Source organism: Sturnus vulgaris, chromosome 6, assembly GCF_052056855.1.
Source record: "Sturnus vulgaris isolate bStuVul1 chromosome 6, bStuVul1.hap1, whole genome shotgun sequence".
NCBI classification, from domain to species: Eukaryota; Metazoa; Chordata; class Aves; order Passeriformes; family Sturnidae; genus Sturnus; species Sturnus vulgaris.
In genome coordinates, this window is record NC_142248.1 from 44309717 (window position 1) to 44373476 (window position 63760).

The 63760-nt window shown below is 42.1% G+C and overlaps 2 protein-coding genes across 3 annotated transcripts; one reads left to right on the forward strand and one right to left on the reverse strand.

Moving 5' to 3' along the window:
- Positions 1-4245: 4245 nt before the first annotated feature.
- Positions 4246-14611, reverse strand: AP5M1 (adaptor related protein complex 5 subunit mu 1). Its single transcript, XM_014871419.2, has 8 exons — positions 14434-14611; positions 8950-9595; positions 7383-7610; positions 6796-6935; positions 5987-6072; positions 5770-5885; positions 5432-5528; positions 4246-4416 (listed from the first exon to the last, which is right to left on the reverse strand). Exons 1-8 carry the CDS (start codon positions 14499-14501, stop codon positions 4334-4336), a joined length of 1464 nt encoding a protein of 487 aa, XP_014726905.2. The 5' UTR covers positions 14502-14611; the 3' UTR covers positions 4246-4333.
- A 22-nt stretch (positions 14612-14633) lies between these two features.
- On the forward strand, positions 14634-40615 carry EXOC5 (exocyst complex component 5). 2 transcript variants are annotated; one of them, XM_088166372.1, is made up of 19 exons: positions 14634-14780; positions 19252-19343; positions 21616-21763; positions 22101-22295; positions 26439-26503; positions 26949-26977; positions 27125-27234; positions 27728-27772; positions 27878-28018; positions 29096-29178; positions 29629-29838; positions 30088-30123; positions 30999-31146; positions 33206-33314; positions 33967-34087; positions 34500-34586; positions 36858-36966; positions 37897-38112; positions 38246-40615. In XM_088166372.1, exons 1-19 carry the CDS (start codon positions 14754-14756, stop codon positions 38432-38434), a joined length of 2160 nt encoding a protein of 719 aa, XP_088022498.1. In that variant the 5' UTR covers positions 14634-14753; the 3' UTR covers positions 38435-40615. The 2 variants fall into 2 exon arrangements, with proteins under 2 accessions (XP_088022498.1, XP_014726906.1); XM_014871420.2 differs by lacking the exon at positions 30088-30123.
- Positions 40616-63760: the final 23145 nt, after the last annotated feature.

Below are 63760 nucleotides of genomic sequence, written 5' to 3' on the forward strand. Positions count from 1 at the left end.
CTTTTCCAGCTCCTCCCTGGCCCCCTTGGCTTGGGATGGAGTGGTGGCACTGCTGTCCTCCCTCATCCAGCTCCAGGGATGCTGGTTCCCTCGGGAAGCCTCTTGGGAATACTGGCTGGATGTCCTGTCTGGGTGTGGGTGGAGAGAGACAGTGCTTTCATGGCAGCCTGCTCACAAGAAAGATAATCCCCATTTTTAGGGGAAAAGAGCTTTTTTTCTCTCAGGTCCTGCTCCCATGCAAGAATTATCCCCTTATTGAATTACCACCTCATTCCTGCAAAAATCAGCACATTGGTGCATCTTAGGGCAACATGAGATTTGGGGAAATAAGAAAGAGGAATTTTAGGTGGTCAATGAGTGGCACCTATCCCCACGCTTGTGCCCCAGGATGTCCAGGGAAGTCACAGTCAGAGCTAAATCTCTGTTCCCCACACCTGAATTGTTGCATTGGGTTTGTGTGGCAAGATTTTGGTAGAAAAAGAGAAGAGAGGCATGGGAATGAAATTTAGAAGCAGCCCCAAAGTGTCCCTGTGGGATTCCCACTGACAGCCATACAGAACTGCAGCAGCTCTTCCAGGGAAACTTGCATTTCCCAAACTGGGACCCACAAAATCCTCATCTAATGTCTCATTTGGGATCGAGGGCTGCAGGGATCTCCTGCCATGGTGCTCTCAGGATTCATTCAGCTTTGTGTGGGTTTGGTTTTCCCCAGTACCTTTTATTTTGTCTGTGCCTTAAGGATGAGAGAACAGGGAGGTGGTGGGGAGGGAGTCAGCAGAAGCAGTGAGGGACAAACACGGACTTACAAATTCTCTCCTGGCTTAGATCTCAGCAGGGCTTGTACAAATAGGACAAAGTGTGGCCAATTCCTAGGACAGCATGAATAAACAGGGGACAACCATGGAATGTTTAATGCCTCGTTGTTTCAGTGTTTACAAATGGCCACAGTAGAGAAAAAAAACAGCAAAAAAATGCAGAGGTGGGAAGGGCTGAATTATGTGAAAAAAGTGACTACTTCCAAATTATCTGAAGGAACAGGATTTACCCCAAAGTTCTTGAGGAACTGGCATAAAGCATCTTGGAGCTGTCACCAAATACCTTGGTGGGAGGAAAGGGTTTCCAGAAAATTGGAAAACCATCAAATTACTGAGCAGTGATCAGTGACTGATTGATAACATGGAACTGTGTTAGAAGGACTCGTTCCCTTCTGTGGTGAGAGGAACAGGAATTGCAGCTTCTCAGCCTCTGGGAACCTCAGTGCAAACTCCCCACAAATTCCCCACTTCCACAAGTGTTAAACGAATCAGTCAGGCTCTAAAACATGTCTAATGAGGGTTCCTCAACACCACTGGATTTGGAAATCTCAGCCATTTTTGCTGTACTTAGTGAGTTATACATAGATTTTGCATTATTTTAATTTTTTAGAGGTCTTTTACATCAATTCTCATTGCCAATTAATGTTCAGTCTCACCTCAAAAGCTTTGATAGTGTGTATTTGCTTTAAATTAATTTTAATTGCTGTTTCTTACATTACTCCCAAATTTTAATGAAACAAATTAATTTCATTAATTAAGTGAGTTCCATATTAACTCCTTAACATTTACACACAGTTTGCTGGGTTTTTTTTGGGAGGGAATGTCTGGTTTGCAGCCCATTATTTAAGTCCTTACATTTATTGTTTTCAGTTCTTTGCATCTTAGTTTTCTTCTGGTCCTCTGAAACACAATACAAAGTCTGGAGAACTCTTTGGCCACTTCTTTTGGAAAGTCTTTGTGCAAAGTTACCTTCACAAAGATCTCATATAATCTATGCATGTGACAAAATTATAAATAGAAGCACTTCAAGCAGCAAACACTGGAAGTAGAAACAGCACTCCGTACCAAAAGAAAATTTTTGGTTTTTTCCCTTTAACACATTTCTAAAGAAACTCTTGTATTAAAAACTTGTTTATTTCATTAAAGAGCTAAAGGAATGCCACTGAACTTGATGATCTTTAGAGCCCACCAGAACCTCTGTTAGGTACCAGCTCTGCCCTGGGAGTCCTCAGGCTCATGTGAGCTCTACATCAGATCTTCCTGATTTAGGTTTTGAAGGGCTTTTCTCCTTTCATAAAACAGGACAAGTGGGCAGAGCACATGAAGAAACAGTGAAATTAGCTGAGCAACTACAGAGGGAACAGAGAAGCACAGAAAGGTTCAGTCATTTGTAACTCCTTGAACTCTTCCAGTGTTACCTACCCAGTGCCCCCTAATTTAATGAGTTTACTAAGATGAGTTTACTACTTTCCTACCTTATGAATATTTATGAAGGATCCATGAGCATGGGCCCTTCCCAAAGGCCAGGAGAAGATTTCCCTCTGGCTTCTCCCCCAGTGTGGGTGTCCCACAGGGGCTGCACAATGCTGGGTGAAGCTGTGTGCACACCTTTAACCTGCTGGGTTTTGCTGTCTTCCCTGTTCCTGGTGTTCCAGGGTGTGCTGGACACTCACCCCTGCAGAGAGATCTCAACCATTCTTAAAAAAGGCAGACAGGGCTCCTTCCCCCACTTTTCTCACTACAGAGCTGTCCCTGAGCAGAGCACTGCAGCAATTGTGGAGCAAACCTTGATAACAAATGAAAACAGGTGATGGCTGCTGTGAGGTTGTGAAAAACTGCTCAGGGCTAGAAGGGAAATATCACCTGGCCCCTCCCTCCCTCCAAACCTGCCCTACTGGGTGTGTGCCAAGCAGTTCAATAACTTCAATTCACAGCTTCTGTAAAATAAATGGCATTTTTAACTTACCAAAGCCAGAGCCTCCATTCCTGAGCACCACAACTCCCCTAACCATGACAGACTCAGAGACAGGGGCAAGAGGGAAACACAAAATACCAGGATTTGGAAGAATCTCTTTCAATTAAATGCAAAGGGTCTCCTAAGCTACCATGAATTTAGGCAGTGCCATTATTCCCAGAATTTACTGGGGAGTATTTGAGTAAGAAAATCCATTCCTGCAGAGTGCTGCTGTGCAGAGCAGAGCTCCCACTTTTCTCATGGGTAGGTGGAAGCCAAACACCATGGCCTGGTGTCCAGAACAGGCTCTAATCCCTTCCAGCAGAGAGCTCCTCTTCCCACTCACACCGTGGTGTCCAGGCACAGGGACAACTCCAGCAGGGAGGGGCTGGGTCCTGGGAAAATCACAAACTCACCTTTTGCTGCTAGAAAAACCAGACACATCACCTGTGTGAAACAGGGCATGGAGCACAGCTCTGTTTTCTAAGTTTGCACAGCAGTTTCAGCTCACAAGAATGATTCCACCCTCTAGAACATTTAACCAACCCATTAGATTATTCTATCAATCTAAGTATTTTTCAGATTATAGCTTAAAACTTCCCTGCTTGCACAATCCCTGATCTGATTTACCCCACAGAGCACAGTGAAACACGAGGCAGGGCAGGAGCAGTTCTGTTAGGATTCAGCATCCTCTGCTTTTGTGCTGCTCTCCAGGTCCTGGCACTTCCTCACCAACCCTTCAGAATCTGCACATTTCCTGATAACTCTCCTAAAGTCCAGTTCCTGTGTTCCTGCAGATGTCAAAATCAGGCTGGAATCTGTAAATTGAGATATTTTCCACTTACTTTTCCAGGAAAAACAGCTCAGTGGTTTCTGGAACCTCCAGCAAACTTAGCTGATTTTGCCTCCTCAGAATCAGTCTTGTGAGCTGAAAACCCAGTTCACACCTCTGCTTTCCGAGCAGATCACAGCCATGCATGCAAGGGAATTCACCACTTCTGCTAGCAGAGGCAATAAAGATTCCTTAATTAAAACTGCCTCCACTTTCAGAAGTGCTGCTCATGCCATATTCCTCCTCTTGAAAATCCTTGTAAATTATTGACTCGTGTGTATTCTGTACACATCTTGTAAAAATAACAGAACTTCTGCTTTGAAATGTTCTCTGAATCTGGAATTTTATGAGATTCTTGTGACTTCAGGACAGGAATAGGATGCTGAGACCTTTCCCATCCTGCCATGGGAAACCAGTGAAGTAGCTGGGAATCCCAATGTCTGTACCTGTAACACCTGGGACATATTTTGTACCAGTTAAAGTTAGAAGGGAAAGTAAAATCAGCCACAGCAAGTACATTTCAAATTGTCCTCTCAAGGCTGTCAGCCATGACTCAACACTTTAAAACCAACTCATGTTTTTATGACAAGTGACATCTTGTTTTCTGCCAACAGAAATTTTTAGGAACACATAGAAAGCAAAAGTGCTGAAGAATATTTATTTTACTGTATAATGACAAAAATCTCAGTAACACTGTGCTTTGTTTAAGTATAAAAATGATTCCCAAATACATTAGTCAAGTAAAGGCTTGTACACCATAGGTGCTGGTGCTTTGGAATTCCAGATGTAGTAATCAGAAGAAATCAGTTCCCGGGCTAAAGGGAAAAAACAGGCAAGAAAAATAAGCATTACAGGGTGCCTTACAATCAGACATTCCTTCATCCAAGTTAAGTGACTACTAATCCATCCTTACCAGTTTACAGAAAAGGTATAATGGCCTCTTTAAACTGTAAGACTCTTACTATTATTTGAAAATCGTTTCTGATAATGAGACATTTAAAGTCTCAGCTTCAATTACCTTTACTAATGTATCAGTCATGAGCTTAAAATTCAAACAGAGGTTAAGTCAAAAGCAGGTGGATGGCTTGGATTTTGTTCAATGAATATAAATTGCATGCTCGATATAAAACATGAAAATGCTGCTTTTTCTGTGTTACAATTCGGGGCTGAGTGTGACCTGTCACAAAATTAACAGTGTAGACCATGCTTTGCAAAAGGCATTCACAGAGTTCTGCTACCATGACTGGTAGAAGTTGCAACATAGAGACAGCTACAAATAGAAATGCTTCCATTAGCAGGTTTAATGCTCAGGTTTAATGAGGGCTTTCTGTGTGCCATTTAGGGTACTTTTGGTGCAGGCTTGGCAGTGCTCATGTGCTAACAAAAAGCAGATTTGGGTTTTGCTTCACACATTCAGTGCAGAGCCACATCCACCAAGGGGTGCTGGTGTGGTGACACTGACAGCAGCAGTGTCACCTTGCATGCAGGAACTGAGTTGGGTACCTGGGTACTGCTAACCCACCTAAAATGTCTCTGACAAAGGCGTCCTAAACAAGAGCCAGACTATGGAGGATCATTCTCTGTGCCCCCAAAAATGTTCTGCCATTATGGACAGTACAGGAACCAGGGCAGAGGGGAGAGTGCCCCAGAGAGTGGCTGACTTTGTAAGAGCTCTCATCTCAAAGGGAGAGGCCAGTCCCTACTCCAGAGATGCTTTAAACATCACAAAAAACCCCAACTCAAAAGCAGAGAACATAAGCCCGACTTTAGTTATGTAATTTTAGTCATTGATACCCAGTTCATAATTTCAATTCAATTTTAACAACTCACATGCAGTAATTTTGGGCTTCCCTGGAACAAAGATCTGAACAGAATGCTGGTCTACGTAACATCCAGTAAGTGTAAAGTCTGGGATCCTAAAATACAGCTACAAAAAGAAAGGGAAAACACCATCAGATGCACATTGTCACCCTTGCTGTGCAAAGCTGGCCATCTGTGTCACACGCTCTGGGTGTGCAAGGGTACTCCAAAGTGACAGGATGTCAAATCCTCTAGGCAAGAAAACAAGTCTATGCTGAGAATAAGAGATTTTAAATCAATTTATCTTCAACTGAAGACTTTTTAAAAAGTGGCTACTAAGGCCTCTTTTCCCAGAGCCTGTGACTTACTTTTACATATGCAGTGTTCCCAGTGCACACATAATCGGTCGGGTGCTCTTTGCTTGCAGTGCCAAAGGACAGAGTTCCAGTCAGGGAAACTTCCAAAGATTTGGGGAACTTCTGTCCTAAAGGCAGAGACAGCATCTATTAGATGTCACACAGCTGTGCCCAGGCTGCAGAGAAGGAGCTGGGGGAGGAAGGGCAGTCCCAGGGGTGAGCTCCTTACCAATGACCCAAACCAGGAGGCTCTTCTCCCGGGACAAATCCAGTTGGCCATAACTAACTTTGTACTCCAGCTGAGCAATGGGGCCCCTACGTGTGAGAGAGGAGAAATAAAACCATTGGAATTACTATCATTCAGCATTTGTTAATGCCTGTTTTTTTTTTACAGAAAGCCAGCAAATGCTGACAGACATTATTTATGTGCATACAGACAAATCACACCTATCTGAGCACACTGCTAATTTATGAGAAGAAATTACAGAGCAGGAGGAAATCACCGTGCTCTCAGCCCAGTAATCACAAAGGAGCTGTTGATGTTTTAGTTCACTGATAGTGTTTTACTAACACTATGATCAGCATCAGCAACTTTGTATCATTCCATCTTTGAATTTTCATGATAATTACCTGGCAGCACGGTCATGGCAGCTGTCAGAGAGGCTTAGATGAAAACTATCGTTTTAATTTGAAATAACTATATTTTTGATAAGCTGATCTGTAGCTAGGATTAGCAGTCTTAAGGAACAGGTAACCCTGGGTTGGAAGTGATCTCCAGTTTAATCCACCTGGGGGATTGTGGCAGGGTTTCACTTGAGAAAATACCACAGGGAAACAGGATGAGCAACAGAAGTGTTTGGAATGTTACCAAATATTCTGGTATAATTCTGTATTCTGGAAATTAAAGGAATTCCCAGGTTAGTGTTCACTGGCAGCACCTTGCTGGAGCATAATCTTTTATATTGACTCCTGACAAGTTAATTTTGGGAAGACAACAGAGAAATGGAATAAATTTATTTAGTCTTTCTTTATTCTTACCTGTTGAAGAAAGGTATACGAGCTTCACAGTACTCAAAAGAATTCTTTATGCTTTCGTGGAGCTTTAAATTAACTGTTATTTTTATCTGTGATCCCTCTTCAACTAGTTGGTAACATCCCAAAATCGGTGGGACAGGAACCTGGAAAAAACTATATTCATTCTCAAGATATATTAACACCATCATCACAAGATCAGTTATATACTGTTTTCATTGCTAATGTACTTTAAAAAAGACCCCAATCAGATATTAATTACTGACTGTTCTAAATTCTTCAGGTTGCTTGTGATAACAGAGACCTGGGGGGCATGCACTTGACATCTCAGCCTGGATCTATTTTGCCTAATTCAAGCATTTAAGTGGCTAATTTAAAGTAAGAGCAGCATTGCCAAGCAAAGGTAATTCCTGAACATGACTCGGACAACTCAAGCCCTTAAGTGCCTTCCAAGCAGTTTATTACATAAAAACCATTTAATATAATATTTTATTATCTGTATTGGACTCAAACTCACTCCAGCATGCCCACAGAGGTGTTTTTATTTCTGTTTGAACATTAGAAAACAGCACGGGCTGGGAGAGTATTGTTACCTGGGAAGTGTAGTAACACAGGTTGAAGGAATCTGAAGGAGGAATGAAAGGGAACTTGTAAGGTCCATTGTAGACAGAATCGTGCAGAGGCTCTGCACTGGTGGACATCAGCATGGCAGGGTCCACAGAAGTCACACAGTGATGGACCACGATGTCCTGGAGCGGGGGAGCGTTGGTGGGGAGGGTCAGGCTGAGGGTGACGTTTGGTGCAGACCCCTCTATGTCACACTTGGGAGAAGGAAGTCAAGACATTATTCTAAAATACCTGAACCGAGCCACAATGAGATGTTCCAAAATAAAACACAATTTTTAGCATTAAAAAGAAATAAAATACCAACCAATTTCCAGTTGGCTTTGGTCACTAGTACTAACCACCAGTACTAGGACATCAGTCTCACACACTTGCTGACAATTTAATTAATTAGGTTCTTTTACAACATCCACTTAATGGATTCCAGCATGCTCTGGATGGCCTCTGTGGTCCCATGCCAGCTCTGTCACAGCGAGTGTCCCTCATCTCATCCCTCCCTGTGCCAGCACAGCAGGCCACAATCACACCTGGGCTTTCTTCCTACATAAAGCCATCCCACCCTGCAAAATGACCTGGGAATTGTCCCTCTGAGAGCAGGAAGCTGCTCACCCACACAATCCCTACCAGCATGGCAGCTGGGAAATGGGCCAGGCTTTGAAAATGCAACATTTAGGTCAGCCTCCTTTAGAGATGAGTATCCTACTTCATGCAAATAAATAATCACTTTATTAGCAGGTCCATCTCCTTGTAAAACACTGGCAGTTACAAATACAGTGTGCCAAGAAAATATTGTGTGCTTCCTAAGCATAATTCAGAGAAAAAAATGAATTATAGTACAAATCATAGTTACAAATGTTAATGTATTTCGTAATTATTATGGATGTATTTAGTCAATAGTCCACAGTTTGCAGTATTAAACAATTAAATATTGCAATATTAAACAATGCCCAGGGAAGCCCTTCCCTGGAAGTATTCAAGGCCTTGTTGGACAGAGTTTAGAGCAACCTGGTCTAGTGTCTAGCTGGAAAGTGTCCCTGCCCATGGCAGGGGGTTGGAATGAGATCATCTTTAAGGTCCCTTCCAACCCAAACCATTCTGGGATTCTACAATGAAAACCACTATCACTTACAAACCATGCAAAATAATCATACACCTAGTTTCTTTCACCAGGTTATCAACTGTTCTTATGGCATGAAACACCAGCATCTGTGGGATCAAAATGTTGTTGTAGAAGAACAAGGAAAGACAGAAGATTAAACTTTTATCTGGCAAGAAAAATAATTAAAAGTGCTCATCTAAAGACACTTGTAGAAGAGATTTAGACATCTCAGCCTGGATATATTTTGTCTAATTCAGGCATTTAAGTGGTTCATTTAAAGTAAGGAGAGTGTGGCCAAGTAGTCAAATAGTAGTCATATAATTCCTGAATGTGACTCAGACAACAAAATCGGGAAAATTTTCAACTCCATATATCATTTTACATCAAATAAGTATTTCTTTTGCACAAAAACTATTTTGCACATCAAATGCTCTCACCTTGCAGTTCACAGCTCCATAAACTTGCCACGTGTCCACCACATCCCTCTGGTCGTACTGCATACACTTGACCTTCTCAGTGATGCAGACATTCACCTGAGGTTTGCCCTTGTAGGTGCTGGATCTCCAGGCTGGCTGATCCTTATCCGCAGGCATCTCCTGGATGTCCTCGAAGGAGCTGCTCAGGCTGCGGATGTTGGTGCTCAGGGGCGTGCCCAGGGGACACGCCTGGATCAGCAGATTCCGGAGCTGCCCGATCTTTGTGTTCAGCTCAGCCTCGTTTTTCCTGCTGGGAGAGATGTAGTCCATGATGCCCAACAGCAGAGCCAGTCCCTGTGAGAGGCCGCTGATGGTCAGGAGGGGTGGCCGTGGCTCCAGGGTCCCCTCCACCAGCGGGACACAGGCGTAGATGAGGCCGCTCTTGTGGAAGGCCAGCACTGGCCAGAGCTCCCCGGCCGCGGTGGCCACGGAATGCACGGAGGAGTGGCTGATGCGGGTGCAGCTGTCCCTCTGCTGCACAAACACGTGTTCATCCAGCAGCCTCAGCTCGAAGAGCAGGGCCTTGAGGAAGGAGCTGTCCGAGGGGATGGCGACGTGCGTGGAGCCGTTGAAGGTCTCGGCGCGCAGCTCCACCGTGGGGTAGCGCCTGCGGGGAGGGAACGGCAGAGCTCAGTGCCACCCCAAATGTCATCCCAAAACACAGACAGAGGCTTTCAGCCGGCTCTTAAAATGCTGTTTATTGCACAGATGAGGTTACAGCAGTTGAGGGCTGTGGGTGAGCCCATAGCTGCTGGCTATAGGCAAGCCACGTGTCCTGAAGCCCCTCTAGTTCTGGTTACAATGCATGACGTAATTTTATTACAGAGCATCTTAATGTATGACTATTTGTGGGGCATATATTGAGAAAGTAAGAAAATTACAGCCTGAAAAGTATTCCAGGCTGGAGCTTTTCAGCTCTGTTCCCGGCTGATAAGCTGGTCCAGCTCAAGGCTAGGGAGAATTTCTCCCAGGGTGATAATTTGGTCAAAATAAAAAGTAATTAATAACAAGATAGAACACCTGTTGTGGTGTGTGACCAGGCCCTGGCAATGGGGTGTCTTCTCTCTGAACCAATCAACTTTTCTCTACTCTTGGAGTTGCGAGTCATGCTATAAAACCAAGTGAGTTTCTGAATAAACTTGTCTCTTTCTTCCTGTCCTAGAAGATGACCATGTAGCTGTGCATCTTATTTCCACCGCACTTAAAGGGTTAAAACCCTTTTCCACGGCTACAACTGTTAATTAACATCATACACAATACTTTTTACATTTACATATAACGTATCAAAACTTAGCTAAAATTCCTATATTATGTTAGTGACTAGCTAATTATTGGAGTTACTAGTTAAACTTTGGGACTTGTTTTGCAGTAAGAGATCTTTCTGAGATATTTTCTTTACTTGCAACATTGGCTTTTTTGTTTGCCTGTGAAAATCCTTTTGTTTGGTAAAAACATCTTTTGTTTGAGGTGGATTTATCCTTTGCTCTAAGCCATAAAAGCCCCTTCCAACTCACTTGCTCTTTGCCTTCTAGTTACCCAGTAAGACTGGCTCATCAATTATTTTCTTCTATATCAAACTTGCTTTCATCCCTATAAAACCTTCTGTATATCTGCACAACTCCTCCGTTGAATTCTCGTCCTTCCCAAGCCCTCTTCTGGCTGCAAAAGCATTATGAAAATCTTTAGATTACTGATATTGGGTTTCTCTTCATCAATCAAACAACTCCCCCAAACCCACTGGGCCTAAAAATAACCTCGTGTACATGGAAGCCTGCAGCAACTTGATAGAAGCAGTGGTGGGGTCAGAACATAAATCACTGTCAATAAAACCATTCCATGAGTAGTTAGGATTCTTTCTAGCAAGTCTAAACTTCGAATAAATATATTCTAATGAGTAAATACCTATTTTTTAGAACAAAATGTGAATCTGTCCATCTATGCTGGCTGTCACACAAAGGTACAGGATGTTTGTATGACACTAAGGAATGACTTCTACCAATGCAGAACTTCAAATATTTCTAAGAGGTGAGATCACACTGAAGACAAGATCTCAGATATTTAAGAAAATGGATATTCTGTGTAATAAAATGCAACAACAGCTTTTTGCTTAGATAGAGTATACTAGAGTTACAGCTTTGCTGCTATAACAATGATAACAATAATAACAATAACAACAACAATAATAATAATAATTCCACACTGCATATGCAATATATGTGACTTAAAGCTTTTATGACTTTTTCATAATTTCATTTTATCAAGTATTTAAGATGATAATATAATGGACAGAAATTTTGTACAATTTAGAATTGTGTTGTACCAATAAATTTTCTAGAGATAGTATTTGAGGAATATCATATTAACTGTTTAAAACCATATCTGGGATTTTTTGTCCTGCAGCAGTATTTTTTTTTGAAGGGGAGTGGGATGAATTTCTTTTCAAGGTAATTGAAATCCATCAAGAGGAACTGAGGAGTTGTCTTCTAACAAATAGCTGAGAAAAGAAAAAAGTATTACTTCCATTAATGCATTGGTTTTGCCCTTGTTTGGAACTGCAGACTCCTCTGATTGTCTCTTGGATGAAGTTTGCTGACTTCGTATATCCTGCTTTGTGGATTCCCTTAGTAGCTATCCATAGACCCTCCAAGTGCCCATCACAGGTCACACACACAAAATTAAACCACTTTATGGATCATCTTGAAGCAGATGTTCTCAGATGTTTGTTTGCACTCAGAGCCATGCTTGCATGCCAACTTGGGAGAAAAAACCTGTACAGATACATAAATGGCCTCATTTGGTGTCCTTTTTGTCCCTTTTTAAGGACACATTGGCAGTCTGCTTCTTAAATTGCCATGAACTTGTAACCCAGCAACGTGGGACTTTGTTATATCTATGACTTCCATCTGTAGCACTTCCCTCCTGCTCCTGAGCACTTCCATGGATCTTATCCTGCTGCCTCTAAGTCCCACCTACATCATCTTTTCTGAACTGAGTAGCTGGATGCAGCTACACTTCCTCAGACTTATTTTCAGTGACTGTGCTTTTTTTTCTTTGATTCTTAATAAGGCATCAAGAGCTTTTTTTTTTTTTTTTTTTTTTTTTTTTTTTTTTTTTTGTAAGGGAAAAGCAAACATAGAGCAAAGCCAGAGCTACAAAATTCGTAAACAGGATACAGATGACAGCAAAACACCTCCCTGTGGTCTCAAATTTTATTCTGACGAGCAAAGAAACAAAGTGGGTTTACAGCTCTAAAATTTATGAGGCTTTGCAGAGCCAGGGTGTTGATAAGAGACTATGTGTAACCTTAGTGAGCAGCTCTTATTTTTGACCAACATTTCCAAAACAAGAGAAGAGGAGATATTTCAGTGTGGTTTTGTCTTAGTCAAGTCCCAGTCTCTCTGCTCTATTTGCTGAAGCTGTCCCCATACCACAGCAGCCTCCTCCCCCTCCTCCCACTGAATTTTACCAGCTGAGTCATTAGATCATTAGTTAGCCCTTCAGATTCCAGTTTTTCAGTATTCCCTTCTAGAAAGTGATGCAAACTTAAAAAAAAAAAGATGAAAGTTTCCAAGGTTGAATGAACTTCGGTGACTCAAGAGAGAGCCCATCCTTGTTGCCTGAATTAAGTTATGATCAGCTCAAAAAAAAAAAAAAAAAGGGGGAATGCTTTGATGTCCCCCAATGTCTTCCCTGAGGTTAAAGATCAGGGCTCACGTATCTCCAGCTGAGTGCCTAAGTCCTGAAACCAACAGTTTCCATGTGATCCGGGCATTCTTTATATTGTCTGTGTGCTTTGTTGAATTTAAGGTCAGTTAGGAGGATAAACTTGGGGCTTCCACAGCCCTATTATTTCCTCTGGGAACTTGAAAGATCTAAGTCTGGAAATCACTTGAAGCATCAAGGATAGTTTGCCCTTTTCAAAGGAGTGCTACTCCTTGTCTGTGCCGTTCACTGTGTGACAAGTCACTTCAGACATCGCTGTCACCAGCCCCCCTGCTCCGGGGTGATTACACTCTCCGAGGTTTTGGGGACAAGGCTTTCTCTTTATCTGTGTTTGTAGAGGGGAGGCCTCATCTCTAGTCCTGTAGGTAATACAAGGACCATAATACTAATCCTAAAACAATCAGAGGAGCGTCCAATGGAGAGATCTGTCTGCACCTGAAGATGGAAGATAGTCTACTTACTCTTTTTGCTGTTTAATTTTTTTTTTTTTACTCCTAGGTTCTCTCTCTTTGGTTTTACTGAATTCAGACAAGGACTGTAGGTCCTAGCACTAGGTCACTTTATCCAGGTCTTTTTTTTTCCACAAACATTCCCTCGCCCCGGTTATTTTTCTTCTCATTGTCTGGATTTCTCTGAAGTCACAGAAGAAAAAAAAAGGGGAACAAATCTTGCCAGCCCAAAAAAAAGTAACCTGCCTAGCCCAAAGTCTTACTTTATACCTGCAAGAACTGTAAATAAAAACTCTTCCTTTGGAAGACTCTTCAGTGTTCAATAACTTAAAAGTCCTCCGATAACTTTAAAAATACGTATTTATATGCAAAAATTAGCATCAAATGGAAAGCTGAATTTCTGTGTGAAAGTACTCTATTTTTTATACAGCTACACAACAACATGGAGAGAATATAAGTAAAATATAAGCAATAATATATACTTTCTACTTTGTCCATTTTGTTACTCTGACAGTATTTCACAATCACTGCCTTGTCCTTTTCCATGTTAGGATGGAGAAGAGTGGGGCAAAATGTTTCCTGTGTCAAACCAGAAAGAGGAACAGAGCAAGGAAACTCATGTGCAAAATGCAGAAGCTGTGAAAAAAGCCCCCATATTTAGTTAAAAACACATTACATGAACCTGATTCTCAAATTTGAAAATCGGGGCCAGAAACGCACCCAGCATCCAGCGGTGACAAAACAAGATCAGGGATTTATTCAGTATCAGATGGTTTTGGTATTTTTGAAACTGTTTTGGGGGCCAAACTTCGGCCTCACAGGGCAGCAGTGTTCCCCAGAACACTCACACCCCCAGAGCTCCCGATTCCCCCAGAGCACCAGGATTTCCTCCAGGGCATCCAGAGCCCCCAGGGCACCAGGATTTCCTCCAGGGCATCCAGACCCGTCAGGGCCACCAGGATTTCCTCCAGGGCACCCGGATTTCCTCCAGGTCATCCAGAGCACCAGGATTTCCTCCAGGCCATCCAGAGCCCCCAGAGCACCGGGCCCTCTCAGGTCCATCCGCTCTCCCCGGGCGCCCGGTTCCCTCCAGAACTCCCGGACCCCCAAGAGCATCCGCTCCTCCCAAGAACACGCGGTTCCCCCAAGGTACTCGGATCCCTCAGAGCACCTGGATCCCTTCTACATCACCCGGAGCCTCAGGGCATCCAGCCCGACCCTCGGACCTGCCCAGCGCGCCGTGCCCGCGCCCCCTCCCCAGTACCGTGGCTACCTGGAGAAGAGCACGGCGCCGCCGGCCGCGGGGTCGTGCTTGAGGAGCCACAACGCCCGCAGGGCCATGGTGGCGGTGCCGATGTCGCCGGCGGTGCCGCTGGCGGCGGGGATTCCGCCGGTGCCGATGGCTGCCGGGGAGGAGCCGCGGCCGCGCCGTGAGCGCCCGGCGCTGCCCCATTTCCGGCGGGCGGAGGCGGCGCCGCGGCCGCCGCTGCTGCTGCCGGGGCGGGGGACACAATGGGCGGCAGCGGCGGGGCGGCGGCGGCGGCGAAAGGGCGCTGAGGGGCCGGCGCCCTCCTTCCCTCGCTGCCTGTGGCCATGGCCACCACGGCCGAGCTGTTCGAGGTGGGTGCGGGCCCCGCGGGCCGGGCGGCGCTGGCTCGCTGAGGGGATGCGGCGGCCTCTCGCCGGGGAAGGGCGGGCGGTGTGTGGGGCTGGGGGAGCCGGGCGAGCCACGGTGCCGCCCCGCGGGGTGCGGTGCTCGCCTTGCCCCGCTGCAGGGCCTGGCTCCCGGCCGCTTGCCGGGGCTGGCAGCGGGAGGGTGACAGGGCCACGCCAGGCCCGGCCTCCCTCTCCTTCTGCCCAAGGCACCCCCTTGCCTGAGCCCGGCGCGGGGGTGGCAGTGGGGCTGCAGTGGAATAAGGAAATGACTTTGCCCTCTCTTTACCCGCGCTGGAAGCGAGGCACGGAAAGAGAATAGCTCAGCCAAGGCCACGCATGGGCTGGGCAGGAATAGCAGGAGTCTGTCAGATTCTTCCCGTGGGATTACAGAATGCCCTAAGTTGGAAGAGGCGCACCAGGATCGTCTCTCTCCTGAAGGGAGCCTGCAAGAAAGATGGAGACTTTTTACAGGAATGTGTAGTGACAGGACAGGAGGAATGCCTTCAAATTGAAGGAGAGTAAGTGTAGGTAAAATATTAGGAAGAATAATATCACCCTCTCCACTGTCAGGGCGGTGAGGCCCTGGCACACAGAAGCTGTGGCTGCCCCTGGATCCCTGGAAGTGTCCAAAGACAGGTTGGGCAGGACTTGGAGCAACCTGGGACGGTGGAAAGTGTCTCTGCCCACGGCAGGGGGTTTGAACGAGGTGATCTTTGAGGTCTCTTCCAGCCCAAACCCTTCTGTGATTCTGTGGCTCCAGCTTCTGGCCTGGACCGTGAGCTCTCACGATGTGACCCTGTGTTAAACAAAGAGTGTGTCATGTCCCCACTTCCTCTTCACAGGGACGTGGTGTCATCCCCAGGTGTCCTGTACTTGCTCTCCAAGTCACTCAAGATCTGGTTGTTCTTCTGGTGGGTTGTCACTGGGACTCACTTTGCCCAGCCTTCAGGAAATAGTCTTCCTGTTTCTCTGGAAGATCCTATATCTGGGCTTTATGTAAATGCATTGTGTGCATCTGAATTTATGAATCACTGAGATGGCACACGAGTGTTATGACTCACATCTTTCGGTTTGCATAGCTTTAAAAAACAGCAGGACTAAAATACTGTGTTCCTGTAGCTGGATGCCAGGTTTTGTACCCTCCCTACACCGCTCTAGGAGCCTCTTGATTTCTCAACATGATGACTTTTCTGTTCTTTGTGGGGTGTTGAGTGTGAGGTAACTTGAATATGAAAAGAAAACTCTGTGTTTTGGCTGCTTTGGGTCGTGCAACAACTTTTTCCATTTTGCAATAACAATAAAGATGAAATTGCAAATTAGGTGACACTTCTGTCTGGAGATTGGGGCCAGAAATTATGTTTTTCCAACACGGAATCCAGTATTTCTGCCTCCTGCTTTCACTTTTCTTTCACTTCAAAGGCAAGAGTCTTTGTTGATGTCCACTGATTTAATGTTGCCTACTTGGTTAGGTTGAAATTGCTGCCCTATAGAAGAACATAAAAATGTGCTTGTTATGGGAGTAGCCCCTATCTGTCTGCTGAGAGTGGAATTTGATTACCATATTTTCATGAGTGTGTGTTCTAAAGTAAATTTCAGTACAGATATGGGAAATTATATAGCAGGATCTGTGCTGAAAATAGACACAACAAGGACTGAATTATCCCTCACATTACTTAAAGCGTAATTTAACAGTGGATACTTCTAAACTGGTTTTTAATTTGACTGGGTCCAGTGTAGTTTCATTTGTAAACACCAGATCAAACCAGGTTATCACCCACTTCAGGCATATCTCTTATTAAATCAGGAGTATTGGCTGAATGGATGGGATCACTTAATTCATCTGGAGCTAGAGGGAAGTTCAAAGCTGAAGAAATTGACTGTTGGGGCTCATCTGATAACAGGCAAAGGACTTGCAAATGACATTTGTAATAGCTGATTTTCAGCACTTTCTGCAGAACAGGATAGGAGACTTAAAATAGGAATGAGGCTGTCAGCTATGAGTAACCCTGTTATCAAGATAGCATTTTAAAAAGCAAATGTGTATGGAAAGAACAAACTAAAGTACAAACTATTGGATCTGCAGTGGAACCTGGAAAATCATGTCTTAGAAAGACACCGTTGAAATTTATTTATTCCTTATAAATCATGTAGATTGTTTTTGGCACACCCTCTGTGAAAAATTGGAAGAAAAATCTCATTTTATTTCTCTGTTGATCAATATCTTGCACATAATATCCACTGCTGTTAAGATTTCTTAAATAATACAGAACAGGATTTATGTGGTTAAAAAACTGAAGGACAGGTCTCCTGTGTAAGTGTTTTTGGAAAAACAGGTATTTTCCTGGAAGGGAGCTGCAGGTGGTCTGTGTGCACATGCACTCAGGGAATATTTCGAGGTGTATAGAGGCATGATGGATGGAGAAAGATTGGCATTATCATATTTTTTGGAGTTCTGAGGCATCTACATCAGATTTCCGTAGGAGAAGAGGCTTGCAAAGAAACTTTGTAAATGTTGTTTTACAAAAATGAAAAAAATATTCAAAACCATTATGTGTGTGTAGGTGAATTATCTTTTAGTCTGAACATCTGGGGAAGGGAGAAATGTAGAAAATGTGATCTACACACACAGAATGTCAGTAAACTCTTTATCCAGGCTTCTTCCATACTTGGCTTTAGTATCCCTGTAACCAGTGCTGAATTACAGGATCTTCAGAGGAAAAATTGTGGATTTTCATATAAAGGGGAAGTCCTGCAAAGAGCCCTAAGGTAATTGTGAAGCTAGAGGCCTCCCCTGAAGGGAATGTTACTGCACTTAACGACTCATTTCACCTATAATTAAATTACAAAAGTGTTCCCAAACTTTTAGATATCAAGATGGCATAAGGAAGGAATTTACACTGGGCATGAAAACGTGACATTGTGGCTTTTGATGAAAAGGATTCTTGTAAAGAAAACTTCATGTTGTGTATCAGCAAGGACTTGGTTAAAGAGACGAGTGACTTGCAGGGAAATTGTTTTTATGTGGTGTCAACCAGTTATTTTTGAATTTTAGCCAAGGAGGTTGAGCACAACACAGTTACTTGACTCAGTCTGTGGATGGGGAGTTACTGAGTGATAAAACTTCTGCCCTGCCTATTAGGATTCAGTGTGTAACAAAGTATATTTAAAAACTTTTTATCTTCCTGATTACTGACTGGGCCTGACTGGATATAATTTATTTATGAGGAAACAAACCTTGAACGGGCAATATTTGCTTTTCAACCTTGGTTTTACCTATGAAATTATAATGCTGTTTTTCTCCTCCTTATTCCTCGAGACAAAGTTTCAGACATATTGCTACAGTAACCAATGTAATACCTGTTGAGATCTGTTTATTTTTTACTATTTTCATTTTTTTTTCAACCAAGTTTTATCAAAAGCAGTGGTGGCTTATTCATCAAATACCCCTAATAGTCATCCACTCCCAGCTCTGGTTTGGATTGTTTCACACTTTTAGAGCTGTTGCTTAAAATTCCCGTGGGAATACTTTTCTTACTAGTTTTAGAAGTGCTGATGTTAGCATCTAATCACTGCTGCTGAAGTGATAAATATTATTTTTATTAATGATAGAGGTTGGACTGTGTTTACAGTAATTTAGTATTAACTATGTGATGAAGTGTTTGAGCTGGTGTAAATATTAGGCCAGCTAAAATTGGTCTTGGGTTTATAAATGAGGCCTCTGCCTTCAGAAAACATTGTTGGATAGAGAAATAATCTTAACTCTTTACCTTGGAGTGGTGTTTTTATGGAAGAAACGTGTAACATTGAATTTTAGTATCACTCATGCCCTGTTTTCTCTACTCGTTGAAATCAAATTTATCCTCTGTTTTTATGCCCTTTTTCCTCGTTTTTATCTGCTCTGTTTCTGCAGTAGCAGCTTGGTGTTGGGTTGCATCCAATGGCATCTCGTGCTGGGTTTTTTGGGCTGGGTTTTTGTGTCAGTTCTGCGTGTGATGCCATGGTGTGCCAGAGAGTTGAACAACTGTAAAAACCCCTTATTTTGCCACGTAATTTTTGTAGGCAGATGAATTCTCTGATGTGTTTTGCTGTGCAGCTGATGGCTGGCTCGGGTGGTGGAACCTCTGGAATCAGCTGCAGGGTTCAGGCACTTTGGAATGACAAGCCACAAGCTCAGCTGCAAAAAATGTCATTTAGAGCCAGCTCTTCACAGACCTGCAGCACATTCTTTGCAAGCAGTCTGATGTTCCAACTCACCATATTAAAAGCAGTGTTCTCAACAATAAATATGTAAGCCCAAGAGGTGATGGAGTAATTGTCAACACTGTACTTTTAGAGTGGAGTAAAGCTTCGAAACACTTTCAAAATGAGGTGTGAGCACCTGCTGAAGGAACAGCCTGCTGTGGCACATTGTAAAGGGTTTTTCTTCTGTGGCCAGGAGCCTTTTGTGGCAGATGAATACATTGAACGCCTGGCATGGAGAACACCTGGGGGAGGTTCCAGAGGAGGAGAGGCTTTCGATCCGAAAAGGTAAAATTCAAATTGCACAATCAAAGTGGATGTATCTCTAATTGTACTGTTTTATCCCACATATAATAACAAGCTTGTGTGTAGTGGTGCTGTGTGTCCAAGGAGGTTTCCATGTGGGAGAATTGCTGATGTCTGTGACCATGAGCCAATTATTCAGAACTAATTATTCAGTAACAAGAGTAGGGAAAGTCACTTTCTGATTGAGACCCTTTGAATGAAGGAGAGTTGATATTGTTTGTGCTTGTCTGACAATTGCTGGATTCAAGCATAATATGAGGCTTCACTGCTATGATAGTTAAGCCAATTTAATGAGTTTCTTACTTTAGTTTCCCGAGCTGCCTTGTTTTAGGACACAATGGTTTGCAAATAAAAGGAATAAAAAGGTAGAATGCCAAGAGAGGCAGCTCTGAGGATGAGATCTCATAATAAACTAATCTGACTTACTAAAATATCAGAAAATTAACCTGCCACAGTCAAAGGACATTTCTTCTGAAGCACTCTGGCTCTTTGGAGGCATCGGAGAAGAAAAATATTTTTGGATATTTGAAATATTTGAAATATTGTTGATATTGTTGAATTTCTGGCAAGATGTTGAACTCCTGACATTCAGTCTGAGGCCTGTATCCTATGCAGAGCTTTACAAGTGATTTAAGCAGGAAGAAGCCTGGAAATACACAACATTATTTCCTGGAGCCCTTTCTCCACACTTGTGCCCATTATATACTTTAGTGTAGTTCATTTTACACTAATGTTGACTCAGTTTAACAGATCTTCTGCATTTCTGCTGGTTTGCTTGTGTGAACTTCTGTGGGGCACTTCCATATTTTTCAGGACAAGCAGGCAAAACTTGCAACGGTAAATATTTTTCCTGTGCAGGATGCCAAAATTAGTATCAAAAAAGAAACAGATATTTTGTTGTCTCTTTTTTTGCTTTTCTATTTTTAGACGATGCTGTTTTTGTTTGCTAGAAAGAGTATTGCAGTCTTTATTTTTCATCTGAAAACCTGACCAGGAACTGCCTCTTCTGCTTCTTTCATTTCTCAATATATTGAGCAGTGTTGCTGAAGAAGTGCTGAGTTGACACAAGAACTGTTTAAAAAACAAACTCCAGCCTGAATCAATTTGTTAAAATTAATAGAGGCTGCCTGCATTTCTCCAGGCTTTTGTTTGAAAGAATGCTTTGTGTCACTGTTGTTTAAATTTGATTTTCAATATACTTCTGTAAACTTAGATGTGTTCCTTGTGGTTTTCTGTGGAATCTACTGCAATGTGCTTGCTCTTGGGCTTCTGGCAGGCAAGGAATGAAGGAGGGAATCACCAACATCTGCCTCAGTCCAGTTTTCTTTAAGAAGTTGTGCCTTCAAGTAACTGACTGGGCTAAAAGCCTCTTCTGACATTAAACCCGCACAGCAAAGTTCTGAAATGTTTCAAATGTTTTCAGCTCTTAGCATGAATTTTATGGCAATGGAGGATCTGAGACTAATCCATTCCTTGAGCAGTGACTGGGATATTTAGAAAAGTAAGAGCTGAAAATATGACTGAAATGGGACAGAATGGACAAAAACAGGAATGAGAAAGATGCTGAGAATAGAATGAAAAGAACAGAGGGAATACAAGAATGCATCCAGATGTACTGTGATTGGGAGGAGTAAAATGTGAGTCTGAAAGAAAAGTTAATGATGGGAAAGGGCAGAAAAAACCCTCTAAAATGGATATAGGAAGAAGTGAAGTCAGTCAGAAGAACATGATGAAATGTATCAGTTGCTTATTAATAATGACTTATTGTAATGCTGATTTCCAACTTTACAGTAACATGTACAGTAGAGAATTTTTTTTGTTGTATCCCTTACACTGAAGGGATGTAGTAGCCTAAGCTTTCTTTTTCCATATGAGATTTATTTAGGGAAGATGGGGGTGTAGGAATTTCTATATCTGTGGCAGAGCCATGTTCTTGAGTGATTGATATTTTGGTGTTGCTCTCTTCTTTGGCCCACCATACACAGAGTTTTTATGTTGCTACACAGTCAAGGTGATAGAGTTTAAAACAAAATTTTAGAAACAGAATTTTTCTAAAATATTTTATGTTTGATATAATAATAAAAAATTCTAAAATATTTAAATTTATTTAAATCTACAATCTAGAAACATTTCTAAGTTGGACATGGTTAGATCAGCCTTTTATGCAAGTTGCTTTTTTTTCAGGTGTTTTAAACTCTTCAGAAGAGTGTCTTTCAAACTAAAGTCTGTTTTCCTGTATTTTATTCTAAATCAGATTATTGGAAGAATTTGTAAATCATATCCAAGAATTACAGGTAATGGATGAAAGGATTCAAAGGAAGGTGGAAAAACTAGAACAACAGTGCCAGAAGGAAGCAAAGGAATTTGCCAAGAAAGTACAAGAGCTGCAGAAAAGCAACCAGGTAAATCCAAAGGGTAGAGTCAGTGGGAAGCTGTGCAAGTTTTCAAAGCATAACTTTTCTTGGTACAGGGTGTTGCTGTTTGAAATAAGAATAAAGAGGGTTTGATGACAATTTCTCCTGTCAAAGGAGGCTTATCTGCATGTTCCATTAATGAGTGTTAGCAGTGCTGAAAGTAGGGAGTTTTCACAATAATTTAAAGGAAGACACTAAACTTTATTTGGGTTGTGAGTAATTAATTAATTAGCAATTCTGAGTAGCTCTGCGATTCTGAGATGAAGAAAATGTTTCCTGAAGTATATGAAATGGAAATCATGAGTTTAGTGTCTGTGTTCTCCAGGTTGCCTTCCAACATTTCCAAGAGCTGGATGAGCACATCAGCTATGTAGCAACTAAGGTCTGTCACCTTGGCGACCAGCTGGAGGGGGTAAACACGCCACGGCAACGGGCTGTGGAGGCTCAGAAGCTGATGAAATACTTTAATGAGTTTCTGGATGGAGAGCTGAAGTCTGATGTTTTTACAAACTCTGAAAAGGTAAGAGCTGTCAGCGGGATGAAAGCAGTTCAAAGCAATAAGCGGGACTGCCCTAATTACAAGCTGCTACCATGACTTACCATGGTCAGACTTCAAACCACTGAGTGACTGACTTGTTAAAGTTTCATTGTTCTGAAATGTAAATTAACAACACTGGGCTGCAGATTGCTGATAAAGCATTTGTATTCAGTGATGCTTAATGTGGCAATGTTGGCATTTTTCATTTTATGAAATTATCGGAGATTTGGGAAACGCTGGGAGGGCAACTTTGGAGTGCAATACAATATCTGCCTCTTTCCTTTGAACCCCTGGCCTCAGATCCATCCTGTAAAGCAGAACATTTCTGAATGCAACTTCTTTGTGCAACTTTGCTCTGTTGGGTCAGTCCACTGGCCTTGGATACCTTTTTGTCACAGCATGCCTTTGGGCTTTGTATAGTCCTGTGGTTATGTCTCCACCCATGGAATTTAGAGGAACCAGGCAGGAAAACTTCAAAGAAATGTTCAAGCATTTTGTTTTTCTTGTGCTTCAAGAGTTTGTTCATGAAGCAAATACAGTCTGAGTGCTGTGACAAACAGAAATAAACTGAAGGAAAATAATCCAGCTCTAAGCAAAAGGACACACTGGATTTCCCAATGCAGTTTAAGTAAAGTTGTTGGTTTGGGTTTGTTGGGGTTTTTTTTGTGTGGTGTATCCTGAAGAATCTTCCTTCCCTCCTTAAATTCTGTGCAGTGGTATGGTTGTAGTCAGGAAAAAAACTATAATATGTGGAAACAGCAAAAACTTGATGTGCAGATTCAGCAAAAAAATATTTGCTTGAAATGAAGCTCATGGAAGACCTGAGAACAGGTTAATAGTCACCCCCTCCCCACTGAGCTGGAGGTATCTCTCAGGGAAATGAAAAGCTAATCATTTTATATAATTGTATTCCCAAGGAGTCACTTGCACAGTGACTTTTGATTCATGGTCTGTGGATATATGGTAATTACCAGTTGATAGCTTGCCCTAATTCAAGAGGGAGCAGAGAAAAACTTCCTTGAATTCCAAGGGAAACAGAAAGGTTTCAGCATACAGGAAGTTCTTCTATAGACAGCCTTTCCCAGAGCTGCAAAAATTTTTTCTTCTGTTTTTTCCTAAGGAGTAATAAAACATGTGTTTTACAAATACTTAAAGGCAGCATGGTGAAAAACAAAACATAAGTTAGAGAGTGATGTGTTGTCTGCTCAAGAGGCTCAAAGAATTCAACTTTCACTTTATTTGTAAATTAAAATTTCGTGATACTTCCTGTTAGAGGACCAGAAAAACTTGGTAGATAAATAGGGTAAACCTGGAAATTTGTAAACAAATGAATGTCATTACACCCCAAAGAATAGTAAGATACTCATCAAATCTGGAGGAAGACAAATGTAAAGGCCTTAAATCTTGTGCCAGTCTGCAGGGGAAGAGTGTGGGAACACAAACGAGAATTTCTGGATACAAATTCTATTTCTGAGGCTAATTTCAGCCAGATGGATTCTTGAACTTTTTGCCTCCCAGCTTTAACAATAACTTGAAGAAGTGTTTGTAGAAGAGCCTACCCAGACAGGAGCTGTTACATCTTAATGCATCTTTGTACTAAAAATACTTCTAAAGTGTGAGTGGTAACAAATATTCTTAAATGTGAAACCTTAGTGCTTTGTCAGTGTCTTCTGATCTTCAAACTGATGGGGGTTTTAGATAATGTCATAGAGGATGTTATGATTTTTTGTGCTCTGCCAGCCCTCACAAGTGTGAACTTTTCTTCGAGATATTGAGGGGATACTGGGAAAGGAGAGGCACAAAAAAGAATATAGTACAGTTGTGTTCTAATTGATACTTTTCTCAATAGTGCCTGTTCTTAAAATCTGTTGGATTCCTTTCTTTCCCTACACTCCATTTGTTGCTTCCCACTTTCTCCCAGCCATGCTGAGCAATTTCTGACTTATCTCTGTGAAGGTTTTCCTTGCTGGCTTGTCTTTTTTCTGTGCATTGTGTCTTCATCCTTTGAATCCTTATAATTTCCCTTGTGCTGTTAGCTAACCAGTCTTCCTCCTGTACTGAAGATTCTTGAAGTGAGCAAATCACTCCATTCAACACAATTAAACTATCAAAATCATCAGCAGCTCACTTGTTTATCATGCAGTAACATTGTTCTGCTTAATATGTTTACTATTATTTATATGTCCATTTCTCTGTTTATGTTCTGTACTTAATATTATTTCATTATACCTTTTCACCTGTGCATGTTTTGTGTTAAAATTCTCCCTTGCAGTTATTTCTCCATGATTTTTCAGGTTTTTTTTCTCAGATACATTATAGCCTTTAAGATGTATTTTGCAAAAATATTTATTTTGGTTTTAATGGTTTACAGAAGCCTGATTCAATTAAAAATTAAAGATGTCCGGGTTTAAGCAGAAATTGTGGAGAATTGATTTGTCATGGCTTCTCTTGTGCATAGAAAAAGTCCTGAATTCAATAAAATCTAAGTTAGTTAACAGCTATTGTTAGAAGAGGAAACAAAGAAAATGTTGTGTTTGTGGGATTTCTTGGTTGGTTTTTTGTTTGTTTGTTTGTTTTGATTTTGTAGCTTTGGTGAATAACTGCTAATAGACAATTCTATAGATCCCAGTTGTTAGGTATTAATGTTGCTGCAAGCTAATGGAAATAACTGCTCTTTCATTGGATTTATTTGAGGAGTGTAGCAGCTTCTGCCTTAAGAGGCTATTGTAAGCTGACAGTTCAAAACATAAGCTGCTCTTAATAGTCAGAATGGATACACTTTGAGTGCCCCTATTTTTGCTGAACAACCAGCCTGGTGTGATGCCTGTGCTCTCTATTCTTACCTGTGTGTCTGCTTCTATTCTTGAAAAGTTTTAATCCAGCCTGCTCTAAGTGGTGGCAAAATAGGATTTCTTTACTTCCTTCCCTCTCACTTCAGTTCCCTGGATCATCACTAATTGGAATAACAAGATAAACTGCATATTCTCCATGTTCTCCATTATGTCAGCTTATAAAGCTTTTAGTCATCAAATAATTCAGGTTGCAAAAAATCTCTGAGACCTTCAAGCCCAACCATTCCCCCAGCATTGCCAAGGCCACCCCTAAACAATGTCCCCATGTGCCATGTCCTCATGGCTTTGAAATCCCTTGGGCAGCTGTGCCAGTGACATCCCTTTCCATGAAGAATTTTTTCCCTAACATGAATCAAAACCTCTCCTGGCACAATTTGAGGCTGTTCTCTCTCCTCCTGTCCCTGTTCCCTGGCAGCAGAGCCTGTTCCCCCCTGGCTGTCCCCTCCTGTCAGGAGTTGTGCAGATCAGAAGGTTCCCTCTGAGCCTCCTTTTCTCCAGGCTGAGCCCCTTTCCCAGCTCCCTCAGCTGCTCCTCACCAGATGTGCTCCAGCTGTGTCAGGTTTGGCCCAGCCAGCACAGCTTTAAATCCACTCAAATTCAATTGCAACTAGCTGCCTTCCCCACACTCTGAAATCGGGCTTTTCCATCATTTTATTCAGCCTAACAAAGCACAGATAAGATGCACTCCCTGTGCTGGCTGATGGTGGAAGAATATTTGATAAAAGGTCCTGCTGCCCAGAACAGAGCACAGATTTGCATGCTGTGTTACCTATTTATTAACTTTTGTATTCATGCAGCTATTCTTATTTTGTAGCTGTGTAATTACCTGACTTTCATTCATGATTTTTGCTTTGGACCTCAGAGTTTATAATTTCTAAGACATTTTATATGTCTCCTTTGGGAGAATGCTCTGCTTTGATCCCCTTTTCTCCCTTTCTCCCTTCTCCATGCCAAGCCTGGTCATGGCTTTTTTTTGGTATGAGCTGTTTGTCCAGACAGCTCACACACCTCCACAGACATCCCAAATGGGAACATGTAATGTGATTTTTCATCCTATTTTGACCTATATTACTTTATGTTAAAGAAAAATACCTTAAGCATCTTAAAAGTACATATAAGAACTTGAAGGGATTGATCTTTTCTATGGGTATGTCAACTCAACCAGCTTTAGAGATAGGAACTTTGTGTATGAAAATTGGACAGTGCAGGGGGAGGAAAGGAACAGCCCCAGATCAGACCTTCTTTAATGACTGTCATGTTTTCCTCTCACCAGATTAAAGAGGCAGCTGATATTATTCAGAAACTGCATTTGATTGCACAGGAACTGCCTTTTGACAGGTAAAAACCTATCTGAACATCTTTTTAAGAAAGTAAATCTTTGCACAGCTCTGATTTTTCTGATGCTTCCCTTGTCTCCCCTTTTGGTGCTGTGCTTAGTGATTCATGGAGCTTTTGAGCTGGATTGTGTGCTTATTTCTCTCTCCTCTATTCTCAAATTTGTGTTCACGCACTCATGTTGTAGGATCATCTTTACATACACATCCTAAACTGCTTAACAGACTTTTAATGGGATAATTTTGCTTTGCTGACTTAATGCTAGATTTGAATTAGATGCTTGTAGGTTTTTAGGGATATAAAGCAGGGAACTTTTCTGTCGTCTTTGTGCTGCATGTTTTCATTTTTAAGCAGAATGCCTGCTGTTCATGATCCAGGATGCCTGTGATTTCTCATGTGATGTGGATTTGAATTTAATCATGCTGTATTTTTTTGTTGTTGTTAACAGGTTTTCTGAAGTAAAATCAAAGATAGCAAGTAAGTTATCTATCTAGTTCAATCCATGTTGCTGTATTTGAATTGTTAAAAGATGATTAAAGAAGTGAGCAATACTGTCAGCATTACAGTTTTTGCCTGAATTATGTAGCCTGATGGGTTTTTGTTGTTATCCCCTTTCCTCTCCAGGTAAATACCACGATTTAGAGTGCCAGTTAATTCAAGAGTTTACCAGTGCTCAGCGCAGAGGAGAAATCTCCAGAATGAGAGAAGTAGCAGCAGTTTTGCTTCACTTTAAGGTAAAAACTGAAGGGTTTAATTTAAATATGTGAATAAACCTGATTCATGGTACAATAAGTGCCTGTTTTAGTGAATGTATTTGCATGGGCACAGCTCTCATGTCAGATAATGTGTGACTTCAGGACTGTGTTCAATCTGAAATCAAGTGCAAGGGGATAAAGGAGGCAGATGAGGGGGATTGGGGGCAGCATCACTGGAGAATTTTCTAAAATAATCTTTTCTTGCATGGGTGTGACCTGACTTTCATGCTTGAGAAAGAATTTTGAAACTTGAGGTATAGATCCATGTAGAGTGGTGGTAAGTAGAGTGATGTTAGATATGTGACAAAAATGGGTTTGGACAAGTTTGTGCTTTGAATGAATTCTGGTTTTGGGTTTTTTATTTGGTTTTTTTAAAGTAACTTTTTCACAGGCATTGTATTTCCTTGATTTTTGTTTTGTACTGAAAGCATGAACTGCCTGTTCTAACACAGTTGTTTTGCTCCTTCCACAGGGCTATTCCCACTGTGTTGATGTGTACATAAAACAGTGTCAAGAGGTAATGCAGTTTGTTTTACATAATTTCTTTATTTATATTACATTATTGATTTATTTAGTCCTATAGGTTGTTGTAAATATTTAAAATGTGCTTCTCAATCCCTAGGGTGCATTCCTGAGGAATGATGTCTTTGAAGATGCAGCCATTCTCTGCCAGAGAGTGAATAAGCAAGTTGGAGAAATCTTTAGCAATCCAGAGACTGTGCTAGCCAAACTCATTCAAAATATCTTTGAAGTTAAACTTCAGGTATTTCAAATTTTAACATGTTGAAGATCATTGAAGAACCTCTTAATTAAAAAAAAAATATTTTATCTAGTAATAGCAATTAATGAGAATTTACAGTATTTGTAATTTTTGTATAAGGGTGTAGAATCAAATCAGATTGAACAATTCAGACAGATACTCAAGCCCATATCAAATAAATCTACTTGTGCTCTGAATACAGGCTGACTGCAAATACTCAAACTGTAAAATTGTTAGGGAATTGCTGTGTTCCTTGGGTAATTCATGAGATGTCATACAAGGGTTTGATTCGTTCTCTATGCCCCCTACCAAGAATATGTCAGGAAAAGAACTTGCACATTTCATATCTTTAATTTGCTCATTCTTGGATTTGGGTGTTGTGTGTGAGGTTAGCATTGAGTAAATGAAAATAATTTATGTTGTGAATACTGTCTTGCAGCTAATGCAATATTTATGAAAATCTAGAATAAGTGACAATACTAAGTTTTTCATCCTGCAAATACACTCACTTAAGTTCTTAAAGTCAACAGCATGACTTTCCTTGCAAAAAGCAATTTCCCTGTAGATGTTGTTCTTACACTGTAGAGATTGAGCTTGTTTCAACCCCCATTTCGTGTGTCAGTTTTGAATTACTATTTTATGGTAAATAATACTTTTGTCCAAATATTCAATGATAAGAAGGCTCTAAGCTTGTACCTGCTTTGTGTATGTATTATGATAATCAAATGTGTAACCATCTCCTCTGCCTGGTGTCAACTGCAGAAATGCCCTGAGGCCTCTGGTGCTTTTGATTCTTAAAGTGAAGAGATTTTGTGTTAGTTGGTCAGACATATTTTCAAAGCCATCTATCTTTTGTCTTTGCTTCACCCATTACTGTTTTGTATTATTAAATCACTTTCTTCTACAAGTGTGTTTAACCCTCTCTGTGGATAATGCAGGAAGTGTAAATTAGAGATTTAAAAACAAAGGAGAGATGAATTTCCTTTAAGATCTACACTTTGCAGGGAATTCCATATAATCTGGGATGTAGTGAGTGTAACTTGACAGTTGATCTTCTAACTGATGTACCAAATTTTGCAGAGTTATGTGAAGGACCAGCTGGAAGAACACAGGAAATCAGATGCAGAACAGTATCTGAAGAATCTCTATGATCTATATACAAGGTATTTCTATATCAATGATGAAATTATTGGATTGAAGCTGTTGGAAAATAAACAGATCTATTGTCAAGAAAAAGAAGCCAAAAATGTAAACTTCTCATAAAAAGCTGAATTTTTTTTTTATGTCTATTAACCTTTACAGTGGTGGGTTTCCTAAGGAAAATTTAAAATGGCCATTATTATTTTCAATGGGTATTATTGTGATCTTCAAGAGTAATTTTAAAACTGTGCAAAAGCCAGTCCTCCCCATCTCACTGGAAACTTGATTGCAGTGGTGCTGTGTGTAATTAAACATGAATTATGTGAAATTCTTTACTTAAATGAGAAACTGCTCCAGGTCTTAATCACCATCAGGGTTCTGTTGTGCTGTGTACTTTACAAACGTGTAATGCTGTAATTCATCCACATTCAACCTTCTCCTCCCCTTCCCTTCTTTGTTTCTTTTGCATAAAGAACCACTAATCTGTCAAGCAAATTGATGGAATTTAACTTGGGTACTGATAAGCAGACTTTCTTGTCTAAGCTTATCAAGGCCATTTTCATTTCCTACTTGGAGAATTACATTGAGGTGGAAATTGGCTATTTGAAAAGCAGGAGTGCTATGATTCTGCAGCGCTATTATGATTCCAAAAACCACCAGAAGAGGTCCATTGGCACTGGAGGGTAAGTTCCCTTTGGGAAGTTTTGTAATTTTGAAGTGGAAGGGAGGTGGTGAGGGGAGGAAGGCTGTATTTGCCTTGTCAGATGCACAGTGATGAACTGCCAAAGACCTACAGCTTTTTATAATTTGCTTTCATTTTATGTTCTGCTCAAAAGTGTGTTGCTCTCAGTACATGTGAAATGTACTCAGTGCATGGTATTTGTTACATACTGGAAATGAAAAATACCAGTTAAACCTATGTTTCAACTTAGGATCCAGATCCACAAAAGGACTGAAGCAAAACTAAGGTACCTAAAGCATGTATATGTGTGTATCTAAAAGCATACATTTTTTTTCACCTGCCCAGGTCTTGTGGTCCCCTCCCAAGACCTAGGAAGGGGAAAAGACCATAGCAATGTCAGTGAGAAAGCTCTTAGTGAGCCCAGAAGATGCAATGGACTTAGAGAAAGGTAAAACAAGACTTCATTATCCTCAGGGTAGAAAAACTAATGAAGGAGTAGTGAGAAGTGGGACAGGAAGTATTAAAACGTGTGAAGCAGAGGTGCTAAGGCTACTGCACCTCTCAAAGAGCTGCTGGGTTCAGTGTGTCAGGAATGAGGAATGATATGGAAAAAACAGAAGTGAAGTAATAAAAAAAAAAGCAAAGATGAAAATTTAATTTTCTTGGGGAAAATTAAATTTATTGTAGTGAGTAACTGTGTGGGTTGTTTTATGCATGGAAATGTGTCGAAGCATGCTTGACTAAATAAAGAACTGCTGACATAGTGGATGAGGATGAGAGGATTTGTGGGTGTGGATGAGATAGGAAGTGTTTGCAAAGTGCAGTGTGACAGAGTGGATGGAGGTTAAGTTTGTCCCCAGGGCAGAGGTGCTGTAGGATTCCAGTGAAATCACTCATGCCACGAGGGGAATAGCTGCTCCCATGTGTGAATGTGCCATTCCAGGACACAGTTGACCATGGAATCAGAGGTGGTAGTTCTGCATTTACTGGCAATTTTTGTTTTTAAAGCTTGTAAGACTTGTCTTAATGCTTGCACATCCTAAACTGTGTCTTGGGTCCTGTTTTTTTGAGTTAACAACTAAAAGACCCTAAATTGTTGTTGAGTTTGAGTACCAAAATTTCCACCCAGTAAAATCTTCTTGGGGTCCATCTTTGTTCCAGTATTCAAGACCTCAAAGAGAGACTAAGACAACGAACAAACCTTCCCCTGGGGCCAAGCATTGACACACATGGGGAAACGTTCCTGTCACAAGAAGTGGTGGTTAACCTTTTGCAAGAAACCAAACAAGCTTTTGAAAGATGTCACAGGGTAAGTTTGCTTCCTGTGATCTCCCTTAGTGGTACAATTTTGTGTTTGAGATTAAGTCTTGAGCTTAAATTTTTGGTTGATATGTGACAGGAAGAGGAAAGGACATTGCCAAAATGTCTCTTGTGTTTTTATGGAAATGGAGCCACAGTGGAGGCTGAGGGTTTGTTTTTCCATGTGGATCTAGTTGTAATTTGTATTAATGCTGGGGCTGTTTTTGGATGAAGTGGGGATGGTTAAACCTACTGGCTGCATGGCTTTTCTTAATAAATTAGACTCAAACCCTGAAAAACCTTTAGTGTGGTTTTCTTTTCCTGCTTTAAAAATACACTGAATAGTTCAACAGTTGTTTTCCTGCCTTCAAGTGTAATTTCTTCTTACATTAGTGAATGATCACCAATAAAATGCTGAGAGGAATAGTCTTAAACATTATTTACCTTGGTAACCCTCTACAGTTCTTTAAATGCTTCAGTCTAGCATGAAAAAGGTATATTACTTCTGATTAAATTGCTGGTTTTACTGCCTGTCAATCATATTTGTCTGGTACTTGGTGTAAATGAAAACCCTTGAAATTTAATTGCAGACTTAAATGTGATTTTTTTTTATTAGCTAAACACACTGATTTCTAGGAAATTTTAATTCCTTTAACGTTCTCAATGTTATATGAGCTTAGGGCAGGAAAACTTCAGATATGAAAATGTTTTAATATTTTATAAACTTAGTGGGGCCAAAGACAGAAGAGGGTACAGGCATAGGGCTGTTATGTGCACACCCTTGGGATCACCACCTTCCTCAGGGTGACTCTAAGGCAAGCAGGTAGATCATTATTTTTTCTCAATATCATGGTTGCTAGAAACAGTTGTTAAATTAATGATGTACATTGGTTTTTCCACATGTGCATAACCTTTTGTTTCTGCCTTTCTGTTGGGATCAAATTTAATATAAATTATTTTTAAATAATTGTATTTGAGTGGAAACCACAATGGATCTTGGCATGCAAGGAGATTTCCAGAATTACAGTTTTAGAATTTAGGGGTTTGTGGTCACTGTGCAAAAGATAAGTTAGTCCCTGGCTAACTAATTGTGGTATTTATGTCACATAGCAGATATGTGCAGTGTTCTGCCAGCTGTGACTGCTTTAGGAAAAATAAATTGGTAATTTTGATGTATCCGTATATTGAATCATTTCACTGGGAGTCTCTGTTGTTGGATTTTTGAGATTTTTGGGGGGAAATACAGCAGAAATATTTGTGAGTGTTGTGTAAATTACCTGGAGTTGCAGTAGTAATCTTTCTTCCTCGAAGCTTTATAGAAGTCTTCACCTAATTCCCTAAGAACCAAAGCTGTTTTTCCTAGGTACAAAAGCCCTGTCACGTTTTTCTTTAGAAAAGGGATTTACTGACAGGTTGCTGTCCGAAATCCCACGTTGCTTACAGCTCATCAAAGTCCAGATGCTGAGTGTAAATGTGGGCATTGCTGCACTTAATAAAAGTGTTCATGCTCCATTGACTCCAGCTGAACTGTGCTAAATGTAGCCCAGGTTCAGCTGCATTATTTTTGCTCCAGTGATAAAAGAACACAAACTGGAGGTCCAGCTAACCCAGTGTCCTGATTCTCACTGTGGCCAGTGCCAGGAATGTATTAAAAGAATAAAAATACAGGATATGCATGGAGTAATCTCTTCTCTGTGCATTTTCCCAGCATCCTGTGGCAGGCAGGTTAGGTGGTTCCTGAACCTGCATCTGGAAAACTGTTGTCAAGACTATTAATTAATATCTTCTTTTATTATTACTCTTATTATTATTATTATAAACTGTTTTTACTTTTGCTTATTGTAGCATCCTGTGGCTGCTTCAGTTTACTTGTAAAAGCTGAAGAGTTTATTGATATTATAGGCTGTTCCTGAATAATTCTGTGCATGGACACTTTTCATTTCGAGTAAAATTCCAATTATTCTGGAATACTTGTTACATTTTAAGCTTATCCCCTATGCAATATCCAATAAACTTTCAAATCTATGTAGAACTGACCTTTAGGATTTTTTTTTTCTTTTTCTTTAAAGCTCTCTGATCCCTCTGACTTACCCAAGAATGCTTTCAGAATTTTTTCTATGCTTGTAGAGTTCTTATGTACTGAACACATCGATTATGCATTAGAAACAGGCCTTGCTGGTGAGTACAGTATTTCCTGAGCATTTCATCTCCTTGGCCTTTCTGTGCAGATGATCTTTGCTGTGCCTTATTGATTGGCCTTGTTCAGGATATGTTGGTTAAATTAAATCTGTTTTGTATGTTTGGGGGTTGACATTTAATGGCTTCTAAAGTGTAACTTTCATTTGGGAAATTGATGCACAGATGCAAAAGTGCTCCTGTCTTTAGAAATATTTTATCACAGAAATTGGGACATCAGCATTCCCTACCTCTGTATTCTGTGTCATAACAGGAAAATATTTTTATATTAAATCTTAATGTTTGTAGAAATTCCGGGCTTGATTATATATTTGTGTGCTTAGAGTGACAGCAAATAAAAAATGAGAACCTGTCTGTCCTGTAAGACAGCATCAAACTCACATTCTGAAGGAGTTTTTAAATTGGCTGCTCTGTTTTGCTTTCAGAAATGTTGCCAGTAAGGTATTTCTGTGCTTATGCTTGTTACCAATATAGCTACAAGAAGAATTCTATATATGGCACCGTGGTAAATTTTTGAAACTCTAAGCCTGTGATTTAAGCATTCATGGAAAAAATCTGCATATTTAAAAAGTCATCGTGCTAATTATAAGAACTGCATATCATTACAATTCTAATGAAACCTCTTTTGCTTCAGGCATTCCCTCTTCTGATTCAAAGAATGCAAATCTTTATTTCTTGGATGTTGTCCACCAGGCCAATACTATTTTCCATTTATTTGACAAGCAGTTCAATGATCATCTGATGCCATTGATCAGGTACCTTTGTTTTGATGAACATTTCCTCTGGTCTTTTTTTTAGTGAAGAAAGCAATTTTCTTTCATTTCTCATCTCTCTTAAGAGGAGTTTATGCTTGGAGTAGTTTAACCTGATATTGTGGAAGATGAAATATTATTGTGGGAGGGGGAAGAAGGGAAGTTTAAACAAATTGGATCCTTTGGAAACAATTAGGAGAGGATGAGCTTCAGGAATATTGGTAGGAAGGAAAGACATGTTACTCCTTGGGGATTTTGCTGCTGGATTCCAGGTGGGACTCAAGGGGGTTTGTGGCTGTGCCTTTTTCCTACTGGGGTGGGAAATCTTCACTAGATCCTGTTGGAAGCAGCAAACTCAGCAGACAGATTTGTTTTGATATTTTAACACTGTCACACATCTTCTCTACTCTTGCAGCTCTTCTCCTAAATTATCTGAATGCCTCCAGAAGAAAAAGGATATCATAGAACAAATGGAAGTGAAGCTGGATATGGGCATTGATAGGCAAGTAGAGGTTCAAACTTTCCCTTAACCATTTAAACCACACCTTTGTGATTGATGTTTACTGGCCTTTTGAGCATTAATTATTCCTGAACTCAAAATTGGTATTTTAAATTTTTTTAAACAGATAAACATACATTATTGTGTATAGGAAATATAGATTTTTTTTTTTGTGGTTAGAGGGTCATGTTTTCCGTGGCAGATTTCTGACCCATAAATGCTTCTGGAAGGATGTTAAAGGATTTTGCTTATGTTGAAAGAGTGCAATAATTCACTGTTACCTTATTGTCTCAAACTGGTGTTTTTCTACTTTGAAAGAGGGAGAAATGATGATTGAAATAGGTTAAACACTTGCAGGATTTCCATTAGGAGCATGGTTTGACAAAAATAGGTTAAATGATTTGCTGGGATCTGTGCAGTGCTATGGATTAGACCGAGTCGTGGAAGTCTGGAGACCTGGAATAATTTTGATTCTGACATTGACTTGCTTTGAGGTTGTGACTCATTTAATCTTTTTTCTATTTCTCAGAATAAAAATAAGGGGATAGCTGTAAAAATTGCAAATTAAAATCGCAGCTGTTTTGCAGCAGAAGAAAATAATAAACTAATGAGCTTAATATTAGGAAATGGAGCTGTTGTGTGATGCCCTACTTTTGGTTTGTGTATTATTTTCTGCAAGTGCAAGGAGAAAGGTGGAAATAGGGGATGTAAGGTGGCAATTGAGATTTTAGCTGCTCCTGCTGCAGTTGACCTTAGAGGTTTAAACACAAAGTTGGAAATACTTGAAGCACTGAGGCCATAAGCTTAGATCTAGACAGATACAGGTCAGTCATCAGTATTAGTGTTTTGTATCTATTTGTGTTAGATAATTAATCTCTTAAAGACTTAGGAGAACAAGTTCTTGTCAGAAGACAGTACATTCAAAGGTTTGTGGATGAGGAATTCAAAAAAATTTGTTTCAGCCTCTAAAAAAAAGAGATTAGTTTTGAGATGAACATTACATGTAAAATGTGTTTGTGGGGCTGTTTCATGCTGCTTTGTGGTGCCACTGATGCTGTTGAGAATTGATTGTCTTGCTTAAAGGAATGAGTTTAAAAAATAAAGCAAATTTTCGAAACATTGATGGTTTCAGCTTTATCCAATCTGGAAAAGTCCCGAGTGCAGCTTCTTGAAAACCACTCACAGCAATTATCTACCTCAGTAAAAGTGATTTATTAGCCAAACAAATTAGTTAAACTGGTTTTCTCTCAGTATGTATTTTGTATAAATAGCTTTCTGGGAGTATTTATTCCAAATGGCAATTGAGGAGAATGGAGGATATTATTTCTTTAAATTTCTGTTGGTATGCGGACTTGGAACAAAGTAAATGTGAAATACAAGCCTGAGCTCTATCCATAGGAAAAAAAAAAAAAAAAAAAAGAGTTTTTTCCCTCTCTGGATAGATGTATTCTTCTCCACCCCACCCCAGCTTGAATCCTTCAAGGCCTGGAATGTCATTGACAATTTTCTTTGGGAAGGTTGGAGGGATGAGGGGGGTGGAGGAGAGGGAAGGGCAGGAGAAGAGAGCCAGGGGGATGTTCCTGGTGGGTTCTGGGAGAGGTTTGCAGCTCTGTCGCCTGCTTTGCTGTTTGACCTTTGCTTTGGACTCGAAGGAAAGCAGGGCCTTGACCTTAGATAATGTTCTGAACAGATAAATCCTATAAAGGAGAAATAATTGATGCCATAAAACTCCATTAGATTTCTGGGAACAAGAGAAATACCAAGCTCTGGCAAAGGAAGAGGCTTTTTCTTCCCCCTCACCCTTCCTTTATTTTCCAAGTGTTTCCTGATGCTCGCTTCTGACTAATATGCAATGTGATCTAATTCTGCTAAACTCCTTGGAACGCTTCCTTCAGATTCTCTCTGCACTGAAGGATGCTATCCAATTTCTCTGAAGAGCTGGATTTGAATGGATTACCTCACAATTAATGTGTCCCCTTTAAAAGCAGCAGGCCAGCAGGCTGTATGCTCTGCTGCAAGACACTGAACTTGGAGGAAAGAGTTTATAGGGTTTTTTTTTTTTTTTTGGCTGATGCTCCTTTTTCTAACTGCTTACATAAAATCAAGCAGATCTTTTCTAAATAAAAATGTTAGATACTGTTTGTTTGGTTTTTTCCCCCTCATTGCTTTATGCTGCTTAGTTTTGTCCAGAATTATGTCAGTATATATAAATATAAAAGTTAAGGAAGTGAAAAAGCTCCCTTCAAAACCCAATCTGTATTTGTAACTTTAAAGGACACTGAATTGTATGATTGGACAGATGAAGCACATCTTGGCTGCAGAGCAAAAGAAGACAGATTTCAAACCAGAAGATGAAAACAATGTTTTGATTCAATATACAAATGTAAGTAACCCAAGTCCCAGCTCATGAGTGTTATCATGTACAAGATGCTCCTTACCAAACTCCCATTAGACAACATGTGTATTTACTTAATTTACTTCCATTTTGCACCAAGCACCTCCAAACTCTGTTGTGGACTATTTTCTCAAGCTGAAAAGGAACATGAGTAGTTTTTATCTAGTGTCAGACACAAATCAGTGGGTGCTGGAGGAACTGGCACATTCTTTCCCCTCCCAAGAGGCCCAAATTTGGAACAAGACTTTTAGCTGATAATTAGCTTTGAGCTATCAGTTTCAGAAAATCAATTATCAACTCTCCAGTTGCTGGGTGCTTTTTCCTCTCAGAATGGCAGGAGCATGGCAAAGCATCACAGGTACAGCATGAACATTTTGCTGCACAGTGTTGTCTCTCCAGTGAGTGTGTCTGAATCCCTAGGAGCTGCTGGGGTGGCTCACATTAGAGAAAAGGGCAGGGAGGAGCAGGGAACAAACTCAACGGGAAGAAGGGAGAGCCTTCCCTGAATGCCTGCAGCCAGGTGGGCATGGGAAAAGTGCAGCAGTAGGACATAGAATGTGGTACTCTGTGGCAAGGGTGAAAATTCCCATATGGCTGTTAATTTGGATTTATATTGTGACTCAAAAGAGGTTTTTAATCACACACCTCTTTAGTGGATCACTAAATTAAAAATCCAAGTTAAAATGTTCTATTCTGAACTGATATGAATTATAACTGAATTGAATATTTTCTTGCATCCATCGTTCTTTGCATCTTTGTGTGGCAAATAAGAAATGTGGAAAATTATTAATTGGAGGATAAACTTTTACAACACATCATTGAGATTAATCAAAGTTAGTAACTGATGTTCAACTTACAGTGTGGAAGAAAGTAGATTACCTAATTCTTATTTACTTCTTTTTATTTTTATTAATCTAGGCTTGTGTTAAAGTGTGTGGCTATGTTAGAAAACAGGTGGAAAAGATCAGGAATTCCATGGATGGTAAGAACGTGGACACAGTTTTGATGGAGTTTGGGGTTCGTTTCCATCGCCTCATCTATGAACACCTACAGCAATATTCCTACAGCTGCATGGGAGGAATGCTGGCCATTTGTGATGTGGCTGAGTACAGGAAGTGTGCCAAAGACTTCAAGGTGAGCCTGTCATGAGGAGGGGAGTGATGGTTGCAAATCCTCTCTCGGGAGGAAGAGTTTGAAGATGTAGATGGATATTTTAAAACTTCAAGCAACTCTAATTATTTCTGATTTCTCCCCTTTGTTTCCCCAGATTGCGCTGGTCTTACAGCTCTTTGATACCCTGCATGCACTTTGCAACCTTCTGGTTGTAGCCCCAGATAATTTGAAGCAGGTTTGCTCAGGAGAACAACTTGCTAACCTGGACAAGAACATCCTTCACTCCTTTGTCCAGCTGCGTGTCGACTACAGGTCTGCTCGTCTGGCTCGCCACTTCAGCTGAGAGCATGGCAGGAAACCCTGCACCTTTGGGCAGCCTCAGTTGTTAGAAAGCACAGGGAATTATTTCTTACCAACCTTGGGTGTAACTTTTGTGGGACAGTGACTGTTCAGGATAAAGCAGCAGCCATATTTAAACCTGACCTTGTAGAAGGCGAGCAGGTAAAAATCTGGATGATGTTTCAAGTTAGCTCAAGTTTTCCCAGTGAAGAATTTCACAAATTTACTTGCTACTGATTTTTTTTTTTTCTGATTGGAAACATGTTGGTGTTGGAGAGCAAATGGTGCATTGAAAGTATTTTAGTCTTCAATATTGAATTATCAGATACCATTTGTTAGACTTGAACTACAGAGCATAGCGTAGGTAATGGATTACATAGAATAGACCAGTGTAAAAACATTCTTCATCAATTTTAATGACTTAGACTTCAGCACAGCTAATCATAATCAAATTATCTTTGATTGGTGTTTCTAAGTCATTTCTTCATTTAAAACCTTATCCTACTCAATGTAATTTCTTGCTCTAATTAATTAGCTTGGAATTTCTTTGAGATGTAGGAGTAAAACACTATCCCAGAAAGACATAATTTATTCATTGTGTAGCATTCTAAACAGAACTAAAGTGGTGAAAAGTTTTGGCTTTTTTTTTTATTTTTGGTTCTTTGGCTTTGATTTTTTTTTTTTTAACATAATAGTCAAGGGCCCACTGCACTAGCATTGTATGATCTGACATTATGGTTTCTGTTTGATACCAGCACACTGAATTTTGTATATGCTCCTGAAGTAAATGCAGCTGCCTTGCCTAAGGCATCCTTATTACAAGTGAAGGTGCCCATTGTGGGGTTACTATAAAAGAACTTTTTCTCTCGTCTTATTTTGTATGTAAATAAATTCAAATTGTAACAAAGTGAAATGATAAAATGTAGCCCAGTTTTTCCTATGTGGCAGGAATGGCTCCAGCAAAAACCTAGAGTGGCAAAATCTTGTGTGGAAGAGATTTGATCCTCAGTGCCTGAGCAATATAAAATGTTGAAGTGTGTGAAAGCTGCTCTTCCACTGATCATAACTGTGATACTGGACAGAGGCTACTCCGTGTCTGTTGTGCTCCAGGGTTTATTCAGGGGCTCCTGGCATGGACCCACAGTGTGCATACAGTGAACTGAAGCAACAGCAGTGTTTGAAACATCTGGGGTGGCTTTTCCACAAGCAGCTGGAAATTGTTGTAAATAGGCCTTTTTTTTTCAGAGTGGGCTCTTGTGGAAGCCAGGTTGGAACTGCAGTGGAACAAATCCTTTCTAACACGTTCCTTCTGCTGTGGGCTCAGCACATTATGGAAACTTCTTTGTCACCCATCTGCAGAGCAGCATTTCTATCCATTCACTTTATGGGTTGGTCAAAGAATTTTGTTTTCCTCTTCTGTTAATGAATTCCCAGGTGGGGTCAATATTGACAAGACTTGTTGGAACTTCTCTTGCTTAGCTGGGGTTCTCCTGCTTCATTTTGGATTTAGGGGAGCATTCAGTCAGTAAACAAGGGAATGGATGCCAGCCTGGCTCTCAGCATCCAGGGAATCTGGCTGCTCTGCTGGGCTGCTCTGCTCTGTTCCTTGGCCATGGCAAAGCCACAAAGGGCTTTGGACACTGGAGGAGGCACCTGCTTGTACTGCTGCCATTTTTGTTCCAAAAGCTCTGATGTGAATTCAGATGATACCTCTCTGTTACCTCTGTAACTGAAAGCCGACAATTTTAAGGCTGTGGTTTTATGAACCAATACAAAATCTTTCTACAAAAAAGAAAAAAAAAATAAAAGTGTCAATTTGCTAACATTTCAGAACAGTGAACATCATCTTGAGATTGCAGATCACAGAAGTGCTTCGGAGTTTGTTGTATGACTGTTTGAATTTTTTTAAGGTTGTATGAAATGTATTTACCATATTCCTTGCTTTATTAGCTGTGTTTTCCATGCATATGCTCAGTGCAATATTTCCATTATGCCTGTTAACAGGAGGCAGCAAAAAGTAGGTGAACACTTAGGTATGTAAACTCTTCTTCAATAAAAAGAATTCCTTACAGATACTTTTTTCATTTCATTTCCATGTTCCTCAAAGATATTTATACTCAATTGTAAGCCCTTCTATTTAAAAGAAAAAAAAAAAGAATAAAAGTAATTTTACTGACCAAATTTATCACTGGTGTGAGCTTTCTCCTTCCTTTAAAAAACCTCCCTGTGCACACTGGAAGTTTTTATTTCTGGAGAAGGCTGCATTGTCAGTAAGTTTATTTTATAACACAAGTTGGATTGGGATGGGGTGGGTGAACTATAATTTTCACACATTTTTAAGTTTAGAGCTCTTATAGCATATAATTTAGAAAAATATTTCCAGTGGCTTATGAATGCAATAAAATAGTATCTAAAATACAAATATGCCTTTTAATGTTCATATAATGAGTTAAAGTATTGCCTGTCTAATGTTCCCTCCTACAACATAGGCATTTATTTATCAGGCTGGCAGCCAAAGCTGGGAGGGGGAGAGTGTGTGTGTGTGTAATTATGTTGTCTACAATTGGTGAAAATGGCTTTGCAATAAACTGTTGTAGGCTGGAAAAGAAGCTGTGTATTTTCCAAGTCCTGTAATTTATTAAGGTCATTTGCTATTCTGTTCTGTTTGCGTGTGCACAGAGGGCAGGAAGGAATTCTGTAACAGTCCTTCACAAATAATGCAATAAAAAAAAAAAGGAAACGGCAGTGGTGAGAAATATAAGGTAAAGAAATAGAGGGTAAGAAGTGAAGAAGACATGAACTAAAAAAAGGAAGTGGAGAAGGAGCAATTTTAAATGAAGAAGCACATGAAGGAGGAGGTTCAAATAGGAATGATGGACACCTGACACACACATCAACCTGGGAGAAAAAGCAGGATTGCCATTGAACCTCCACAGCTACATCCCACCCTGAAATGAAATGAAATGAAATCAGCCTCCAGAGGAGGGGGGCTGGCTGAAATCCTTGGCTGTGGAGCTGTTCATTCATCTGGAGACTTGGATTCAGCAGGAGGAGAATCCAAACCCAGTGTGTGTCTGCTGGGAAGGACAGGGAGTGATGTGTGAGCCTGCAGTGGAAAGAAGGAGAATTTGCCAGAGCTGAGTTATTTATGAGTCTCTAAAGACCACAGTGAGCTGGAGGAAGGTGAGTGACTGCTGGATTTGAGGGTGGTGTGATGGCAGAGGGCAAGTCAGGCTGTCCTGGCTGTGGTAAGAGAACTTGGGTTGGATTTGGGGTTTGGTTTTATTTTCCTCTTCACAAAGTTGTTTTAATTCATTGGGGATGTGATGGAGTGTTGCCTGAATTGACTGCTCTGTTTCTCTTGGAGATTCTGTATCTTGCAAAGTGCCTTGGTGAGGGTGAAGCCTTTGAGTCCCTTCCTGGGCTGGGTACACCTTGTCCTGTCCTTCAAAACACAAAGTTCCAGTTTTCTCAATCCAGTATGTGCATGGCAGGAAACATTCTCAGTTCTGGATGTCATGACAAACTCCAGAGCAGGACGAGGCTCTCTGGATTAAGTTTTCATGGCAATAACTGTCTTGATTCAGATTAGCACTTGAGTTGAACCACTCATGAGGCAGGAAAGCAGTTTGAGACTATGATTTTTTCTGTACTTAGGAAGCAGATATCTAAACAATTGCTTGTCTAATTTTAAATGCAGGTAGCAGCCCTTACCCTTTACCCTTCTTGTCCCAGGAGCAGCAGGGAGGACAAGGCAGCCACCAGCTCTCTTCTAGAGGACAACAGAAAGGTAGGAGCACCTTTCCTGTCCTCATGTTCTGCTGGATTTTGGTTTCTGGACATTGGTTCCTCCCCACCACTTCCTCTATGGTAGCTGTAAATGGAGATAAATTTCTGTTTCCCTTGTGCATCAAGGCTGGCATGTTGTAGACTTTTTTTTTTCCTCTCCTGGTGTTTCTACACCTGTTTTAAGGAGGGGAGGGAGGCTGATCTCCTGCCCAGTTATGTTCGCTGCTTTGCTTGTCTTTTTCCCCCTCCATTGTAATTTCTTTTGGTGGTGGGAGATTTCTCTACCACATCTTCTGCTTATCTTGGAGTGGGGAAGCAGCTGTGTTTGCCTGTCGTCTTTTCTCTTGTGTGGGGCACGGCCCTGTGTCAATACAGCCCTCAGTGTGTGTGGAAACCTTGCTTTCTACTTTTATTCTGTAAGCTTTATGTCCCTGTGCCCTGTTTTCCTTTCAGATCTCAGAACTGCACTATCCTTTCCCCTCTGTTACCACTTTACCAGAGAGGGAAAAGTCTTTAATGTTGCAGTGTGGCTTCTTTGAGACCCTTTACACATTATCTGGGGCTTCTTCATCCGTGTGGATCCTGGTGGGAGAAGTGTAACTCCCTTCCTCTTTATCCCTCTACCTTCCCCAAATTCTCTCATCTCTGCAGGTCTCTGTTTCCATCTCCCCTCTCCTGACCTGTACCTTATATTGAAACTTCATGTAAGGGGCCAACCAAGGGGGAAAGTGTCAGATATGTCAGCTTTAACCTTTAGTTGGCATGCCGGGAAAGTAACATGAAATGCAAAGTTGAGCCATTTCTGAAGAATATTTTTGAGATCAGCTTAAATCAAAATTACTTTTTTTGATACTTGATTGAAGTTTTCTTAGTAATTTAGATGTTTGTAACTTCAGTTCATCCTGATATGGGATGAAACTAAATCTGAAGTTTGCTTGCAGCAATCCCAAATCCTGCTCATCTGCAGTGCTGCTTTTCCTCTGTGGAGTGAGACCTTGGAGCTGAGGCTGGAACACAGCTGAGCCAGAGGCTGTGGCAATTCCCACCCTTGCTATGCTTGCCTGTCCTGGTCCCAGCTGAGCAGCTCATCCCTGCTGTGAGGGCTCAGCCCCATATTCTCAGCCTGCCCTGACCAGCCATCCCTTCAGTGAAATCCTTTTCCTAATATCCAGTTTCCCTGTGGTGTCAGAGTTGTTCCACCCCACTCATGTCATTTTAGAGCGTGGGTGACCATCTCAGGAGAGATGTCACTGCTGGCTTGTTCTGCTGATCTTCCAATGTGTGACATTCTTTGAAAGTCAGTATTTTAAAATGTTTCTTCCTGAAGTGTTAAACCTCCTCTCTCTCACTGAAACCCAAATCCTCTGGGATTTGGCTGCTGAATGCAGAGCATGAAGGAAGAAGGGCTGGTTTGGGATCCCAGCTTTGCTGCAGCAGTGGCTGCTGCTGAAATCCCCTCACTCTGTGTTTTGTTATTCTCAGACCTGGATTTAGCAAGGATAGAGGAGAGAACTGACCAAGAGGTGTTGGCCCTTTTCATTTGTCCCTTTTTTGTGCACAGTAGAGCTCTGTAAGTTTTGGGGCTGTTTCTCCTCCCCAAAGGAGGCTGTTTGCACCACGCTCTTCCCTGGAAATTCCACTCTTCACCCTAACCCCACCTGATCTGTTCTCAGGACTGCCCTTGCCCCTCCCAGCCCCATCCCAAGGGTTTATCCTGGCACAAAGGAGCCCTGGCAGTGTCTTGGATGTACAGCTGCTTTTCCTGTTGGGGACAGGAGCTCTTGTGCTCTCAGGGGTTCAGCCTCATCAAGGTCCCCTCTTTGCTTCAAAAGAAAGAGACTGTGCAGAGAAGATGTGTCCAGAAGCAATTCCAAGCTCCAGGTGTCAGGATAAACAGTTCAGGTTCACCTGAGTTGCAGATTGTCATTGTGAACCCTCCACTGATCTTTAACTGATGTTTGAGCCTTGTGGAGAAGCCAGTGAAGACGAGCTTGCATTTGAAACATTTTTATAACATCCATTTTACTGTAAACAATTCATTAAAATGACTTGCTAAGTCTTAGGCAAGTGGATTTTTGGAGGTTGCTCATTTTACTTATCCACCCAAAGTCAATTTGAGTATGAATATATAACATTTTACTCATAATAGCAAACAACTTCAGAGAAGAGACATTTATTCTGGAGGCAGAGATTCAAACTAGACAGCAATGATGCATTACAAATATATAATTATTTGCACTAATATTTGAGCAGGTGGAATGGATTAGTACATGGTCAACATTGCGCTGCTGATAACATGTATTTTTCTATATTAATATGTACTGTGCAACATGTATTAAAATTGTCAATAATTCATTTTAACAGAGATAGCAATATTTATATTGCTGTGTTCTACAGACAGCAGAGTGAATTGTTAAAATGTGTAAAGCTGGGCTAGATTTAACCAAACTTTGTTTCCCAGCATGTGTGGTTTTAATTTCTCATTAAATATAAAAAATAACATCTTTCAACCTAGAAAGATTCTTGCTCTTCCATGGAGTTTCTCATCCAAATCCTTTCCTTCTCCCTCTGTTAGGGAAAAGCTTCAAATAAGATCTCCAAGACCCAGCCCAGCCCCTTGTAATAGGTAGATTCCTTCTGTGGATTTTCCTGAATTTTATGGAGCTCAGGTGTTTTGTTTTGTTTTCTATTTTTAAGACTTATTTTGTCTTCTGCTATGTTGCTTGTTGTTTTCCCTTCTTAATGCATTTTTGGAAGCCTCTGAGGGTAAAGTTAGTCTGTTTAACCAGTGAATGCATCTCCTTTTATAAAGAAGGATCAAGAGGAGACATTCTGGGATAAGCAGGAAATACTCCATGGGGATGAGCCACTAAGTTTTAGAGGAATATCTTAAACTGTCAGAGGGCAGGGCTAGGTTCAATATTAGGAAGAAATTCACCTCTGTGAGTCCCTGGCACAGGGTGCCCAGAGCAGCTGTGGCTGCCCCTAGATCCCTGGCAGTGCTCCAGGCCAGGTTGGACAGGGCTTGGAGCAGCCTGGGACAGCGGAAGGTGTCCCTGCCCATGGCAGGGGATGGAATGAGATGGGATTTAAGGTCCCTTCCAACTAAAATAATCCTGTAATCTTGGATCATGTTGTCTGCCAGTGTTTCTTGACAATTGTTTTGTTCTGACGTGCAGATCTGGAGGAAAAAATGGATTTTGCTGCTTTTTTCCTCCTGGGGAAATGTGTCTGCAGGGAGGCAAATAAATTGCAAGCAGCAGCAGTTCAAAGCAACCAGATTCCCTGCATCCATCTGAAGACTTGGAAAGAATGATCCTGACCATCCAGACACAAGTTCAACTGGGCTAGTGAATCTCTCCATTTGTGTTCTCTCTTTTTTGTATATATGGGGTTTTTTGTGTATATGCTGATATATAGCAATCTCAGAAGTGACTGGGGGATAGATTGCTCCTTCCTCTTGTCCAGGCAACTCCTTTATTCTGAAATGGCTTCTTACATTTGAAAAGCTTCTTTAAGTGTGGAAAGACATTTTTCTTCAGTGTCAGAGCACCTGCCATAAATGTCTGTGTGAACTGAGCCCCCAGTCGAGACTAAAGAGAAGAAAAGTCTTGCTTAGCTGTTGAGAGTCAACTTGCTGCTTTTTAACTTATTTTTTTCTTCCTGCAACAGTGTGGGCCTTAAATTGTAATTTTGAGGCAGAGCTTGAAGTCCAGGTCTTCTGAAGGAGACCAGAAATAGCTGGCTTATGTTTGCTCAACACATAGGGCACAGTGCCAAATTCACTGCTGGTGTGAGCAGCTGTATCTTTGCCAGCTTCAATGGAAATATGAATTTTTAAAAGTCCATAAGCACGTTAGACACATACCTTTGTCTTCCCACAATTAGTTTTGTTGCCTGCATAGCATGAGGCTTTCTGTAGTACATAATCCAATGCCTAAATATAGTAATTCCAATGCACTTGAGATCAATTAGATTTGTACTTTTAAACTCAGTTTTGTCTATAAAGATAATGTTATGTTGCTGAAGGGATTTGGTATTTAAAGAGTCTGAACAAGTCTAAGTGGCTCTTGGGCATTATAATTTTTATTTAGCTGCTTTTAGCCCAATCACTAATCAAATTAAAACCTACCATGACTGGTGTATAACTCAGAGCAGACAGTGGAGCATCTTTAGCTGATAGCACTTAATATTTTGATGAGAGGGGTGCTAAGGTGGTGCTTTTGTTAGAACAGTAAAGACTCCTCTTTTCTGCAAATTGAAAAATAGGTTAAAGTGACTTTGGGGAAAAAAAACTCACACAGGTTCAAGGCTGTAGTAGTCCCTGCAATGATGGGCAGAGATCTCTTTGAAGCCTTTGCACTGTGAAGTGTAATGACAGTTTAATGAAGGAAATGGCTTTATTTGGTCTTTACAGACAACAATCCTGTAAGAATAATGCTGCTGGTTGTGTGAAGGGAGGAGGGGAATGGTAAGAAAGAGCTGTCAGCTTCCCTCTAGGACATTATTCCAGAAGGGACCCTCAGATCAGGCCACTGGAGGGACAATTCCTTGTGCAGCAGTGGTATGATCCAAAACATGGTTTGTTTCCATCGAGAAAGGGGGAGCCATTCTTTGTACAACGTGTAATTCTCTCCATGTTGGTGTTTTCCATTCAGACCCACCATGTGAGGTAAGGAGCAGGAGGGTGGGCAGTTTTCCTGCTTTGTTTCATGGAAAAATGGCACATTTAACAACGTGAGGGGCCAAGCTGAAAAAGAGAAGGCAGAAAATAATGATTCAATGGTAGCACTGAGTGCTCGACTGCTCAGTCATGTGGCAAGGGCAGAAATCAACAGCAATGTCAGCTAAAGAAGAGAGTTCATCCTGGGGCTTTATTTCCAGGACTCAGTAAGGTCCTAATCAGGCTCAGGAAATGTCTGCTCTTAGAAATTCCTAAGAATCTGTCAACTTGATTTAAAAAAAAACCAGCATGAGTGTCAATTGTGCTGTCACACACACACTCTTACACTTGTCTCCAGCTTTGAGTTGGAGTGTACTTGCTTTTAATTGTCAGTGCCAGAAAATTGCTTCATGCCAAAAAAGACAAGGAATAGCTTTCCTTCTTGAGCATTCCCAAAATAGACCCAGAAAGAACTAGATGTGCTGAGGAAGCTATGGGAGAGTGACATAACATTTTAAAAGTTTTTATTTTAATTCAGTGGGTAGCTATTTTTTGGATGTTGAACTATGTGGATTCCAAGGGGAAATGGAACAGAGCCAGTTCTGTGATAGAACAAGATTGCAGAAGGCACCACAGCTACTCTGCACTGCCACACAAGGCAGAATTGGAGCCAAAAGAAGCAGAAGTGGAGCAGTTCCCCAGGCATGGTAACATCATGGGGGACTGATCACCAAATTCCCATTCTGTGAGTTTAAATGGGCAATGTGCTCGTTGTGCAGCCTCTCTGTATCATGGACTAAGAGAGAAGGGATCTGTTTCAAAGTCTGATTCATTCTGGTGTGGAACTAAAGTAGGACAGAAGATTTGCTTCCTAGGAGAGCCTCAATTGCTTCATCACATCTGAAGGGATGCAAGCCACTTGTTTAAACCAGCTAAAATGAGAAGCCTAATGAGGAAGATAACAAGATAACCTCACCTACTTGTAGAGGCCAAGAAAGCCATGGCCACTTGTTAATTTGACCCCTGAAAACCATCTGTAATGAATTCATCCTGTGTGGCTCATTGGATTTCATCTTCCCTGTTAACAGGAAGAACCTCGAGGTGACTTTGCTTCCCTGCTAAGTCTGGTGGTCGACTGGAGAGCAGAGAACTTGATAGCAGGCAAATGCTTCCTTTCTGTGTGCAGGAATTGTCTTTAAAACAACTGCACAGCCCTTCTGGCTGCTGTGGCACTGCTCAGGGGTTTATCTGCTGTGGCACTGCTGTGTGAAGGAGCACCTTAGGGTGATGCAGGCAGGAAAACTGCTTCCTGAGTTGCTCTCATCTTGGTCTCTTTGGTGATAACAAAGCCAAGGGATGAGCCTCTTCTGGAGGAGCCATTCTGTTGTGACTGATGAAGAAAACAAGCAAATGGAGGAGCAAGAGAAAAGAGGTTAAACTGGACAAAAGGCTTGGACAGAAATCTGAAAAACGCTTCCTTTATTTCTCCTCGCTTTACTCTAAGCAAGTCTTTGATTTCTTTAATCTGACACTGGCTAACTTCAAACAAAATGACTTTCCTTCTAGCTTGGTTCCCTTCTGCTTGGCATCTCTCGGCTTGCACACCTGCTGGTCCTTGGCAGGGCAGAGCAGGCCCCCTGTCCCCGGTGTCCCCTGGTCCAGCTCTGCCTGCCGGAGTGGCAGCTGCTGTCTGCTCTGCTCGGGGCTGGGCGCTCGCCTGACGCCCAGCGAGCTCTGCTGCAACTTAGACAATCTACAGATGCCATCCATCTGTTCCTCACTGCCTTCTGGGAGGAATGGCCTTGCTTCTCTTCTCCTTGCAAGTCTCTATCCTGATTCTTTTTCCACGGTGGACGCCCCTTCTGTTGGATCCCAGAAACCTGGGGGTTTTGAGCTTTCTGTGCTTTCTGGCACTGACCCCCTGAAGAACACTGCTTTGGACTTGAGGCCTTGGAGAAGGCTCCAAATTTGGGTGATGGAGTTAAAATCACGGGTGTGTAGTAAAATAGAAGTGTGTGATTTCACATGGTGAAGGGTTTTAAATTTGAAGTTTTTATAATATAGTAATGGGTATGGGACAAGATGGAGGATTTTGGGTGTTGTCTCTTTCAGTGTTCATCTTCCTTCTCCATGGTTTCAGGCAGCAGTTTCTGGTTGGTCAGTCAGTGTCACACTGAGGGTCATGGGAATTTGGTTATTGGGTTAAAAGTACAAATAATATCGGTGTTAATTCTCTATTGGACTGTTTAGCTTTAAGAGACCTTGTAGCAGCTGGATCTGGCTCCGTTTTCCTCACTTCTAGCAGGTAGCTGGAAGTGCTGCTGAACTTTCTGTACTGTTGATAAGATTTAATAAACAACCAAGCCCAAACACGAGAAAATCCATTTCCTTCGTGTATTTTTTAATCCTGACTCTGAGTGAAGGCAGAAGAGACTGACACAAACCACTGATTAAATGGTGCAAAACTCCCACTGCTGTTACACCCTTCATAGGTGGAGTTTTGCAATGCCAGGCCTGGCCTGAGCAGCTTCTCAGGGTTTTTGGAATTTCAGAGCTACTCAGGCAGTGTGTTGGGGTGCACCTGATGTCTGCCTGCTTTGCTGCAGGGCTCTGGTGATGACCTGCCCTCACTGCTTTCACCCTTTTGTTTTCCAGGATCCATTTCTAGCTAAGGCTTATCAGCCCATAACAGAAATTATGTCTCTTGACCTTCCCAGTGCAGCTGAAGAATTAAGAGATTTTTTTCCCCCTGTGCAGCATGGAAGGTTATTTCCAGCCGTCCTATTCGCCCTTCTGTGTGTTGTGAACTGTGAACCACAAAACATCTTTTTGTTCCATCAAAGGATCACTTGAGCTTCCCAATGTTTGTTTTTTTTTAAACCAGTTCCCTGAGTTGGAGAAACTCTAAAGCTGAAGGCCAGCACCAACATCAAGAAGAAATTATTTATCTCCTTGTGAAGAAAATCCTGGGTTTGGCTGGACATCCTCCTGGATGCCCATCTCTCCCAGGGTGCTTCCATCTGACCTGCCATTCTCTTTCAACTCTGCCTTGGGTCTACCTTACCTGGAGGCAGTTCTGATCCTCAGCACTCCCTCCCCTCCCTTCATCCCTCCTCCCAAGCTCCACACACTCCTCAGCCAAGGCATTTTTGGCAGGATGGGCAGGAACTATTCCAAGAATAGGATCTTCACCAGTCAAACAGTTGCTTGTTATCTTGTCGCCTCCTGATTTGCAGGTGGCTTTGAGTTTCCCTGTCTGGCAACACAGGAGGCAACAGCTAGCAGAGCCTCAGTGATTGAACTCAATGTAACAGCAGAATTTGGGATGACAGCATAAAACATCACCTTTTTGCACTGTGGTACCCTGAAGGCAGGCTTCTTATCCTGCAAAATCCTGGCAATTATGGTTGACATCAGCTTCGATGGAATGAAATAGGTGTCATGACCAGCCCAAGGCTGCCTTGTTGTGTTTAGTGCTTGATTAGTTGGGTTTTGACATCACTGTCTGCTCCTGTACCTGTTGAGGGTGGGATGTAGACTCACTGCATCAGTTTAGAATCTGTGAGTTTAATCTCTGCTCACTTGGATTTTTCTTTAGTGTAGCCTTTGCAGGTGGAAATTCACCTATGGCTGTACTTAGCTGCTTGTGTTCCCAGGTGTAGGATAGACAGGATAATTCAGATTGAAAAGCACCTCAGGAAGTCACTTGGTCCTCCCACCCCCACTTTTAAAGCAGGATCAGCAGTGAATTCAGGTCATAAAGAACACTGCATTCAACAGCCCCAAAAGAGATGCAGAACCTGATTTACTGGCTGTGTGCATCTAAACCCTGTTTTGTCAGGGAGGGTGTTAATTGCTTTTATTGTGTTGAACGCTGGAGTAAAAACCAAGCCTGGTTTCCTGGGGAATGATGCCCAACAGGTTCCTCTCTCTGCTCAGTGGTCTGAGAGGTCTTTGCCACCCTAAAGGATTCTGTGATTTTGAACTCCTTTCAATCCCTCTGGAGCCCCCCTGTGCTGTCCCACAGGTGGGTGAGTGGCTGTGTGTGCTGTGGGTCCTTGTGGGACACAGCATCTGGCACATCTCCTGCATGTTAACATAAGCTCTAACTGGACACCAGTTCACACATTTCCACTGGTCAACAGATGGGATAAACACACTGCTGCTGAGCTCACTCTGCAGCCTGCCTTTGGTGATGCACTGATTTGTATTTCTGATCTTTGCATTGAACTTTTTGCTTAAAATTTATAGGATAATTTTTTATTTTTTTTTTAAAATCTATGCCTTGGCCACTTTTGGCTAAAAGGGATATAATGTGCCAACCTGAGAAATTTATAGGAAAACCTAGAATGGTTTGGGTTGGAAGGGACCTTCAAGACCATTTCAATCCAATCCCCTGCCATCGACAGGGACACCTTCCACTATCCCAGGTTGCTCCAACCCCCATCCAACCTGGCCTGGAACTCTTCCAGTGTCTCACCACCCTCCCAATAAATTCAGAGAGAAGAATCAGTTTGGATGTATCCATGGCAAGATCCAGAGCTTACCTGCTGGATTCAGTTTAGGAAAAATCTTTAGGTTTAGTCCCTAATTTAGGGAATTGTCAAGTCACTTTCTACTTGCCATCACTGACATCTCACCTGGTTTAAAGCTCAGCTGGACAGCTCTGCTTCTAAGAGAGAAGTCAAACACTGTCTGAGATGCTTGGGGTTTGCTTGGCCAGATGAAACAGAGACACTGAGCTCCCCATGGGAAGTAATCCAGGGTTATTCCTGTGCAGAAGTCCAAAGGAATAAATCTGAAGTCACTGGTCCCAAAACTTGAGGAATTAATCTTTATTACAGTGTCCTGTAGCAGCACAGAGCTCAGGGTGGATTTTCTATGCAGATTTTTGCCTGAAATTCTTCATGGGAGCCCTCTCCTCTCTGGGTACACTCCTAAATGATATTCACGTTCCTCTTGTACCAACACAAAACACAAAGAATACTCCCTAAAAGTCAAAGGATACCATGAAGGAAGGGTTCATTTGGTGAACAGTGAAAGATGGTTTTGGGGACCACATCCTGCAGAAAGGGAGGTGGTGTGGAGCTGCAGAGAGGCTTTGCCCTCTGGGAAGGTTCCTGTGGAAGCAGGGCACTGCTGGGAGTGTTTCTTTCTTCCTTTTCCATCCATTCAGTGCTGTGCTTCTGTCCTGCTTTCTGTCCACACGGTGAGTGAGGCGTTCTTGGTCTGTGTTTCTGACATTCCGTTTGTATAGGAATAGAAAAGCAGCTTTAAATCATATTTAGAGTTGTAAGTTCTCATTCCATGATGGAGACAAGTAATCTTTGAAGCTCCTAAGCAAGGATGGAAAATGTTAAATACTTCCCAACATTTTAGCCACTTAATGCTCTTGATTCTCCAAGGAAAGTGTTTTCCCCCCATACCTCTGTGAAATTTGGGGTGTTTTTTTGCAATGTGGCTGTCATTTGAGGTCAATACCCAAGGGAGGGAAGGTGCCTCACTCGCACCCCAAGCAGAGAAACAGTTAAGCATCTTAAGCTGTGTAAGCAAAAAAAAGAGCGGAAAAAAGTTGCCAACATATTTTTGACAAAAGACAGGGAAATGACAGGCTGTTTGGGGTATGCAAAAAATTTTTCCTTTCATACATATTGACAGCCAGAGGGGGGTTATTATTGAGAATATGGGTAAAGTTACTGCCAGTTTCTGCTGGTACTCATGTTTAAAAAGAAACTATGGAAACCAGGAGTAGGAATATTAATTAAGTTCAAATTTGGAATGCCTTTGCCAGGAGTGGCTGCATGAATTCAATGAAGCAGCCTGTTGGGTTGCAATTCACTACGTTGTTTGCAATTTAATAGAATGCTGAACTTTTCATAAATTAACATGTTGTTTCAATAATCTGATTAAAAGGTTATATGTTGATAAGATTAGCCTTAGCTGAGTTTTTTCCCCTTCTTGCTTAAAGAACCAGTGTATATTTTCTTTAACCAGTTTGCAGCCATAAACTGTACCTTAGGGGCAAGATCTTTGACTCCTTTCAGTTTTGGAAGTGGAGTCAGTGCAGCTGTGAATTTACATCAGTGAGGGTATGACCTTTGTCCCCAGGTTGTGGTGACCATCTCAGTTATAAAGGTGTTCCAAAAATACTAATTTTGAAAAAAGGCTTCGATTTGAGCTGTGCAAGATGACTTAATCCTATTTTTATGGAGCATGATGGGCTGTGTGTTGTCTCTGCTAGCAGCCAAAGGAATGGAAACACAGAATGCTGACTGGAAATGCCTTCAAACAGAGCAAACAGGTCCTTGTTTGTCCATTCCTTGTGTGCTTTCTCTTCTGCCTGGGTCCAGTCCCACAGCTGTTCATCCATGTCCAGCTCTCCAACAGAACCTGCATGTCCAGGTTCATCAGCTGGCACCACACTCATTGGGCAGAAACAACCAAAAGCCCCAAAATAACCTGAATTTTACATCAGGTAAGGAAAACCACAAACCTGGAAATTCAGGTGATGAGTTATGAGTCAAGGTCCAAACAGCAGCCACTTCTCTAAGCTATTCCCATCAATTATTCCTGTTTTATGTCCCAGTCCTGAGCTCAGCTCACTGAGCTGACACTCTCAATGTTAATGTTTGTTGACCAAATCTCCCTGTCCCATGGTCTTTTCTGACAGCCAAGGAGACACTTTCCAAGTGGCAACTCTCACTCTGCACAGCTCACAGCTCAACCAGGGGAAGGTGGGAAAAGTGATGGAGGGAGAGGTGTGGGACAGAGCTGGAAGGCTGAGTGCTCACTGTCAGGTGGGGTATCCAAGGGATGCTGCTCTGCTTTTAGGAGCACAGTGAAATGCATTCCAGGTAATTCCCTCAAAAACCCTTCAGGAGGAAGTCGGTGGTTCAGGGAGGCTGCCAGCTCTGTGGAAGAACCGAGCAGCTGCTCTGGTTTTTAACTGCCTTACATCTTTGTGGTAAGAACGGGGACTGTGTTCAGAAAGCACTTATTAAGCCAAAAATAACCCCCCATTCTTCTGTGAAAAGCGAGTTATAAATATAATCACAGTCAGCAGTAGATCTCAAATCTAAATTGCATGCTTTGCTGAGAGGTTTTTTGTTTTTTTTTCCCCAAGCAGAGGTGAGGGGATGGCAAAGATGCATTTCCAGGACGTGGCAGAAGGGAGGCAGCCTTGCTTCAAGTAATGCTGCTCCTGGGCGATAATCCAAAATGCACAGTAGGCAGAAGTTAAAAGGAAGTGCTTGCTTTTAGGTTTTTAAACTATATCCCTTAATCCTGGGTGATGATTGACAATCATGATTTAGAGTATGAGGTGCCCCTTTCTAATCCGGCAAGTTTGATGTTATTTGCGTATCTAGTATGGCTTTATTCAACTAAAACTAAATGGGAGCCTGTGCAATTGATGCCACATTTCAGAGATGAGTCCTGGACTGGGAGTCTATTTACAGATTAGTGGATACACAGCTTCCATAGTAGTGGCCTTTTTTAATGCGTGTGTGTGTGTGTCATTTAAAGACTCCAAAAGGCAAATTTACAATTAAAATGTTTCTTGCTGGCTAAGAATACTGGTGGGAGACTTTTTACATAATTTAATTCACCGTGAAGGGAAGCAATATACAAGATTATATTAATCCTAGTTTGATAATTATGGTAAAATAAGAATACATGTTTGTATTTAATAGTGATGAAAAAGCTATCGTTTATTGGCTTTGTGTTTTTATTATAACATATGTGCTTGATCTCAGCTCCAGCAGAAATGCTTCTCCTCTTGCTGAAGTTTGCAGCAAGTGAATGTAAAATGAAGAGGACAAAGCAGTTAATGAGTATTTGCCCAGGGTTTGTTTTTTTTTAAGGTGAGCTGACACTTCTTATCTCCTGCCATCAGCAGCTTTTAAATCAATTTTGCTTAAAGAAAAGCAGTAATAAATCATGATACATTAGAAATGGCAAAGACAGGAAGCATCTGGGGCGGGGGGGAAAAAGCTGGATATAACTTAAGCATGTAAAGCTTTGCAGCATCTTCTGCATTTTCTGGGGTTTACTGTTGATTTACCAAATGCAGAGCAGCTAAGATGCACACTCTTGCTGATTGAAGCTTTGCATGTATGTTTAGCATTAATCACAAGCAGCTGTGGTGGAGGGAAACCTTCTTTCTAGCCAGCCAGATTATATTAGATTAAAATGATCCATATGTAAGGTGTTGCAATACCTACTACTGGGGCAGGAGGGAAATCACATTATACTTGCAACTAGATTAACACAGGGATTGAGCTGACAAATAATTCTCTCCTGCTTTTTATTTTGTCATGTGGGAGAAAAGGAAATGTTGCTAGACCAGTGAACTGCCTCGGCAGGCACAGCTCTGTGATTGCTTTGGCCACACTTGCCAAAGCTCCTGGAGTTGTCACAGGATCCCAGAAGAGTCTGATGCCATGGGAATAATTTATTCATTGAGATTGGAAAAGGCCTTTGAGGTCATTGAATCCAACTGTTAACCCAGCACTGCCAAGCCACCACTGACCCCTGTCCCCAAGGGCCACATCTACAAGGCTTTTAAGTGCCTCCAGAAACAGGGACACCATCACTGCCCTGGGCAGCCTGTCCAGGGCTGGACAACTCTTTTGGTGAAGAAATTGTTCCTACTACCATCGAATCTAAACCTCCTCTGGTGCAACTCGAAGCTATTTCACCTTGTCTTGTCCCTGTTCCCTGGGAGCAGAGCCCGATCCCCCGGCTGTCCCCTCCTGTCAGGGAGTTGTGCAGAGCCACAAGGGCCCCCCTGAGCCTCCTTTTCTCCAGGCTGAGCCCCTTCCCAGCTCCCTCAGCCTCTCCTGGTGCTCCAGACCCTTCCCCAGCTCTGTCCCCTTCCCTGGACACGCTCCAGCCCCTCAGCATCTTTCTTGTTGTGAGAGGCAAAAAATTGACCCCAGCACTGGAGGTGTGGCTTTGCCAGTGTCCAGCACAGGGAATGGTCACTGCTCTGCTCCTGCTGGACTCTGTTCCTGGTCCAGGCCAGGGCCATTGGCCTCTTGGCCATCTGGGCACACCTGGGCTCATGCCCAGCTGCTGTCACCAGCATCCCCAGGGTTTTTCCCTCTGGGCAGTTTCCAGCCACTCTGCCCCAGCCTGGAGTGCTCCATGGGGTTGTTGTGACCCATGGGCAGGACCCAGCCCTTGGCCCTGTTGATCCTCACACCAGTGGGCTCAGCCCATGGATCCAGCCTGTGCAGATCCCTCTCAGAGCCTTTTCCTGTGCAGTGACTGAGCCCCAGTCACAGAGCCCCTCTGCAGGGAGCACAGCTCTGCACACCACCACGGGCCCATGGCTGCCTGGGGTTGGCTGCAAAGTTCTGCCCCTTGGATGCTGGAGAAGCCAACAGGCAGCTGGGAAGGGGATCCCACTGCTGGGACAATGCCTGGGCTAGCTCCCGCTGGGCAAACAGGCTGCCCTGGATGGCCACTGCTGCGCCAGACCTCGTGGGACTGTGGCATCAAGAATGGGGACTCAGCACATGCTGTGTGCCTGCAGACCTCCTCTGGGAGGGCAGGGATATTTTCCTTTGTGGCCTGAGACTGTCAGCAGTGAAAAATACGTGATGTTTTCTGTACTGTCCTGGAGAAACAATAGCTCAATAAAATATTGCACGGAGCTAAGGAGTGGGGAGCAGGGGGGCTGGGCTGGATTTGCATAAGGCCAGTGTAGGAATTTGGCTGCCAGGGGGGCAGGGGGAAGCAGGGGGCTATAGAATTCACTCTCTTGATTGTGAATAGCACCGGGGGCTCCACGCTGAACTACTGGGATGGAGCCATGGTGGGCCTGGGCATGATTCCAGCATGCTCTGTCACAGAGGAAATTCCTCCCTTCAGTAGTTTTGTCAGAGCAAAGAGAACAGGGCTGGGATCCTGATTGTCTGGGACCCTCGAGGAAGCCATCTCTATTGTCATCTTTTTATTGTTTTTGCTAATTTTTAAAAAATTTTTCTTTTATTTTCACAGAGCCTCTAATGGCATCAGATTAGGGACAGCACAGGGCACTCTCTGAAACAGGTGTTCTGGCATCCAGTCACTCTTTTGCCAAGATCACCTCCCTGATTCTTCTCTGCACTGAGTGGGAAGCTCAGAGCAGGCTCCTGCACTCTGAAATTATAATCTGGTGTCTCATCCTCTTGCAGTGTTGTGCCCCTGCTGCTCTCCTACCTCACGAACCAGCTGTTGACCCCTTCACCCAGCGACCATGTGCTTTCCTTTTTCTCCTTTTTGTTTGCTTTGTACCCTTCTCTCATGGTCAATCCACTTCCTTTGCTCATCTGCTGCTCAGATTTTCTTTTTCCACCTGGCTCCATGAGATCTGGTGGCACAAGGAGTGTGAATCCTGACACACTCAGCTGTCAGAGGGGTATCATTGTACCTTTCTAACATAAATTGTCACGTATTTCAGAATCATGGTAGGGTCGGAAGGTTGGTTTTATGCCTGCTGAGCTGGTGTGGTCTCCAAACAAATCCTGTGGGTGATAAAGCTCAAAGAGGCATTTATTTTACCTTTAGTATTCTATATATTAATGGACTTACTTGATGTGCCCAAAATATCTGGGTAGGAGTTTTGATGTTTTAGTTCACTTACATGTGAAAAATGCAGGCAATACTTTGGTTTATACCAGGACCTCGATGTCTGCAATGTTTTTCAAGGCAGGGATTCCATTTTTTATGAGATCTTGGGCTGCATCTGCAGCTGAATGCTGCAGCATCATTGTTCTGTAACAGTGCTGCAGCTGGAGGCAAAGCAGGGCAGGGACTGCAGACCACTGTCAGGAAATCAGGAGTGGAGAGATCTGAAAGGCATCGAGGTTTGGACTCCTGATTCCACTCAGGAATCCTTGACAATTGAATCTGTTGAGCTCAGTTAAACCCTTTCCTGTTTAATGAGTACTCTGGGTCCCTGGAACACACACCAGTGAACCTCAATAACACATCCCACAGCGTATGGTTTCTTATTATCTTTCCTTGTGTCCCAGAGAATGACAGCAAGGTGTCGTAGCAAGGATCAGATGGACAATTTGGGGTGGCAGCACAGTTCAGTGTGAGATCAGGAAAGCTGTGAAACCTCTGTCCCTGCAGTCCCTGTCTCCTCCAGATGTGTATTCCTCAAGCTGGATTGGTGGAGGGAAAAAAAAACCCAAAAACTTTCCTGTTTGAATTTGGGTTTTAGGGATTTGTCTGCCTGCAAAACCACGTGTCCTCATGCCAGAGGTGCAACGCCAAAGCATCTTCCAGAGCCTGGAAGTGATAACTACGAGTGTCCAGAGCAACTTTTACAGGTTATGATCTCCCATGTTCAGGAATCTGATCTCTCTGTGTTGGGAAATGCAAACTCTGATGGTGAACTGCTGTTTTCTCCATATCTAGGTCATAACTTGAGCAGGACTTGTCATTACTCTCAGATTAAATGCTGCTACCATTCTTCTAGGATAACTCTGTTTTCCACCCATGTGCAAACCATCTGTTTCTTGTAAATTTGTAGATATAAACCGTGGCTGTTTGGACAATTGATGTCTTTAAAAGATGTCTTGTTCTGTACGTCTCAATGAGATTTAAAAAAATCAATCAAAGCCTGAAAACTATATATTTTCCCAACCCTAATGAATGCGTGTCTCTAAGCGAAATTGCAGCTTGCATTATATTTTGAATTAATTGGCAAACAGTTACATAAAGAGATCATATTAAGGTCTCTGAAGAAGGAAGCTGGGTTAAGAATGAGCTTTCATCTCTAAATCTGCTTTTTCTGACTTTTTAAAAGCTTGATTTGTCAAGATGTAGTTGACTTCTGTTTTGTGTATAGATTTTCTGTCTTTGTTTTTCTTTTAAACAAAACATGTCAAGGGGAAGCCAATATAACATCAAAGCACTAAAATAAAGAGCTTTAAGGGAAGGAAAAGAGAGATGTTAAGATTAGGTGAAGGAGGGAAGGCAAAGGTGTGGAGGAGATATAAATCAAGTAAATAAAGACATGGCAGTGAACTGCTCTAATGAGACACGAGGCTAATTAAAGAAAAGGAACATATTTAATTATTCTCAGATATTTTACAAGGCACAGGAATGAGGTTAGCTGTAATCTCAGTCCTGCTGCAACTCCAAATTCCTTTTCTTTTTTTTTTTAATCTTCACTTATGAAGGCACTGAAAGCCTCCCTGAGTTCTGGCCTCATGAGTCGTGTGCTATTTTCCTGCTGTTCCAAGGTGTAGTAATGTTCTCCTGGCCCTGCTTTCCACTGGATGGTCAGGCAGTCATATTTGAGACCTGGGTCTCACACATGTTCCTGGACGAATCCTATTATTGTGGGCCATACCATGAATTCCCATTGATGCAAACTGACCTGAAAATGAAGTGCAAATAGGACAGTGGAGCTGGGGAAGGGGTTGGAGCACCAGGAGCTGCTGAGGGAGCTGGGAAAGGGGCTCAGCCTGGAGAAAAGGAGGCTCAGGAGGGACCCTGTGGCTCTGCACAACTCCCTGGGTGCAGCCAGGTGGGGCTCAGGCTCTGCTCCCAGGGAACAGGGACAGAACAAGAGGAAATGACCTCAAGTTGTACCAGAGGAGGTTTAGTTTGGATAGTAGGAAAATTCTTCACAGAAATTAGCCTAAATTGGGTCAAAAAAGAGTATTAGAAGAGACCTAAAGTTCATCCAGTTCCACCCTCTGCCCAGGGCAGGGTCACCTTCCACTGTCCCAGGCTGCTCAGAGCCCTGTCTGACCCAGCCTGGAACAACCCAGGGGCACCCAGAGCTTATCTGGGCACCCTGTGCCAGGGTCTCCACATCCTCACAGGGAACAATTCCTTCCCAGTATCCCACCTGACCCTGCCCTCTGGCAGTTTGAAGCCATTCTTCCTTGTCCTGTCACTCCAAGCCTCTGTCCAAAGTCCCTCTCCCCCTCTCATGTTCAAGAAGGGCAAGGCTGCAATAAGGTCACCCCTGAGCCTTCTCCTCCCCAGGCAACCTGCAGAGCAGGATCTTGATCTGCCTGACCTGAAAAGGAAGCAATTTTTAAACATGAGATCAGGCCCATTCCCACCCAAAGCTGGGGGGCACGTGGCACACAGGAGCTGCCTCTGCTGAAGTTAATACCAAACCTTCCCTGGTCCAGATATTTGCCAACCTGTTTTGTCACCACCAAAAAAGAAAGAACTCTGTGACAGGTTCAGCCACCACATTCCTCACCCCCACCTCCTCCTCCTTTCCAACCATTCCCCTCATCCTCCAAAGAAAACTTGTGTGCGCTCGCCTCTCGCGCCGCCTTGGCACGGCATGAGAATTCTCACAGCAAAAGGAAAAATCCTGAAAGCCATGCTTCTCCCAGCAGGTTGGCACCACTGCTCCAGCTTTCATCCACGGGAGCAGCATGCCAATCTCATGCCAGCACAAACAGATGTGACTCTAGAGCTTTGAGTGGCCAATGAAAGGGGCATTGCTCGCTCTGAAAGGCGCCAAAATGCACCAGCCTTAGGATTTTCCATTGAGACAGATGGTTTTCTTAGAGCTCTGCTTCAAGGTGCCTGGATTTGGGGTTGGCTTATTTATTTATCTCCTCTTTTTCTTTGTGCCCTGACATCATTCCAAGGTTCAGCACGTGATTTCTGGCTCAGAAGAATGTTATCAGACCAGGTTAAGGGGATGGATGGATGGATGGATGGATGGATGGATGGATGGATGGATGGATGGATGGGGTAAAATGTATTCCACGTGCCCCAGGAGCTCACGTGTATTGAAAACTTGTGCAACAGATAAACTGTATGTTAATTTTCACAAGAGCAGCCTGTTTTCCTGCTGTTTGAGACATGTAAAGCGGTGAAATAGGGACGATTCCGCACGCTCCGCTGAATCAGAAAAAGGAGGTGCTTAGTTGGCAAAACCACTTAATCCAGACATCTACAAGGGAAATCGTGTAAGTCCAACGATGCTTAGTGGCAATGAGTGCCACTTAATAGGGATTGCAGTTCTGCTTAACTGGGACACCTCCAGATGATTTAGGAGGCTTAGTGGAACGGGATGAACAATTTTGCAGGCTCTGTTCTTCCAAACACCACATCCCTGTTTCTCACACGCAAAAGAATTTCCCTATATGGCCTGTAATATTTGGGGTGGTATTTGCTCCTTGGAATTTTGCAAAGGCTTCCTAAGGGCATGACCTGTGAGAGTGGGCAGGTCCTGGCACAGGGTGCCCAGAGAAGCTGTGCCTGGCCCCCTGGATCCCTGGCAGTGTCCAAGGCCAGGTTGGACAGGGCTTGGAGCAGCCTGGGACAGTAGAAGGTGTCCCTGCCCATGGCAGGGGGTTGGAACTGGACGAGTTTTAAAGTCCCTTCCACACAAAACCATTCTGGAATTCTGTATGTTGATGAAATAGGAAATCACTGCTTGCTCATGAGTCTGAGCACAGTGGATTGGCCAAATTTTTGGAAGAGAACAGAATCTACTGCGATCACCTGTCCTGGATGATTTTTAGCCAGAGAATGCAATCCTGAAGTCTCTCCATCAGGCCCATCAATGTCTGGTTGCAATACAGTGCAGCTTTTCTCCTGGCAGTGTGGTGGGTTTCATATGTGCAGAACCAGCACAGGTAGGAGCCACAAAATTGTCTCCCCTCCTCAGTGATGCCTTCCTGGTGCTCAAGGTTTATATTAAAATTAAGAAATTAAATCCTTTCAGACCCAGGAGCCTTGTGCCAGGGTGAGAGAAGCAGCAGCTCTTAACTGATGAATCTTACTGGGAAGAAATGATGTAGCTGAACTGTGTTCTTCAAGACAGGAACATTTTTGTTTGAAACATTCTGGAGGGCTTTTGGACTAACCTGGCTTGAAAAGCTGGGCACACCATGATCTCCTTTGGCACTATTTCACCAGCTTTCCCTATTACTGCTTAAGGGCTCCAATGGCATTGGAAGTCTTGCTCCACAAAGAAAATATATGCTGAGAATCTCTTTCCTAAATAACTTGGGATTTGGATAGACTGAACAGACAACCAAAAGCAAGTGGTATTATCCCCATTCTATGCTGGGAAAGCTGCACCTTGGAGGGATTAAACAAGTCCTTCAAAACTCAGAAGCTGGATCAGAACTTGAACTCTTGTGACTTTGCTGCCCAGTCCCATCTTAACTGCGAGCCTTGCTCCCTCCTGAGATAAGGAATGCTCAAGGTAAGATTAGGCTCAGACTGGGAAGCAAACCCAATGCTGAGGCGTCTGACAAGATGTTCTTGTGAATTTTTAATCGTTGGCTGTGTGGACATGTGTGCAAGGCAATAACCTGAGGAATTCTGTCCTACATTGTGGAAACTGTTGTAGCTTTGCAGCTCTTGGAATGAGTCTCAAGTCTCTGCTGTGTGTTCTCTATCATGCTCCCTCTAGGTAAAGCTTTAAATCTGTGAACTTAGTGGCTGTTATTCCAGGAATTTCTCCTTGGAACCAACTGACAGCATCCCTAATATTTGGCTAGAAAAAAATCTTTTCTGGAAAAGATTAAGATGGTGCAATCTGATTTCAAATTGATTGTTGCCTGTTCCCGTGTTATACATATATATATGTACATATACATATCCTCTGTGATTTTGATGCCAGAAAAGAAAAGTCAACATTTAGCTAGTCTCTTACAAAATAACTCTGAATCTTTAGCAGCTTGAAGATAAAAATTACTTCTTTTTTTTTTTTTTTTTTTTTTTTTGTAAATCTCGTTCATAGGTATTAGTTTATTCTTAGAGCTATCAGTGTGAGTTTAATTCCAGGGAACAAGAACTATGCTTAGTTGTTTACAAAAGCACATAAAATGGAAGTGGGAGCAAATGGAGAGCTTTTATTTTCTCTTAAGGAAAGGCAGGACAGGTGAGAAAAGCTGCAGTTAAAGGTAATTCCTATTTTTCCTATTAAATTGCTCTAGATTAACATTGTATAACTTTTCCTCCTGTTCTTCTATTCACCTCAGACTTGAAATGTTTTTAAGGTCTGTCCAGCAGGAGGTGAAGTCCATATTTCTAGACAAGGATTTTTACTTTGACTGGTGTGTCTTAAGGGCTCTGCTGCTGAAATAGAAGGAAAAGTCAAATTTTTGTGCATTGCAGTCTGTAAATTCTTGCTCTGCAGTCAGCTGCCTTCACAGCTGGCACATACAAAACAAATGCTGATGGTTTCTGTGATTTTACTTTGCCCCTTGGGATCAGTCAGGAGCTGGGCCTGGCTATCATTCCTTTAAAATTGTGTTTAATTGTGAAACTGGAGGAGAAATAACTTGGAAAATTTAGAATCTGGTCTGCTGAAAGCCAGCTACGAAAGAGGAAGTTTTTAAAAAATGAGCAGAATTTTCCATTGACTGGCTAAGCTATAACTGTTGATTTAACCCTTTCTTTTGGAATGGTGGGAGTTGTTTCACCTTCCACTCATCGATGGAGATCTGAGAGACAGCAGCTATCCAAAGTTAGCACCAGGAAAATAAATCAGTAAGGATTAATAGCACAGAATGATTTTCATGATCTGTTTGGCAGGGAGGGGACCTGAACTGGATGTTGATTCTCCAGAAGGACATGACCTTCATGGCACTGGGGCCACTAAGGGAAGGAATCTCACAGCCCAGCTCCCCCTCTATGTCCAGCCTTTTTGTGACTGGACCAGTCAGAGCTGGGTAACTCAACCCCTGTGGTGTGAGGCAGCACATTTTGGAGGAGTTCTTGGAGTGTCCTGGGTAGGGCCAGGAGTTGGACTTGATGATCCTTGTAGGTCCCTTCCAACCCAGGATATTCTCTGTGATGATGATATAATCCAGCTGCTGTGGACTTTGAAGGGCAGAAATATTCTGCATCCAGTGGCCAGCTGATATGATGCTAATGGTAGAT

Bases quoted from the DNA above. Each gene is read 5' to 3' on its own strand.
- AP5M1 (XM_014871419.2), bottom strand. From the start codon at position 14,501: ATGGCCCTGCGGGCGTTGTGGCTCCTCAAGCACGACCCCGCGGCCGGC. The intron at 5,529-5,769 runs GTAAGTCACAGG...TTCTTTTTGTAG, and splicing joins GGAACACTGCATATGTAAAA to CTGTATTTTAGGATCCCAGA. The intron at 4,417-5,431 runs GTGAGTTGTTAA...TTTTCCCTTTAG, and splicing joins GAAGCCCAAAATTACTGCAT to CCCGGGAACTGATTTCTTCT.
- EXOC5 (XM_088166372.1), top strand. From the start codon at position 14,754: ATGGCCACCACGGCCGAGCTGTTCGAG. The intron at 26,504-26,948 runs GTAAAAACCTAT...TGTTGTTAACAG, and splicing joins CAGGAACTGCCTTTTGACAG to GTTTTCTGAAGTAAAATCAA. The intron at 27,235-27,727 runs GTAAAAACTGAA...CTCCTTCCACAG, and splicing joins CAGTTTTGCTTCACTTTAAG to GGCTATTCCCACTGTGTTGA.